This window comes from Electrophorus electricus, chromosome 11 (assembly GCF_013358815.1).
Source record: "Electrophorus electricus isolate fEleEle1 chromosome 11, fEleEle1.pri, whole genome shotgun sequence".
Lineage (NCBI taxonomy): Eukaryota > Metazoa > Chordata > Actinopteri > Gymnotiformes > Gymnotidae > Electrophorus > Electrophorus electricus.
This window is the reverse complement of record NC_049545.1, coordinates 21,666,938-21,737,103: the sequence shown is the minus strand read 5'-3', so window position 1 is coordinate 21,737,103 and position 70,166 is coordinate 21,666,938. Positions and strand designations below refer to the sequence as shown.

At 43.1% G+C, this 70,166-nt stretch overlaps 6 protein-coding genes across 9 annotated transcripts in view; 5 read left to right on the top strand and 1 right to left on the bottom strand.

The window, feature by feature from the left end:
* The window catches only part of khdrbs1a (KH domain containing, RNA binding, signal transduction associated 1a), a 7,970-nt gene extending 1,489 nt beyond the window's left edge, over window positions 1-6,481 (top strand). The window contains exons 2-10 of one of the 3 annotated variants that reach the window (XR_004776654.1): window positions 1,221-1,342; window positions 1,685-1,801; window positions 2,226-2,372; window positions 2,499-2,638; window positions 2,842-3,103; window positions 3,185-3,258; window positions 3,597-3,655; window positions 3,782-3,955; window positions 6,115-6,481. Coding sequence is in view for 2 of the 3 variants with exons in the window: in XM_035531533.1 (XP_035387426.1) it covers window positions 1,221-1,342; window positions 1,685-1,801; window positions 2,226-2,372; window positions 2,499-2,638; window positions 2,842-3,103; window positions 3,185-3,258; window positions 3,597-3,655; window positions 3,782-3,888 (1,028 nt within the window). In the remaining variant the exon portion in view is untranslated. Of the gene's footprint in view, window positions 1-1,220; window positions 1,343-1,684; window positions 1,802-2,225; window positions 2,373-2,498; window positions 2,639-2,841; window positions 3,104-3,184; window positions 3,259-3,596; window positions 3,656-3,781; window positions 5,008-6,114 lie in introns of those variants that run through there. The other 2 variants (XM_035531533.1, XM_026996760.2) reach the window with 2 other exon arrangements.
* Window positions 6,482-17,057: 10,576 nt separating this feature from the next.
* Window positions 17,058-18,687, top strand: LOC113591307 (CD276 antigen-like). Its single transcript, XM_035531632.1, has 3 exons — window positions 17,058-17,061; window positions 17,362-17,742; window positions 18,007-18,687. Exons 1-3 carry the CDS (start codon window positions 17,058-17,060, stop codon window positions 18,375-18,377), a joined length of 756 nt encoding a protein of 251 aa, XP_035387525.1. The 3' UTR covers window positions 18,378-18,687.
* A 2,046-nt stretch (window positions 18,688-20,733) lies between these two features.
* Window positions 20,734-27,187, top strand: LOC118242239 (CD276 antigen-like). Its single transcript, XM_035531834.1, has 4 exons — window positions 20,734-21,071; window positions 23,027-23,386; window positions 23,651-23,926; window positions 26,349-27,187. The coding sequence occupies exons 1-4, from the start codon at window positions 20,975-20,977 to the stop codon at window positions 26,459-26,461; spliced, it is 846 nt and encodes a 281-aa protein (XP_035387727.1). The 5' UTR covers window positions 20,734-20,974; the 3' UTR covers window positions 26,462-27,187.
* A 1,763-nt stretch (window positions 27,188-28,950) lies between these two features.
* zbtb8os (zinc finger and BTB domain containing 8 opposite strand) lies at window positions 28,951-35,593 on the bottom strand. The gene is made up of 7 exons (XM_027031770.2): window positions 35,461-35,593; window positions 34,167-34,191; window positions 32,332-32,453; window positions 31,346-31,428; window positions 30,854-30,906; window positions 30,095-30,131; window positions 28,951-29,597 (listed from the first exon to the last, which is right to left on the bottom strand). Exons 1-7 carry the CDS (start codon window positions 35,540-35,542, stop codon window positions 29,511-29,513), a joined length of 489 nt encoding a protein of 162 aa, XP_026887571.1. The 5' UTR covers window positions 35,543-35,593; the 3' UTR covers window positions 28,951-29,510.
* Window positions 35,594-37,198: 1,605 nt separating this feature from the next.
* LOC113591308 (zinc finger protein OZF-like) lies at window positions 37,199-43,057 on the top strand. 2 transcript variants are annotated; one of them, XM_027031768.2, is made up of 2 exons: window positions 37,199-37,409; window positions 41,039-43,057. In XM_027031768.2, exon 2 carries the CDS (start codon window positions 41,183-41,185, stop codon window positions 42,329-42,331), a length of 1,149 nt encoding a protein of 382 aa, XP_026887569.2. In that variant the 5' UTR covers window positions 37,199-37,409; window positions 41,039-41,182; the 3' UTR covers window positions 42,332-43,057. The 2 variants fall into 2 exon arrangements, with proteins under 2 accessions (XP_026887569.2, XP_026887570.2); XM_027031769.2 differs by lacking the exon at window positions 37,199-37,409 and adding an exon at window positions 37,418-37,488.
* Window positions 43,058-62,210: 19,153 nt separating this feature from the next.
* cdh23 (cadherin-related 23) overlaps window positions 62,211-70,166 on the top strand; it is a 211,069-nt gene continuing 203,113 nt past the window's right edge. Inside the window, exons 1-2 of the mRNA XM_035531500.1 lie at window positions 62,211-62,294; window positions 65,313-65,387. Coding sequence (XP_035387393.1) covers window positions 62,240-62,294; window positions 65,313-65,387 — 130 coding nt within the window. The 5' untranslated portion in view covers window positions 62,211-62,239. The remainder of the gene's footprint in view (window positions 62,295-65,312; window positions 65,388-70,166) is intronic.

Below are 70,166 nucleotides of genomic sequence, written 5' to 3'. Positions count from 1 at the left end.
TTAGAGATTAAATCATTCTATTCTAACCTCTTTTTAAAAGCTAATTCAAGACCATATCCTCTCAAATATTTACAAACCTAAAGTTCTCCCTTACTTCTAAAATTATACTTTTTCAAATGAGGTGCTTATATATTACATATGTGGCATTTAGGCATGTACATATGTGGCGTTTAGACACATGTTAATGCAGCTTTGTCATCAGTAAAGGGATCAGTAAAAGGATGACATTTCTACAAGGTTTTTGGGAACTAGCCAATAATCAATACAAGACTGAAAAGAATCTGATCTATTCTGCCATATGTAAGGCCTATTAGAAGGGAACTTCCTCTACATAATTCATTAAGATTTAAATTTTCCTTAAGCTCCTTCAAATAAATATTAGCATTTATAGGACTACCAGGAGGCCATGTACCGAGTCATGTAGTCATGTTATCAAAAAACCTCTGATTATAACTAAAGCAGTAGAATACTTTTTAAGCGAGAAGCATGAAAATACTTTTAGATCATCAAATAATAAAATATCCAGTTTAGAGTTTTCAATTGCTGGTCATAACAGCCATAATGATCTGTTTAGCAGATATCCTATGTACAATGGAACGCCTTGCAGAGCAGGAACGTCATCACACACCACACTAGAGTCAGGCCTGGCGACGATCTCTCTGCCTCCATGGTCCGTCTTCTTCGGGCCCAGGCTGTGAGCCGCGCTTACGGCGGCTGGCAGCCTGGCTGCCTTTTCTGGGATTTCTGCTTGGCCTTCTGTCGAACATCCTTAAGGCCATAGAGTTTAGGGTTCCAGTGCTTCCAGCTTTAAACACATACAGCCTTTTTGTGTGATGTCCATGTATGTACGCCTGGTATTGAGTGCGCTTCTGGTTCTTGTACATGCTTAAGTTCACCCACTCATTCCAGATAGTCATGACAACAATTCATCAAAACACTGTAATTCAAAGGAGTGGAGAGATCAGTTACGTAGCAGCTGCTGTTGAAACGTTTCTTTCGCTCTTTGATGACATGGGTGCTTGTCCAAAGACCAACTGTAAGCTAGCTTTTATTGCCATTGTGAGCTCTCTGGAAATGTAGTTTCCAGGGCTTTCTGGAATTAGGAGAGATGCAGGCTATAGAAGGAGCACGGGTAGATCTAGAAGTCTAAACTTTGTTTTGGTCATGTTTACTGCGTAATGTCTGTCGCAGTGATCGGTCGCGTGTGGTGTATGTTACAGAGATCGAAAGGATTCAGAAGGGAGAGTCTAAAAAAGAGGGTGAGACCTACCTGGACCTGTTCACCACCAAGAACGTGCGGGTGAAGGAGCGCGTGCTTATTCCTGTTAAACAGTACCCTCGGGTGAGTGGGGTTGAGCGGTAGCCTCGGGTGAGCAGTGATCCCGGGTGCCTGTGGGAAATAGGAAGCCTCTGTCTGCATTGCAGGGTCACAGTTCTCTAAGTGTTTTGTTTGTTTTTTTGGGGGGGCGGGTAATAAGACAACTGCAATCCTGTGTACATTTCTAGCAGTTAAAACTCAAATGTTTACACTGGGATGTGTGCCTGTGAACGTCTGATTGTTTGTTTTTCTGTGTGTTGAGTCTAAGACAGATTTCCCTGCAGGGCAATAAAATGTCCTAAAAAATAAAACATCTTATATAACCCAAGCTGCTATCTGGTTTTGTGCTGTCTCCTCTTGTTCCAGTTTAACTTTGTGGGGAAGATTCTCGGTCCCCAGGGCAGCACAATAAAGCGTCTGCAGGAGGACACAGGTGCCAAGATATCTGTGCTGGGCAAGGGGTCCATGAGGGACAAGAACAAGGTACCTACACCGCGTTGACCAGTGTGGGACACGGTAGCTGCACCGCGTTGACCAGTGTGGGACACAGTAGCTGCACCGCGTTGACCAGTGTGGGACACGGTAGCTGCACCGCGTTGACCAGTGTGGGACACGGTAGCTGCACCACACTGACCAGTGTGGGACACGGTAGCTGCACCACACTGACCAGTGTGGAACACGGTCTTAGATAAGCAGCACAACCGCTGTCTTGAGATTTTGACCAGAATGCCAGATGAGTTGAGAGTTCATGAGCATGTTCTGCATTAAAGTAGGGAATGTATTCCTGTCAAGGGGTTCTGTTTGTCTTGGTGGACACACCTAGTATTTGGAAGGAAAGTTGGTTTAATATTGTAAATGTTCTTTCCCAGTGCTCCAGCTGAAAGGTTGAGTTTTGATGGCTTTTCAGGAGGAGGAGCTAAGGAAGGGAGGGGAGCCTAAATATGCCCATCTAGCCATGGAGCTGCACGTCTATATTGAGGTGTTTGCTCCTATACCTGACTGCTATCTGCGAATGGCTCACGCCATGGAGGAGGTCAAGAAGTTCCTTGTGCCGGTACGTCAGGCATGTTGCACACGTATCCCCAACGACACGCTGGGACCACACGTCAGCAGATGACCGTGAACGCATGGACCCGTGTGTCACGTTGTCACAGGAGCTTCTTTCTCTGTGCTGTTTCAGGTGGACAATGTGGAGGAGATGCACCAGGAGCAGTTCATGGACGCCGGCTACCTGAACGGCTCCCAGGATGTGTCTGGCCGTGGCAGAGGGGTCCCTGTTAGGGGCCGTGGAGCCATGCCTCCCCCCATGGCTGGTGCCAGGTGAGATGGGGTCCGCCTGGTGTCCTAGAGTAGAGCGGCAGTGCTCGATGGTCTTCGGCCTGTCGATGTGATGTATGGGTCTGACGCGAATGTGTGGTGTTTGTTGGATTAACACTGTTGTACTAGTGTTTCTGAATGCGAGGAACCTGCTGTGCTGGCACCTCGGTCAGGCTCTTGGGACTGAGGGTGTGTGTGTTCCACAGAGGTCGTGGTATGCCCCCACGAGGCTCCGCCCCACGAGGCTCCCCCCTCCGCGGTGGTCCTGGCCGCGGTGCCGTGGCGAGAGGCGCCCCCGTGGGCCGCGGAGGTCCGATCCCCACCGCCTCCAGTCGGGGGGGTGCGGCCACGAGAGCCAGACTGCCTGCCGCCCCCCAGAGGATGCCACCGACCCCCACCCCGCCCCACCAACACCAACACCAGCAGCACCACCAGCACGCACAGGCGGCCGAGACGTACGAGGAATACGTGAGTTACTGCTTCGCTCAGCCGGTACTTTCACTGCTCTGCTTTTAAATCTTCATTTTAAATCTGCTAATTTCCTCTCAGGCTTATGAGGAGACGTACACTGAGCCTACGTATGAAGGGTACGACAGCTACTACAGCCAGTCCACTCCACAGGGGTAAGGAACTGCTGGTGTTTGTATGAGCACGTTCAGTACAGCAGTGCTTGTGCAGAGCTGTTCTCCCACACAGCCCCATCACCCTTGCTTTCAACCTCTGGGTTATTGGATTTGGGATGGAGAGAAACGAGTGGAATGCAGCTCTCCAAGATGAAGGTTGGGAATCTGTTCCCTAGAGCCCCTGGCTCTTCCCACTCTGTGCCACCTCCCAGGATTCTGTGGTCATGACTGGGGCTGTTTGAGGGTTATGGGTTAGTTGTCGGAGGTTTTGAGGGTTAGGGGTTAGTTGTCTTAACTAAGTTTCGAGCTTTTTCCTCTTTCTTTCTCCCTTTAAACAGAGATACAGAGTACTATGATTATGGGCACGGTGAGGCTCAGCAGACATATGAGTCTTATGGTGAGTCACTGAGTCATTGTATATATACATACATTTTTCTGGTGTTGTGCCTGGTTAGTTGTTGTGAAGTGTGTGCGAGTGTGTGTGCACTGTTCTCATACGGTCTTGCTCTTCCCTCCTCTACAGCTGAGGATGACTGGGATGGTGCTAACTGGGGAAGCGGTGCGGGAAAGGCCCCCTCTGTCCGCCAGACCAAAGGGAACTATCGGGAGCATCCATACGGAAGATACTGAGACGTGTCAATCACTTGGGTTGCCTGGGCAACCGCCTCCCATTGTAACTCCTTTTAACAACTCAAAAGTAATTTTTTTATTTTATTTTTTTTATTTTTCATTTAGGTTTTTTTTTTTTTTTTTTTTTTTTTTTTTTTTGAGTAATTTTGTTTTATATTTGCCATTGACTGCTTTTTAATGTTTAAAGACATTTGTTATTAGAAGGCTCACACTTTTGTAGTTCCGGGGAGGGATTCGCTCACCTTGGCATTTCACTGATTCGTTTCGGTTTGTTCCTCTTTGCCTTGTTGTCTTGCACACTGTTTCCTCTGGCTAATCATTTTCAGTTAGAATACAGATGCCTGAATCCTACATCTGCTTTGCAGTTCTTACAAATGCATAATACATAATGCATGACAGGCGTATACAATTTAAAAGGCGCTTTTCTCTGTCAAAATGCAAAAACTTAAATGGCCTTTACTCAACCGCCAAACAAATGGGGGGGAAGAGTCTTTAAACTTTTAGACAGTTGTACAAGTCAATGCTGTAAACACACCAACGTCAAACGTGCTGTAAAGAGAATGGCAGTATTTAGCGATTTAACAGGTGTGGAGTTTGATCTCAAGAAAACCTGAGCTCAGAAACAAACCTTCTACCCAGGCATAACATATGCAGGCACAGTATTTTGGTTTGTCTTGTGTTAAGGAAAAGCAGCTGAAGGCTATAACTGATAAAGGGTTTAAGTTAAATTGGCCAGCCTAAAATTGTATATACGTCACCTATACTGAAGAAATCTCCACTTTTGTTTATAACTTTGCGTTTCACAAAATAGAAGCATACCTGTGTTCGTTGGCTAAATAGGGAACTAAATATGTTTTTCTGTAGTATGTCAATAAAGCGTAGTGTTCTTTTTCAGCTAACACAACCTGGTATTTTGCTTTTCTTATAGCAGTCAATACATAACTGACAAACTGCAAAACTGTTTTAGCAAAAAAAAAAAAAATCTTGCATGCAGTTACAATAATGTACTTTAACAAAAATGAGTTCCATGCAATATTGTTTCATGCAAAATATTGTGTATAAACCGTTGCTAATTAGAATTCTGTGGCAATAGCTACAATTAAATGTCTGTAAAATTGACTTGTTCTAATTTAGTCTGTACCCAGTTTCTTAACGATTTAAAAAAAAAAAAAAAAATTTAAAGTACAAGGAAAAAAAAGCCCCCCCCTTTCTACTTCTACATTTATTAGTATCTTGTTAAATTACTTTTACATTTATTAGTATCTTGTGAAATTACTTTTTTGCTCTATAACGTATCAGTGCTTATCTGCTCAATGATTTATACACAATACAACAAATCGCTTTACTGTTTCAAAGGGGCCTGTGTGCCAGTGTCCCCAGGCCCTTCTGATGTTTTAAACACACATTGTTCACTCCATCTTTTTCTTTTATTGAAAAGGATCTTGAGGTGAGACCTGCCAAGTGGCTTCTAAAATAGATGCGTGTTTAAAGGAAGGTAATGTATAATCAAAGATCACGGCGAGTCTCGACGGAAATCTAGGGCTTGCTCCTTGAACCTGTGCATCAAAATGTTTTTTTATTTTTTTTATTTTTTTTAAAAAAGCAAAAAAAAGCAAAAGGCGTGTCTTGTTTCGTTCCCAACACCACGCTCAGATAAACACCTGTGCGGTATGAATGAGAAGATTGCAAACTTGCAGGTTTACTTGGCTTTCGTTGGCTGACATAATAAAGAACAAAATTGTGGAAGGAGGCGTAAAGTCTAGGAAGCGCTTCATTAAGGTAACACCAGCCCCAGATCTCTCTCTCAGCAAAACAGTTCTATTTGTGTGTTTGAAAAAACAAACAAACAAACAAACAAAAAAAAAAACCCAAAACATGTAAAAGGAACAGGTGTTTACAACTTCAAAATCTGTAGACATAGTCCGACAGTGAATTCATGGCTTTAAAAGTGGTTTTGGAAAGCCACATTTCGTACAATTTGTATGTAAATGTAGTGTGCAACTCTTGCTCCAAAATTTACATTTAAAAACAATAGTTCTTAGCCTAAACTGCTATATATATATATATATATATACATACACACAAAATAGTTTTATTAGTTTTTAAAACTAGATTTAATATAAATTAACTTAAAAAGCATGAGTTGCATAATGACTTGTACAGTAGACATTACCTGTCTTTGTTGTCTGGTTTAGTGACTCTCCTCTGTTTTACGTTATTGTCCAGATGCTGATATCTGAGGGCCTTCCTCAGGACTAGAAGACTACAGGGCAATTAAAGGTACGTTTGAATGTAAAATGAAAAATCTTCCGGTTTTTGTTTGTGTTTTAAGTCTTTGCAGTGGAGGACCAGTGGTCACTCATAGATGGGAAACTGAAGCCTACCAGGTCCAAGGGTCTCCCCGTAACACAGTGGTTGTCCTGTAACATGCAATTACCACCTGTGGGTGTGGCCAGAAGCCTCATTAAGGCCTTTGTTTGCCCCTGGGGCATGGTGTGTGTGGAAGCCTGTTTGTGTCTTGGCCCTTTCTTCTAAGTGTGGAATGGCGTTTTGGGGTCCATCCGTTTTGGGAATTAAAGAAAAAAGATTTTAACTTCAGGTTCGACTTTTTGTGTAAACCACCACCCTGTCCCACCTTCCTAGCCATCTTTAATTTAGAGCATTCATTCGATTACATTATTGAATTCAGTTTTAAGTGAGAATTCACTCTGTTCCCTGTATTTTGTCAGAGCCGCTTGTGACACAGGAAGTCTGAGTATAACTTTGTTTAACTACTGAAATGTTAAAACTCTTGTCAGTAGTTTTAAATTTTCAATCTGCATTGCCAGTACTGTCTTATGAGTGTTCTCAATTAGTCTTTCATGGGAATCACTGATGGCTGGAGAAAAGGTTTTAAATATAACCATCTTTATTAAATTAATCTATATTGATTCTTAATGCTTGGTGGTTAAATGTTTCCCTCTCGAATTTTCCATGTTCTCCCTTTGTCTGTCTCTGTCTAGTCTCCAGTTTCCTCCCACAGTCAAAAACATAGAGGTTTACCCTATGGGATACCCTAAAGATTGAGTCCAGATTTACCCTATTCCAGAGTAATGGGTGCATCAGGGTAAGAAGCAAGGCAGCTGAAGTGATGCGCCCATTATGCCGAGTGCCTAGCGTACAAGCCTGTGGGGGCAGTGCTATGATCTGGGGTTGCTGCAGTTGGTCAGGTCTAGGTTCAGCAAGGTTATGTGCCGAAAGAATGAGGTCAGCTGACTACCTGAATATACTGAACAACCAGATTATTCCATAAGTGGATTTTTTTCTTCCCTGATGACACGGGCATATTCCAAGATGACAATGCAGGATTCATCGGGCTCAAATTGTGAAAGAGCAGTTCAGGGAACATGAGACATTGTTTTCACAAATGGATTGGGCACCACAGAGTCCAGACCTGAACTCCACTGAGAATCCTTGGGATGTGATAGAGAAGACTTTGCCCAATGGTCCAAATCTCCCATCAATACAAGATCTAGGGGAAAAATGAATGCAACTCTGGACAGAAATCAATGTGACATTGCAGAAGTTTGTGGAAACGATGCCACAGCGAATGCATGCTGTTATCAAAGTTAAAGGCAGTCCAACGAAATATTAGTGTGACCTTTTTTTTGGCCTGTGTGTGTGTGTGTGTGTGTGTGTGTGTGTGTGTGTGTGTGTGTGTGTGTGTGTGTGTGTGTGTGTGTGTGTGTGTGTGTGTGTGTGTGTGTGTGTGTGTGTGTGTGAGAAAGTGTTTGCCCCTTCCCGATATATTATTTCTTTTGCATGTTTGTCACACCTTTAATTGTCTGTCTCTGTCTAGTCTCCAGTTTCCTCCCACAGTCAAAAACATAGAGGTTTACCCTATGGGCTACCCTAAAGATTGTCCTGGTGGGTAAGAATGACTGCATGGTGCTCTGTCCTGGGTGTTGTCCTGTCCCATCCCTCTACCTGATACTGTCCCCAGGGGGCTGTTTTTTCCGGTTGAGAGTACCCTGTATATGAAACGTGACTATATAAAATATGGAAATGGGAATTTCCATTAAATTAGTTTTTTTTTTGGTGGAGGCTTTTAACAGCTAACTAAATACATTGAACCATGAATTGGTGTCATTTATGTTCATTTACATTTACAGGATTTAGCTGACACTTATCCAAAGTGACTTACAACTGACTGAACATAATTTGAGCAATTGAGGGTTAAGGGTCTTGCTCAGAGGCCCAACAGAGGGGTGTGTGTGTGTGTGTATGATGCTGAATAATAGTGAAAGTAAGCACATTTCCACGTGCACAATGTGAAGGGAACTCAAGGGAACCATGTCATGGAAAAGATGTTAATCTGTTTCAAAAGAGTCACATTATTGGAATGCATCAAGCAGAGAAAACATCTAAGGAATTTGCTGAAACTACTAAAATCGGGTTAAGAACTGTCCAACACATTATTAAAAAGTGGAAGGACAGTGGGGAAACATCATCATCGAGGAAGGAATGTGGTCAGAAAAAAATCTTGAATGATCGTGATCACTTAAATGTGTGTTGAAATCAAATCATAGAAAAACAACAGTAGAACTCAGGGTGGTAGTGAATATAATAGCGAAAATAAGTGCATTTCCATGCACACAATATGAAGGGAACTCAAGGGAAAAATTAATGCAACTCTGGACAGAAATAAATGTGACATTGCAGAAGTTTGTGGAAACGATGCCACAGCGAATGCATGCTGTTATCAAAGTTAAAGGCAGTCCAACGAAATATTAGTGTGTTTATGTGTAATTAAAATAAATAAATAAACTGTATATATATATATATATATATATATATATATATATATATATATATATATATAAAAAATATATATATATATAAAAAGAAAGAGACGAAAACAACTGCTGAGCAAAAATAACATAAAGGCTCGTCTCAGTTTGACACAAAACATTTTGATGATCCCCACGACCTTTGGGGAAAATGCTCTTTGGACTGAATGGACAAAAGTTGAAGGTTTTGGAAGGTGTATGTCCCATTACATCTGGTGTTAAAGTAACAGCATTTCAGAAAAGGAACGTCATACCAACAGTAAAATGTGATGGTTTGGGGCTGTTTTGCTGCTTCAGGACCTGGAAGACTTGCTGTGGTAAATGGAACCATAAATTCTACTGTCTACCAAAAAATCCTGAAGGAGAATGCCCAGTCATCTGTTCGTGACCTCAAGCTGAAGTGCACTTGGGTTCTGCAGCAGGACAATGATCCAAAACACACCAGCAAGTCCACCTCTGAATGGCTTAAACAAAATGAAGACTTGAGAGGCCCAGTCAAAGTCCTGACCTGAATCCGATTGAGATGCTGTGGCATAACCTTATAAAGGCGGTTCATGCTCGAAAACCCTCCAATGTGGCCGAATTACAACAATTCTGCAAAGATGAGTGGGCCAATGTTCCACAGTGCTGTAAAAGTCTCATTGCCAGTTATCGCAAACGCTTGATTGCAGTTGCTGCTATGGGTGGCGCAGCCAGTTATTAGGTTTAGGGGTCAATCACTTTTTCACACGGAGCCATGTAGGTTTGGATTTTTTTCCCCTTAAGAATTAAACCTTCATTTAAAAACTGCATTTTGTGTTTACTTGTGTTATCTTTGTCTAATTAAATTTGTTTGATCTGCAACATTTAAGTGTAATTAAAGTGAAGCCTAGCCTGATTTATGTGGGGGATTATCTTAATGACATTCCCCCCACCCAAGTTACATCACTAAGAACATATGTGTTTTCATATTTTAATACAAGAATGCAAAAAAAAAAGACTTCTGGAAAAAGATCAGTAAATTGCTTTTATTCTGTCTACCAACAGGCTGTTGGTGCCATTTCTGGTCTACTACGGACAGTTTCAGTTATTTATTTACAAGCTTTTGTATAATTATTTCTTAAATAATGTTGTCAAAAAGGGGAAAAAAAAACATACTTTTTAACTATGTCCAGTTTTAAAAGGTAATCTTGTTATTTTGTTCAACTATTTTAAAACAAAGGCACATTGTCATCAAAGCACCACTTTGACTCTATCATGGTGTGGAACATGTCCTGCTCAATAGCAGTCAGGTGTCAGTATGGATGTCAGGTGGGGGTCATCTCAACAGCTCTGGACCAAAGGATATCATTGTTTTCAAATCTGGTTCCAGCCCAGGATTTTGAATTGTGTAGTATGTGAACAGATAATGTACTTGTTCTGCCTGACTCCCCGGTCAACCAAGAGTGCAAATTAGTGTCTGGAACCCAAGCATGAGGAAATGAATACTGGCTTAGTGGGATTTCAGTTACCTACCAATAATTTATCAAATCCAGTGCCCTATTTTAACTTCGAGGTTAGAAGTTGAAGACATTTGATTTAACTAACTTTGTGATTTAGTTTTTGAATTAGAGCACGTTAGTTTCATATCTGTTAGCAAGAGAAATGCAAGACTTGTGCCGCCGGATCCAACGATAACAGAAGTGGCTTATGTGGGTCCAGCATCTATGTGGCGAACTTTGTGTTGCTTGCTTTAATTGTATGTAATAGATAATATGAATAAATGTAATGGTATTTAAATGATTATTTGTGTGAAACCTCCTTTCCAAAAACACAAATGATTCAATTTATTTGGTAACCGCAGTCGTAGCGTAATCTGGTTGTCACATTTTGTGTGCTTGTGCAGCAGGGGAGGAGGAAATAAGTATTCACGTATCTGGTTTAAAGAGCATAATGTTAGATACCATGTGTCTGAAAAAAATGTGTACATAGTTGATATATCGTCACCCAACACTGTAAAATGTGAATGTAGTTGACGTATCGTCACCCAACACTGTAAAAGGTGCATGTAGTTTATATATCGTCACCCAACACTAAATGTTCAGTTGGCCCCTACTGGCAGTGGTATCCGAGAGGTGTTGGTCACCCCTCCTTGTACTGCAGCCATTGCACTAACACAGGTCCACTGAACACCTTCACTCTCCCTCTATGCACCAGAAGGTAAGGCCAGTTTCTCAAATAAAACCCGCAGGTGAACACAAGCATTTACATTCAAAAACTTCTAAAAGTGCGCTTAAAATAGATTCCATGTTTGTCTCAATAAAATGGGAGCTGATATTGGAAATGTAGTCTGGTTCTGAAAATAAGCTCTCACCAGGGGGCAGTATTTTCCACCACTGTGCCTGGTGTTAGAAACTGGTTGAAAGTGACCAGTCCTTCAGGTTCACTCTCCTCTGTAACCCCCTGCCCTCTGTCCTCTAGCTGGATCAATCCGGGGAAGTCAAGAGACACTGACACCAAGGTAGTGAATGTAGAGTGGCGTGAAGGTCTTTGCTCCCTTGATAAACATGCAAAAAATATATATATTTTGCATGTTTATCACACCTTAAATGTTTCAGATCATCAAACAAATTTAAATATTAGACAAAGATAACACAAGTAAACACAAAATGCATTTTTTAAAAGAAGGTTTTTATTGTTAAGGGGGGAAAAAATCCAAACCTACATGGCCCTGTGTGAGAAAGTGATTGCCCCCCACCCTGTTAAAACATAAATTAACTGTGGTTCATCACATCTTTGGAAAACTGAGTTCAATTTCTCTAGCCACACCCAGGCCTGATAACTGCCACACCTGTTCTCAATCAAGAAATCACTTAAATAGTAGTAGACTAAAAGATCCTCAAAAGCTAGATAGCATGCTGTGATCCAAAGAAATTCAGGAACAAATGAGATACAAAGTAAGTTATTTCTAAAGCTTTGGGACTCCAGCAAACCACAGAGAGCACCATTATCCACAAGTGGTAAAAGCACGGAACTTCGCAGGAGTGGCCGGCCGACCAAAATTACCCCAAGAGCGCAGCGATGACTCATCTAAGAGGTCACAAAAGACCCCACAACAACATCCAAAGAACTGCAGGCCTCACTTGCCTCAGTTAAGGTCAGTGTTCATGACCCCACCATAAGAAAGAGACTGGGCAAAATCTGGGTAAAGTTGTAGATACAGTGGACTATATATGATAGTTCTGAAACCCCACACGCATTGTAACAGAAGTACCAAAGCTGGCGGTAGGCCTCAGAAGTGTAATGAATTCAATAGCTAAAAATTCTGAGTGAATTATCGGCATGTTGGGAAGCCTGTTAAAGTTTGTGCATGTGTAACCCATGTGATGGCACAGGTTCAAACTGAACTGGAGGAAGGGGTGTCTGATGTAGAGAAATGTGAGTTGTGTTAGAAACTGGTCCAAAGTGACCAGAACTTCAGGTTTGATCTCCTCCAAGTTACCCTCTTTCCCTCCGTCCTCTGTTACCGGATCGATCCGGGGAAGTCGAGACACTGACACCAGGGTAGTGAAGCAAGAGAGTTCCACTTTATTGAGGAAAGCACAGAGTATATATGTGTCCTATATCTTCTATCTAAATCTACAGGATGACGGGGGAACAGTGAGGCGTGTTGGGGAGCGGATGACCAGCTCGCGGGCAAATTGCCATGTCATGGCTGATGAATAGACATTGCGTTGGGTGTTTGAAGCCAGAAAGGCTCCAGTGTCTACCACCTGGACCACACAGCTGAACAGGCAAACCTCGTCAGTTCTGCTGTAGAAATACATGTTCACGGCACACCAGCAAAAGAATCAAAGCAAACCAAAGAGGACGAGCCCCCAATGCTGTTACGGCCCGATTTTAGCAGCGAAGAGGGCGTAGAAGGGGGGCACTTCAAGGGCCAAAACAACAAAGACACTAAAACAAAATAAGAGCAACTAACTTACCAAAAAACAGAATAATTACATAGTCTGGATGACTTTTCTCATTTGTTTGAATTCCTCAGTCCACTTGGACAGGTCTGAATTGCAAAGCACATGATTTCTTATGTTACGAAACCTATTGATTGGACAAATCACAAAAAAACGAAGCACGTTATAATCGCTCAAACACAGTGAGTATTCTTTCCTTACACATGTGAATGACACACACACACGGTTAATTAACACTGCTAATTAACACAATTAATTATGTGGCTTTGTGGTTGTTTGGAAAGCCTGAAAGGACGAACTAATACAGCCAGATTAAGTCTGTGACCTTGTTATATCTGGTACAAATGTTTCATGATACAGGTGTCTGGCTTTTGTTATACGATTAACTGCCTGTATTGCGGCTGTGTTGAAGGCCGGTAAGCAAGAACTAATTTAAGATCCACTGTAATTAAATGTGTTGGATTAACATAATTCTATCAGCAGTTGGCAGATCTGAAGAAGACTCATGCAAAACATCTTAATCTTTTGTTGGCCAAATGTTATATTTTTAGAGCGTAGTTAATTGATCTCGTCAGTGCTCTCGTCACTCTGTTAATCTAATTAACTGGTCTTGTAACTTTTCACTATGTAAATCTGTATTTGATTTCAGTGTTTACTGTGTAAATCTGCAGTGTGCTTCATTGTGGTCTGGCTACTGAATATTTTATGCATATTTTACAACTCCAAGATATAAAAACTTGCATGCTTATGGGATTTAAGCATATCAGGTGATGTGTATTTGTGTAATGAGGGAGGGTGTGGCCTAAGGAGATCAACACCCTAGATCAAGGTGTCCAGAATTATTAGGCAGCAGCTTTTCCTCAGGCAAAATGTTGTAAAAAGAAATTTAACTGACTATGAAAAGTCAAAAATTGTAAAAAGTCTTTCAGAGGGATGCAGCACTTATAAAATTGCTAAGATATTGGGGTGTAATCACAGAATCATCTAACATTTTGTTGCAAATAGTCAGAGTCGCAAGAAGCGCTTTGAGGAAAAAAAGATGCAAATTAACTGCCAAAGTTTTGAGAAGAATCAAACATGAAGTGACCAGGAACCCATTTTGCTCCAGTACTGTCATATTCCAAAACTGCAACCAACCTGGAGTGCCCAGAAGTACAAGGTGTTCAGTACTCAGAGACATGGCCAAGGTGAGGAAGGCCAAAACCCGATCCCCACTGCACAAGACATGTATAGTTATGTGCATAATAGCAGTGTGTTTAAAACAACTGAGACAAAGCTCAATCCTATTAATAGCATATATTTCCATATTCACAAAGGCACTGGGAGCACTGCACATTCAATTCCAAATGAAAACATGAACGAAATATCAATTTTTAAACTGAAAATGAAGAAAAAAAGAACAATGGGCAGTTAAAAAAAATAGCAGTGTCTTCATTTTCATTTACAAACTCAATATTACTAATATTTACAGTACAAACTGAAAGTTGTTTACAGATGTAGCGTTTCTGTTGATCACTTAATTAATATTTAGTTGTATAACCTTTATTTCTGATAATGGCTTTACATCTGTGTGGCATGGAGTCAAGTAACATCTGACACCTGTGAACAGATATTGCAGTCCAAGCTGATTAGACTACATTCCACAGTTCTTCTGCATTCTTGGGTTTTGCATCATTAACAGCATTTTTGATGTCACTCCACAAATTCTCAATCGGATTGAGGTCTGGGGATTGGGCTGGCCACTTCATAACATCAATCTTGTTGGTGTGGAACCAGGATGTTGCCTGCTTGCTGGTGTGTTTGGGGTCGTTGTCCTGCTGAAACACCCATTTCAAGGGCATTTCTTCAGCATAAGGCAACATGACCTCTTTCAATATTTTGATATATTCAAACTGGTCCATGGTGCCTGGTATGCGATAAATGGGTCCGACACCAAAGTATTAGAAACATTCCCAAACCATTATGCTTGCACCTCCATGTTTTACAGTCTTCACAGCGTACTGTGGCTTGAATTCAGTGTTTATGGGTCCTCTCAAACTGTAGCCTTTAGACCCAATAAGAACAATCTTGCTCTCATCTGTCCATAGAAATGTTGCACCACTTCTCTTTAGGCCAGTCAATGTGTTCTTTGGAAAACTGTAACCTTTTCAACATGCATCTTTTTCAGCAATGGTACTTTATGAGGGTTTCTTGCAAATATTTTGGCTTCACGTAGGTGTTTTCTGGTTGTTGCAGTACTCACAGGTAACTGAAGATGATCTTTGATTTCCCTGGAGCTGATCACTGGATGCTTCTTTGCCATTCTTGTTATTCTATGATCTACACAGATGGTAGTATTTCTTTTCCCATCACGTGTTTCTAGTTTTGTTTTCCCATTTTATAGCATTAGATGATTTTATCTGAGCAGCCAATTATTTTCTGCACTTCTTTGTTTTACCCTCTCCAATCAACTTCATCAGAGTTCTTTCTCCTTCGGTACAATGTCTGGAACGACCCATGTTACTCACTGAGCAAGAGCTAAATCCAGCAGGTACATTTGCTGCTCTCCTTCTTTAAATAAGGGCCATAAGTGAGACCTGTTTCTTCATAGAATGAATGACCTCACTAATTGAACGCCACACTGCTGTTAATTTGAACACGCCTCTTTCATTAAATGAGTCAATTACACCCAATGAGCAGCGTGCATGTCATGACTGTTGATTCTGTTGGTTGCCCATTACTCGGCTACACCTAGCCATGAATTTCTTTCCCATGTTGTATTATTTTTTCTGCCAAAATCAGTGATTAAATACATAAGTGATGTTAGACTGCTATTATTTTGCACATAACTGTAAGGTGAAATGTCCAGACTGGGCCAAGAAATATCTGAAGACAGGTTTTTCAAAGGTTTTATGGACTGATGAGACAAGAGTGACTCTTGACAGGCCAGATGGACGGGCCGTGGCAGGATCAGTAACAGGCACAGAGCTCCACTTTGACTTGGACACCAGCCAAGTGGAGGTGGGGTGTTGCTATAGGCTGTATTATTAAATATGAGCTAGCTGGACATTTTTGGGTTGAAGATGGACCCAAAATCAACTCCCAAACCTGCCAGTTATTAGAAGACACGGTTGTACAGGAAAATGTATGCATCTTTCAAGAAGACATGATTCTTATGCAGGACAATGCTCCATCGCATGCACTGAAGTCCTCCACTGTGTGGCTAGTAAAGGCCTTAAACATGAAAGAATAATGACATGGCTCCCTTTGTCACCTGACGTAAACCCTGTGGAGAACGTGTGAGCCCTTCTTAAATGGGAGATGTATGGTGAAAGAAAAGAGTACCGGCTCTCTAAACATTGTCTGAGAGGCTGTGGTTGCTGCTGCACAAAATGACTGTTATTGAAAAGAAGAGGGGCTATACTGGTCACGGATTTATTTTTGTCATCTTTTTGTTTCTAGTGTGGTTTTTGTTTGTGTTGCCCTTGCTGACACAGTTGCACCAGTTGTGTATCTTTTAACACCAAAACTTGTAAATGCACTTGATCTTCGCTCAAAACTTTATTGTTTTTATTGCTTTATTGTTAAACTTTATTTAATTTTTTTTTTTTGGAAATGTCAAAGTTTTATTTGTAAGTTGAGCTTTTATTATTCTCACTTTAACAGATAAAAATATAAGTGAGATTGGGGAAAAATTCAGTTTTGCATTTAGTTGCATAATAATGCTGCACACTAATAGTTGCCCAATAATTCTGTACACACAGATATTCTCCTAAGAAAGCCAAAACCTCACTTTTACTTTGTTATATAATCAGGTTTGAGGTTTATTAACATTTTGGATTAACCGAGAACCCTGTGTTATGTCTGCCTGCGTGTCTGCCTTCTGCCATAGTGGCTGCTGCTGATGGGTTGAAGCTGGTCTGCCTGTTGTTGCTGCTCAGAGAAAAGCATTTCACACTGCTCAGAGGATTCAGGGAAGTGGGTCTAATACAGATGTGGTTTCTGTAAAAAACTTAATTAATATGCATAGAGATGATGCTGAGAAGCCGGTTTGATTATTCATTCCATCAGTCATTTCTACTGCTGTAACACTCAAACTCTGTTATGGCCTGCCAGCCTAGACAGGGTCGTAACATCTGTAGTTGTTCAACAATAAAATGAATCCTCAAAAGTACAACTTGCCTAATAATTGTGCACACAGTGTATATGTGCAATTCAGCAGTTCAAAGCCCTTAAAACACAAACCACTTTCACCATATGGTGCCATAGCAGTTTGTTTTCAGAGAGAGATAGATAGTGACCTTTTGTTCTGGCCACCGAAGTAGGAGGGGCGAAGCCAAAGACAAAGAAAAAATGGGGAAAAACAAGGTCATACACAAAATGTCGTACAAATGTCTAGTTGTACACGCTCAGACTTCTCTCAGCATCCATCATGGGTAGTCTATGCTGAGAGCTCCTCTTTGTGTTCCACTAAGCCTAGTGCCAAACTCTGATCTTTTGTCTTGCTTTTTTCACGAGGCATTTGTGTGAGAATAAAACAGCTTTGTCATTGTTAGTAGTGCTGCTTGGTTAGCATAACCATGTACTGTAAAATGTTCTGATAAACTTGCAGCTTCTCTTCATAGTTTTCATAATCAACAAACATGAATTTAATGTGAATTTGTTATGTTGCCTTCACAAGGGACAAAACATAAATGAGACTGAAACATAATCTGAATTTGTGGGCTGTAAATGAGTGTGTGCATGTGCTTCTCTAGTGTCATACCACGTGACCGTACCTGAGGAGCAAGTGGTGGCGGTCCGGGGCAGTTCAGTGGTTCTGGGCTGCGAGTTCACCCCTGACCCTGAGGCTGCCCCTAACTTCCCCGACCTGGTGGTCAACTGGCAACGGGTGGAAGACTCCCAAGTGGTCCACAGCTTCTATTATGGGCAGGACCAGCTGGAGCGTCAGGGTAGAGCTTACTGGAACCGCACGGCTCTGTTTATTTCAGAGCTCGGAAGGGGCAACGCGTCGCTCCAGATTGGGCCCGTGGACCCGGGGGATGTGGGACGCTATTTCTGCGTTGTCAGCACAAAGGATGGAACAGATCGGGCGGAGCTCCAGCTGAATTACGCAGGTACTCCGTAGTCCTTTCATCCTGGCAATATCCAGCCATTAGCATCCAGACGTGCCTTTAAACTCCGTCCAGTGACCGCTGCTGAGTCAAAATGGTGTTACAGTGAAGATTTGTAGTCTTTGTAATTGTACAAATGCAGAGTTATCGCTGTGCATGCGTCACAACATATACAGGATTCATGACCATTCTTGAGTCACAACTTCAGCAGGTTTCATGGTGTAGTGTTTCATTATGATACCTGACTGTTTTCTCTCTTTTGTGGAGCTTTCTACACGGAGCCCCAGTTGAGCATCGACGTCAACTCCTCCAGCATCACGGTTCGCTACAAGGCAGAAGGCTTCCCCAAGCCAGAGGTACGCTGGTTGGGTGCGCAAGGGGAGGACCTCCAGCACCATGAGGAGCTCTCCTCTAGGGAGGCGGGGCTTTACCACTTGACGAGCAGCTACATGGCTGAAACCCACTCCCTCAATGTCACCTTTATGCTAAAGAACCAACTTCTGAAACAGGTCCTGAAGAGGCCCGTGAACGTCAGTTATACTGGTGAGAATGGTTGGCTGTTTGCCTCAGATCAAAATTCACTGCTGGATGTCTCAGAGAAGGAAGTAAGGTTTCTCATTGTTCACAAGGTTTCTTAGTCCAACTGCTACTCCTAGCATTGCCTTTCTCGTTAAGAGCTCATTAAGATCATTAAAGTCTTAGATCTTAGATTAGTTTGTTTTTGATGTAGCAGGCTGTGATAGGAATTAAAATAGAACTATACATAGACTATAAAATACGTATCAATTACAACAACGATTGTTCAGGACCCCAGACATTGCAGTGTAGAATCTCAGAGGAAAGAATCAGTGCTTTGATTCATCTCAGTCACTCTGGTGGAATTATATAACTCAAAGCACACTACAACATTACCACCCTACATTCTTTTGGCGTGTTTGTGTTGGCAGGCACCCTCGAGTATGTCAGTGTGCACAGGGCCTTGGTGAACCAGGTGCACCCAGTGAATAGCCGCACTGATCTGAGCATGTGAGCCTGTTGCTAGGATTCTGCCCCGGGTTTTTACACAGTGGAGTGTGGCCTTGACTACATAAACACCTGCATCAAAGAGTTATCACAATAGCGCATAAAAGCCTCGACCAAAGCCTCGGAGGCCAACCGCGTCTGGGGCGCTCCTAGAGCAACTGGGAGAAGGAGGACCTCTCTCCCTGTCTGGTGAGGGTCTCCTAGGTGGGAGGTTCCTGGGTGGGCAGCGGGCATAGCCTGGAGTTGGTTATCCTGGAAGGAGCTTCGGTTTGGAGAGGGGGAGGGGGAGAGGGGGAGGGGGAGAGGGGGAGGGGGAGAGTGGGAGAGTGGGAGAGTGGGAGAGGGGGAGAGTGAGAGTGGGAGAGGGGGAGAGTGAGAGTTGGAGAGAGGGAGAGGGAGAGGGGGAGAGGAAGAGAGGGAGAGGGAGAGGGAGAGAGGAAGAGGGAGGGAGAGGGGGAGAGAGAGGGAGAGAGGAAGAGAGAGGGAGGGAGAGGGAGAGAGAGGAAGAGGGAGGGAGGGAGAGAGGAAGAGGGAGAGGGAGACAAACACGAAGTCCAAAACTAGGGGGAAAACAAGGTCATACACAAAACATCGTGCAAATTTAGACTCGTTCACCCTTATCATGGGTAGTCTATGCTGAGAGCTCCTCTTTGTGTTCCACTAAGCCTAGTGCCAAACTGTCCTTTTGTCTTGCTTTTTCACGAGGCATTTGTGTGAGAATGAAACAGCTTTGTCATTGTTAGTAGTGCTGCTTGGTTAGCATAACCATGTACTGTAAAATGTTCTGATAAACTTGCAGCTTCTCTTCATAGTTTTCATAATGAACAAACATGAATTGAATGTGAATTTATGTTGCCTTGACAAGGGACAAAACATAAATGAGACTGAAATATAATCTGAATATGTGGACTGTAAGCGAGAGAGAGCGATCCCCAACGTTAATGTTGACCTGCAACAAAGAACAGGACCACCTATTCTCTGCAAGTAATTCTGAAGTCTGCACTTTAATTTTATATGTGAGTGTTTAACTCAACAACTAGCTTATTGGGGATTTAGGAATGACAGTGACTAGCCATTAAAAAAACATCAAAAAGGGCATTATGACCACCATCGGAATGAAGCCTGAGAGCATCTAAGATGGTAACATGATGTGTTTAGCATGATAAACCAGGCGGAACGTATGAGTGGAATCTTCCGGTGGTTTTGTAATGCCTCTCTGTATAAAAAAGATTAATCGTTTACTAAATGTTTTGTTGTAACGCGCAGCCTGAGTCCCGAATGTCCTGGGGGGGGGGGGGGACGCACAGACTCTCTCAACTTGGACAAACATTTACATAAAACAAAGACGAGAATGGCACTTGCATATAATACCAGCAATAAACATAGACACACTAAACACTAACAACGTTTAACACTTAACACGATCAAGGCAAACACACTGTCGACTGTTTACGTTTACATACAAACACGCTGTGAGTGGTGTTTTGGGTTCTTCAGGTAAGAAAGCATGAAGGTTTCTGGCGTGGATATTGCCTGAACTTCTTCACACATCTTTACACATGCAGGAAATCTGCAATGAAACATTCTTGTTTATTCATTTATGCTGAAAATTGTAGTTTTTTTCAGCGCGAACCGTGACGGTTGACTGTATTATCCATTATTCTATACGTTATATTTTCATGACTATTTTATACTGTTATATTAATTATATAAAAATTTATTATTTGTAATAATTGTTCAATACATTTTGTTTTTATCTTTGAAAATTTCGTTCTTTTCATTAAACGCTTAATTTGGAGGCTCGCGTTTGCTTCCTCTCTATTTTTCCTTCCCGTTCAAATATAAGTAATTAATATCGCGAATAGTTGATCCATGCTTGCGTTTTAGAGAAACGCCATTATCCGGGTCTGCAGCGCAAATTCTCCGGTTCCTTCCCACAGGGCATCTGTCTCCGTTGATGACGCGTCGCTGACTCCAGGGCAAGAGTTTACATACGGCAAGTGTTATTGGGCAGGGGTTTGGTTACACCTGGACGACCAGGGTCGGTGCTTATTGGTGCACACAGAAAAGCGCAATCCTCTCTTCATGAAAAGAACCAATCGGGACAAGTAAACAACTAGCAAAAAGGAAGGAAAAAACAACAACATCTGCGTCACATTTTTGGGCGCTACTTAAAAACTGAAGGGTCAGAGTTATACTGAGTTACTGCGACATGGTGGTCGTAACAGATAAGGTCGGACATAGCGCACGCGTCTGCACAGGCGTGTGGCTGCGCGGTGCGCTGCTCTGGATCCTCTCCTCTCGTGTCGGTAAGCTTCACTTTTACTGACGTTTGGGTTGTTTCAGTGTAGTAAAAACTTCAGGTGCATTGCAATGTAAAATAGACAAAATTATCAGATCACTCCACTATATTCTGGAAATACACTTTCTTATGTACCCGTGATATGGCTTTCAGTCATTTTTAGTTTAGCAATTTGGAGTAATGGGATGGGAAAATATCTATTCAGTTGTATATACGTCACTTTTTGAAACGTTATAAAACAGTCAAATCAACGAGTTATCACAATAGCCCATAAAAGTCTTGACGGTGGTCCTCAGGGTAATGGCACTTACATACATTGGACCACCTTTAGCTTTGATTACAGAACGCATTCGCTGTGGCATCGTTTCCACAAGCTTCTGCAATGTCACATTTATTTCTGTCCAGAGTTGCATTAATTTTTCCCCAAGATCTTGTATTGATGATGGGAGATTTGGACCATTGGGCAAAGTCTTCTCCAACACATCCCAAAGTTTCTCAATGGAGTTCAGGTCTGGACTCTGTGGTGCCCAATCCATGTGTGAAAATGATGTCTCATGCTCGCTGAACTGCTCTTTCACAATTTGAGCCCGATGAATCCTGGCATTGTTATCTTGGAATATGCCCGTGCCATCAGGGAAGAAAAAATCCATTGATGGAATAACCTGGTTGTTCAGTATATTCAGGTAGTCAGCTGACCTCATTCTTTGAGCACATAACATTGCTGAACCAAGACCTGACCAACTGCAGCAACCCCAGATCATAGCACTGCCCCCACAGGCTTGTACGGTAGGCACTAGGCATGATGGGTACATCACTTCAGCCGCCTCTCTTCTTACCCTGATGCTCCCATCTCTCTGGAACAGGGTCAATCTGGACTCATCAAACCACATGACCTTCTTCCATTACTCCAGAGTCCAATATTTATGCTCTGTAGCAAATTGTAGCCGTTTTTGCCAGTTAGGCTCACTGACAGGTGGTTTTCTTAAAGCTACACAGCTGTTATTCCCAATCCCTTGAGTTCCCTTCACATTGTGTGTGTGGAAATGCTATTACTTTCACTAATATTCAGTATCATATCCCTGAGTTCTACTTTTGTTTTTCTATGATTTGATTTCAACATGTTTAAGTGATCGCCAATCACGATCATTCAAAGATTTTTTTCTGACCACATTCCTTCCTCGATGATGATGTTTCTCCACTGTCCTTCCACTTTTTAATAATGTGTTGGACAGTTCTTAACCCGATTTTAGTAGTTTCAGCAAACTCCTTAGATGTTTTCTCTGCTTGATGCATTCCAATAATGTGACCCTTCTGAAACAGATTAACATCTTTTCCATGACATGGTTGTTTAACAAATGAGAAGCTACTCACAGCATCGGTTAGTGTTAAATAATTTGTCGCCAGCTGAAACATAATCACCCATGCAGTAATTATCCAATGGGAGGCTCTTACCTATTTGCTTAGTTAAATCCAGGTGGTGACGTTTTTTTTGGCCAGGAAGTGTATGTATATATACACAGCTACCGAAGTAGGAGGGGCGAAGCCAAAGACAAAGAAAAAATGGGGAAAAACAAGGTCATACACAAAATGTCGTACAAATTTCTAGTTGTACACGCTCAGACTTCTCTCAGCATCCATCATGGGTAGTCTATGCTGAGAGCTCCTCTTTGTGTTCCACTAAGCCTAGTGCCAAACTGTCCTTTTGTCTTGCTTTTTTCACGAGGCATTTGTGTGAGAATAAAACAGCTTTGTCATTGTTAGTAGTGCTGCTTGGTTAGCATAACCATGTACTGTAAAATGTTCTGATAAACTTGCAGCTTCTCTTCATAGTTTTCATAATCAACAAACATGAATTTAATGTGAATTTGTTATGTTGCCTTCACAAGGGACAAAACATAAATGAGACTGAAACATAATCTGAATTTGTGGGCTGTAAATGAGTGTGTGCATGTGCTTCTCTAGTGTCATACCACGTGACCGTACCTGAGGAGCAAGTGGTGGCGGTCCGGGGCAGTTCAGTGGTTCTGGGCTGCGAGTTCACCCCTGACCCTGAGGCTGCCCCTAACTTCCCTGACCTGGTGGTCAACTGGCAACGGGTGGAAGACTCCCAAGTGGTCCACAGCTTCTATTATGGGCAGGACCAGCTGGAGCGTCAGGGTAGAGCTTACTGGAACCGCACGGCTCTGTTTATTTCAGAGCTCGGAAGGGGCAACGCGTCGCTCCAGATTGGGCCCGTGGACCCGGGGGATGTGGGACGCTATTTCTGCGTTGTCAGCACAAAGGATGGAACAGATCGGGCGGAGCTCCAGCTGAATTACGCAGGTACTCCGTAGTCCTTTCATCCTGGCAATATCCAGCCATTAGCATCCAGACGTGCCTTTAAACTCCGTCCAGTGACCGCTGCTGAGTCAAAATGGTGTTACAGTGAAGATTTGTAGTCTTTGTAATTGTACAAATGCAGAGTTATCGCTGTGCATGTGTCACAACATACACAGGATTCATGACCATTCTTGAGTCACAACTTCAGCAGGTTTCATGGTGTAGTGTTTCATTATGATACCTGACTGTTTTCTCTCTTTTGTGGAGCTTTCTACACGGAGCCCCAGTTGAGCATCGACGTCAACTCCTCCAGCATGACGGTTCGCTACAAAGCAGAAGGCTTCCCCAAGCCAGAGGTACGCTGGGTGGGTGCGCAAGGGGAGGACCTCCAGCACCATGAGGAGCTCTCCTGTAGGGAAGCAGGGCTTTGCCACTTGACGAGCAGCTACATGGCTGAGACCCACTCCCTCAATGTCACCTTTATGCTAAAGAACCAACTTCTGAAACAGGACCTGAAGAGGCCCGTGAACGTCAGTTATACTGGTGAGAATGGTTGGCTGTTTGCCTCAGATCAAAATTCACTGCTGGATGTTTCAGAGAAGGAAGTAAGGTTTCTCATTGTTCACAAGGTTTCTTAGTCCAACTGCTACTCCTAGCATTGCCTTTCTCATTAAGAGCTCATTAAGCTCATTAAGGTCTTAGAACTTTGATTAGTTTGTTTGTTTTTGACCCTCTGATGTAACAGGCTGTGACAGGAATTAAAATAACACTATACACAAAGAACTATACATAAACTCTGTATCAATTACAACGATTGTTCAGGACCCCAGACATTGCAGTATAGAATCTCAGAGGAAAGAATCAGTGCTTTCATTTATCCCATGGTCACTCTGGTGGGATGATATTAGTCAAAGCACACCACAACATTGTTACCACCCTAGATTACTTTGGCTTGTTTGTGCTGGCACTCACCCTAGAGTATGTCAGTGTGTATAACACATTACAAACTTTAAATCCTCATGAATTATGTCTCACACCACAGTAAGTATGAGTACTTGTTGTATTGTATCTTCACATATTACGTATTCCATATCCTTCAAACGTGCTAACCACTGAGAACTGATTTTGGGTTTTTTTGCAAACGTTGCAAACATTGATAAAGATCAATGGAAAGCTACTACAGGTTCACCCCAGAAGGACGTCTGTCCAGCTGTTCTGCTGGATGGGTACAGGGAGCAGAAAATCCAGACTGTCCAGCCTAAAACCAGACATCTTGTCACCATACAGCTGCTTTACCTTCCTCTCCCTCTTCCCACAATGAAAAGGGTTTCATTTCATTCCTCCTTATCCCAGACACTCCCAAGGCCTACTAATTACAGGAAAACTTCTCCTTAACTATACACTGAACCAGATGAGAATTTTGCCTGTGCCAGAGGACTAAAAGGACCTAACAGATATATTCAGTAAGGGCAAAGCCACTAACCCACCACAGCATCATCCTTATGATTGTGCCATTTCTGTGGCGGAAGGAGGCATACCTCCCCGAATTCATCCATACCCTTTGTCCATAACAGAGAACCAAGCCATGGAGGACTACATAGCCAAGGCATTAGCATAAGGACACATACAACCATCTAAATCCCCAGGAGGATTTTTTTTTTCCATTTTAATGACATATCGAGGACATAATCACATGGTTCCTTGATGACAATTTGGTTTACTCCACCCTACTCCTTCTACTGATTGTTATCCAAAATAGTATGCCATATGCAGTACGTGACCGAAATGTATTTTTGAAACAAGCATCTGCATATAGAATGATTTTAAAGACCCAAAGGAAATAAACAGTCCCTTTTTAGGCCATTTTCACTGAAACACTGCATTTTAAAATGCTACAGATGTCACAGTTTGTCCCTTCCAGCTTCCATGGTCCATGTTTTCCATGTCTTGTGTATTTTAGTTCTATTTCGTTTTCTCCACCCCTCGTTTGTTATTCCACAACTGTCCCGCATTCTAGGAAGGGAAGCTGGGAGGAATTAACTGTGACAACAGACCCAAACACTGAACTCTCAAACTCATCCTCTAAGTCAACTGGATCTGCAGTTTACTAACCATGTAACAAGCACTACCACACAGCATTCTCCAACCAGCACTGCGTTACCACCAAATTATAAAATAAATATGATTATTAAACAATGCAAAAACAACAGTAGGACATTAGGACAATGAAACTAAAACTCAACATAAATTATAATGTGTTATCAGGCCCTAAACAGAGGGTATCTCCTTACTGTCAGAGATACAAAGCAGAGACAGGTCCTACCCAAGTACAGGCTTAGTGAGCTCAGTCTAGCTGTAGAAAAGGACAGACACAGAAAGACCTGGCTGCCCAAAGAATGTGTGACACGACAAGTGAGTCTGAGACAGGTCTTTCTTTTTTACTGTGAAAACTTTAAGGATATACAAAAAGCTCTCAACAAAATTAGAGAATCTACCAACTTGAAAATTGCCCGACATAATAAATGACAAATGCTTCTAGGAGTAGAACGCACAGCAAGCCTGTTGCTGAGCAGCCACATGCCAGCAGCACTCGCGAGCTGTCAATTGGGGGACCCAACCCCCCCCCCTTCCCCCACCCACATTCCTACTTGCGTTATTCTTGTACTCATGTAATTACACATCCCTGCTTACATACATCTGATTTTTCAAATAATGTGATCTTGTTTTAACATCCTGTTAAAGCCTTAATAACCTGTTAGCTCCCATATGGTTATTACTATTGTTGTTGTTGTTGTTGTTACCCAGGTAATTACTTAATTACTTCAGTGCTTATTTCTCAGAAACAAAGAGATGAGAAATGTAACTTGGCAAATTATGCAGCTGTTAGGTATTGGGGATGAGCTTTCTTAGGTCTTATACGTGAGTGCTTTCTCTAACCTGGCCCCCTTCTCTCTTTGTGTTCTAGATGGGAATGGCTCCTTTCATTTCCTCGTTAAAGTAACTGCAACACTTGCTGTGTTTTGCACTGTGCTGTGCATTGCTGTACTTGTAGCTTGCTGGCAGCACTGCAGGAAGTAGTAGACTGACAGAATTCTAATGAGCTGCAGGCCTACACGGGCCAGAAAAACCTAAAACTCCACAGACACCAAAAATGAGTGGCATGTACATAATAGCAGCGTTGATGTAGTGAAACAGGAAACACGAAACCATCTGAAAAGATGACCCTGCCCCACCCTATCGGAAGCCACAGAAATCAAGCTGACAGCAAGAGTACTGGAGCTACTTGCTACAGGGTTGTTGACGCAGATATTTTATGGCGCTGATATTTTATGTTGCATTAATTTTAGTTTTAGGGTTATGGTTATGGTTAGGATAGCATTTTAGGGTTAGAGTTAGAGTTAGGGTTAGGATTAGGGTAAACGCCATTTAGATGCTACGTTCTAGCTTCAGGTCAGTTTCTGTATGCATATCTATTGCAGCAGTGGGCTGGAGCAGGTAAATGAGGTGTGGAGTGAGTGCAAGATCTGTGTACTGATTGGCTGAATTACTACCATGAGCTGTTTAATATGCTGGATATGCTGAGGGCATGCGGACAGCCATGCGGATGATGACCAGTTTCAAATCACAACAGCTGGCTTTAACATGGAACCATGGAACCAGCCATAGAAATGAAATAACTTCAGCCTATTCTATATACCTCAGTTCAGTTATTTCCAATTACAGCATATTCCATTAACTTCAGTTAAATTATAGACTTTACTTCAATGCAAAAATGGGTAGGCATGGTAATTCAAGGAGTGATTTGACAGTTAGGTCCCTTTATTAAAACAAGGTACTAATTAACCATTTTTTAAAACAATAGATGTCACAATTAATCTTTGCCAGTTGACTACTGATATTCCTACAAGCAAATAATGTCATTAAAATGTTTATTTAATTGTGAAAACATTACACATAAAGGCTTTTAAAAATTAGGTTGTTAAAATATTTTTATAAAAAAACACTAGTGGCCCATTAGAAATGGGGTTTGAGAACATTTTGTAGAACAATATATTTTTCTAAATCATGTAATATCTGTTTTTAGAAATTTTGAAATTGATTCTGAATGTTAAGTGATGAATAAGTTTGCCTAAGAGTATGTTGAGTATGTTGTGAAATTTAGTCACAATTTCACAAAATGTGGTTAGACACCACTAAAATGAAACATTCCTGTTGAGTTGCCATTTTAATGAATGTGTATAAAAAAAATAGAGTAAATGTATCAAAAAATCATATTTTTGCCTTCGGTGTACCTGACTATATAGTTGGTTTGGTAGTTGGCCCGTGGGCCCGCCCTGTTCAAGTCCAAGTGTGGTTTATTCGTCACATACATAGTCATACACAGTATAACTCGCAGTGAAAGGGTGGGGAGTGCTCTGTCCAAACTGAGGAAAAGAAACAGGGGTGCGTAGAGAAATATAGATGTTCTCTACATGTGAAATATATATATGCAAAGAGAAATATATATATTCTATGTATGTACAATATATGTATATTATGATTATATGCACAAAGTACAATGTATATGGTTGTGTATATATGTACACAATCTACAGAATGTACAGATCCATTTTGTATAATAACATATCTACAGTTGTTGTGTAACAAGGTAATTGAATATATATATATATATATATATATATATATATATATATATATATATATACAGTTATCTTACATGGTGGTGGTGGTCCCCACCATGTACATTGTACATTGTGTATATCATAATATACATATATTGTACATACATTGTTAATATATTTTGTACATAGAATATATATATTTCTCTTTGCATATATATATATATTTCACATATAGAGAACATCTATATTTCTCTACGCACCCATTTTCTTTTCCTCAGTTTGGACAGAGCACTCCCCACCCTTTCACTGCGAGTTATACTGTGTATGACTATGAATGGAATTTTTTAAGGCTCCTTTCCTGTATTCTTAGAGCTCACTCTCCCCACTGGCTAGCCAGGGAGAGTACTGCCTGTAACATTTATTCTCCTGCTATGCCTCGAATGCAGTGGTATGCAAGTCTTTTTATATTATCTTTTTTTTTTTGGTCCGACAGTAGCAAGTCCCAACGTCCGTTTACTGGTTCTTTTAACAACATGTATTTGCTTCTGTGTTGTTGTATTAGGATATCAGGCAGGTTACGATGCAACGCCTCACTGAGTGTTTTTCTCTTTTGGCTCTTTATATTTTGTGGTGAACAGATGCATTTTCTACTCTGTAGAGGCAGTTAAAACCCATCATCCAGAAGGCACCACCACGAAACAGGAGAGTCTTCTGAACCTTTAGCCTCAGGTTAAGAACTCTAAGTTGATGTCAGTCTTTTGTTGATTCCCAGCAATGGGCTGCTCAGACATGACAATAACGTCCAACAGCTAGTTAGATGCATTCTTTTTAGAAAGTAGGTATCTAGGTAGGGTTTTCTGTCCTCATTTTCGCTGAAAACATCATATAAGAACATGATAGATAAATGAGAGCAATTATAAAGATCAAATGAAAGCAATCGTGTGGTTAGGGTGCTCAGGATATTTAGTGCAATTTGTGACCCATGAAAAGGGCACTGCTTTGAACAAATACAACCAATCCAGCCTGTTCGTTTTTAACTGAGCCAATGGCATGACGACACATCAGCAAACCATCAAGCCTTAAGAGAGGGACAGCATAGATAATGTCAAACATCTGACCGTGTGTGAGGTGGTGCACAAGCGCTGAAGGTGCGCGTTAAAGCACCGGGTCCTTTGTGAATTTCGCAAAATATGAAGAAAAATAAATGCACTCAAAGCCATGATGATAATGTGGTATTAAGTTTAGGTACCTGCAACTGTATAAATGTAAACTTTCAGTTCAGCAAAATTCAAACCCATGGGAATGATCATTTCTGCTCTGCAGGCCCTGAACAAGGCACCTTTCTTATTCCAGCCAAAAGAACATGTCTTATTATTTTGTGCCATATACGCAATTCAAAACTGTCTTGTGTCTATTTGGGAGTTTCATAAACGCAAAACCGCCAGATTCCCGTTGTCCCGCCGGAGGAGGGCCGGGCGCCTCCTTGACCAGGCCGCTCCTCTGGGTCAGATGTCGATGATGACAAAGACCTCTGCCTTTTCACCGGCGTGGATCTGCATGGCTGAATACGTGATGGCCTTCACTTCAGTGCCCTGGCCAAGAGACGATACGCGGGGTTTGTTCATGCTCACTTGCAGCATACTGACTCAGTGGAGCTCAGGTCTAAATTCTTTAGGTAAAACAAAAGTGATTTTTACGTATTAAAATGATGTAAATGCGTAATCTGAATGGGCAGAGGCTTAAGTGGATGTTAGGGTTAACTATTTCAATAAGTCACAGTAGATGTGTGGGGATTTTTTATAATATACTCCATTTTATCAGACAGTATATAAACACTGACATGACTACCTTTCCATTTATGGAATTTAGCTGATGCATTTATTCAAAGCCACTTACAATTATGGCCGAGTACAACTTGAGTAATTGAGGATTAAGGGCCTTCCTTGCTCAGGGACCCAACAAAACAAAACTTCACTGAGGGGTTAATGACTGGCTTGACCAGAGACAGTATAATCAGAGGGACGGTAACATTTATGCAAAGGTCTCACAGCCTCCAATGTATTGGGCTCTGGAACAAACAGTAACTTACCTGTGGATGCTTGGACAGACTGAACTCTTCTCCCCAGCTGAAGAGGGGACCAGGAGAGGGGAGAAGAGGAGAGGGGGAGTTTGAGAGTCAGCGTGATAGTATGTCTGAACCAGCAGAACAGAAATTACACTGCTGACAAAGAACTATTCTTGACCAAACAGACCACACCAGATTGACCAGACTTGCCTAGTAAAACCTATGCTGACAAGGAGGCCTTAGTTACACCCACTGATGTTTCCACATCTGCTACAAGAACAGTAACAGTTATACAAAAACCTAGTTTGAATTTGTTTTTCAGGAGTACGTTGAGCTGCTTCTTTTCAGATGGACATGACTGTGACTCTGATAATAATAATAATGTGACTTCTAATAAATCCTTTTATGCTTTATTGTTTATCCAATCTCAACATCCAGTTTTATAATATCATTTGTAATATAATGATATATATCATATTTATCTCATCCTGTTTATGCTCTATGCACACCAATTCTCTTTTATGTAAAAACAAACATACCTTGCCTGCAATGCTTTAGCAAGCTTAAGAGGTCATCTGGTAATGTAACAATATGACACAGGTGTGTGTGAAAGGTTATTTATCCAGAGTGGCGTATCTGTGTATCGGGATGACAGTATGTGTGCTCTCTGGGAACTGAACCTATGAATTTGGTGTTGCTGACAACTTGCTCTGCTTTAGGTGATGTACTGATGCACAGCATGGCACAGACACATCAGGCAAATGACATGAGCAATAATCTTACCCCACCGAGCGAATCCTGAAGTGTGTCCGATCCAAGTGCAAAACCTTCACCTCCTAGAGGGAAGATGTTATATACACATCTAAATAAAACAATATTCTTTTAAAACTTAAATAAGAAGATATTATATATACATATAGATAAAAATACAATATTATTACACTTAAGATGTTATGTGTAATCCTCTGTTAAAGGCATCCGGTGTTCTGAACCAAGCACAGGCAGACCAAGGGGGATAGGCTTACTCAGTCATGGGTCATTCAGTCATATGAATTCAACATGCTGCATTACATTAAATGCCCAGAGCCAAAACATATTCCACTGTTTTCTTTGTTTAATTCCCTGTATGTGTTTTCTGAGGCATAACACATATTGAAAGTTTTCTGACTACAAGTAGTTTGTCACATTATTCTCTTTTGCCCTTTTACGGTGTCTAATGAATTGATTAGTGATAACTGAAAAACTAAAATGTAAAACAAAGTGTGAGTAAAATACCCTGGGAATGAAGAACACGTCGGCACTGAACTTAAAGAGCCAGTCATCCAGAAAATGAAATAGCAGTGATTCCAGATCGTCCCCTTTTAGAACCAGTGGAGAGACACAGAAGAATTACTGTAATATGCCAATATTTACTTTATTAAACTCTGCTGTGCTATAAATGTTCTCTGATTCTCTGATGACTGCTGTTGCTGGTGTGTGTGTGTGTGTGTGAATGTGTGTGTGTATATATATATATATATATATATATATATATATATATATATATATATATATATATATATATATATATATATAGCTCAGAGTTCATAGAAGGAGCCCATGGAACCTTCAGGATTTGAAGTGTGTTTGTGTGGAAGAACGGGCCAAAATCACACCTGAGCAATGCATGCGACTAGTTACTCCATACAGGAGGCGTCTTGAAGCTGCCGTCACCAACAAAGGCTTTTGTACAAAGTAGTCAACAAATTTCAGTAAGCGTGTTCAATACTTTTTCCCTGCGTCATTTGTCATTATTACACATAATTTATGGACATCTATGGTTTGATTTCTTTGCATGTGTGGATTGGATGGGTTGTTACGGACATCTGGTGAGAATTTCATGTCAATAGCACCTTTAAAAATATATTTACTTAGAAGATTGGTGACAGGTTCAATACTTATTTCACCCGCTGTGTGTATGTATGTATATGTGTGTGTGTGTGTGTGTGTGTGTGTGTGTGTGTGTGTGTGTGTGTGTGTGTGTGTGTGTGTGTGTGTGTGTGTGTGTGTGTGTGTGTGTGTGTAATGACTCTGGAATTCTGTACTCTCTGCATAATCCCATCCATGGTATTATCTAACCTTCCACACTAAGACACACTCATGGAGTTTTCATACATCCTGCTCTTCCCTCCCAGTTCTGTGAAGCAGAATCATAGTAACTCACTCTCCTGTCATTAAAGAGAAAGAAACAGACACTAGAGAACCTATGCCATGTTTCCCACCTTCAGATTCTACTTCTATGGTATCGATGGGTTCTACAGTCTCTGTGTCTGTCATATAGCCAAACATGGCCATAGCGCACTGTTCAAAGGCCTCTTCCAGAGAGTCTCCCCAACTGTGCAGCCTGAAAACAAATACACACATGCACCCACACAAACGCACATGCACGCACACACACACACACACACACACACACACACACACACACACACACACACACACACACACACACACACACACACACACACGCGCATATGCACGCACAAGCATATAAACCTCAAATGTTATTCTACAACAACCTGAACTGAGTAAACAGAGGTATGAAATTCCTGTTTCCTATATTACACAAATGCTATCACAGTTTCTGCTCAGTATAAACTAAAATCATGGGAGGAAAAGTCTTAAGAGCTCTTTACAGCCCATCAAACATTCACCTTCATCAACAAATCTGGGCAGAGACATCCAACAGATTCAAATGTGCCAAAAGTAAAATCACGTGCAGCCTATCAGGCTCTAACGATTAGAACGCTGCAGAGAGGGTATATCTGCTCTATGTTATTGGAGTGTGTGGTATCACCACATCAAGAACCGAAGCTCTGAGGTCTTCGCACAGAAGGATGCAGATGCCTGAGTCTGGGAAGGGGTTTGTGAAATACTGGAATTTAAATTATTCTACTGGAAGATCATCTCAGAGTGGAGAAGATACATTTGGTGAAAACAGCAGCATTGGATCAGAAGCAACTTCTACTGTTATCTGGCACAAAGTCCCACTTTGGGATTGTTTTGCTGCTTCAGGGCCTAATCATCTACCAGTTCTAAAACCGAACTTGAAATCTCTTCCACACCTGAGACTGCTTGATGAGAATGTGTCTGTAGGAAAGATTAACCCGGTCAACAGGACAATTATCCCAAACGAATCACCAAGGCATCACCAAGGAACTAGCCCAAGTCTAGATCCGAATCCCTTCACAAGGCAGTGGGAGAGATATGGAATACTGCACTGGCATGCGTTTGCAGAGACACATGTAAATATTCGTCGTTTTTATAGAGACGTTTTTCTGCAGAGGAATCATTTTTTTTAACAGAAAAGTTAATTTTCCTCTTTAATAAATTACTGATAAATTACTGATAAGTCAAATTTGCCTTTTTGTCATATTAAATAACATTTATTTATTAGTGTATTTTATTTATCATTTATTTATTTGTTTGTTTACCTGAAGATCAAATATTGATGTGTCAACATATGTAGGGAAAGTAAAACAAGTTATGGGCTGTATTTCCTTTTGTCCATCTGTAGATTAATCCAGGTCAGTTCAATTAAAGTTCAGTTACCAACCGCGAGTCTCAGATTTGTCAGTCTTATGTTGTTTGGGCTGTTTGTACGTTGTTACGTTGTTTGGGCTTGGATTAAACCCTTGTTATTACACACTCACCTCATGGTTCATTTAGGACAATTACAGATTTTGTTTGTCTAATTTGCTATACCCAAACCTGTAGGTGTGTTGTTTATTAGTCTGTGCCATTAAATAAATAATTACTGGCAACCAGTGAAACCAAAACACCAATTTATCTTATAGTTAAACTGCAGAATTACATTAACTTTGGGCCAGTACCAAAGATGTTCATTCATTCATTAAACTTACACTAAACCTACACTTCCATTGTACTTCACACCTCAGAGTGTGCATCACTACTGCAACTCTGATTTAGAACTAAACAACCTGTGTGTTTTCATAGACCAGATCCCACATCTCGTACCAGACATTGAGCATGAACCATTACACAGGCTGACTCCTAATTTTCCTACTAGCTGTTATAGTTTACTGGTGGTACTCACTGGACATCTGCTGTGTGGTCCAGATCTGGAACAGAAAATTACACATTAAAAAAAAATGTTTAAAAAAATGTTCTTTCATACTGATCCCCATTATAAACATCACACATGGATGGTCCAGCTTTGCAGTATTTCATGAGTCAGTGGAATTTCTGTAATTCTCGCTGGTTTTAAAGTGAGATTGGTTTGTAGGTAAAGTTAATAGGCTTTTAGACAGAGTTACTGCTTTACAGTGATTTGTAATGTACCCTGGTTTTATTCCATAGCCTTCCTGACATATGCAATATGGCCAAACACCTGTCCATCACATCTATATGAGCTTGGTGGATGTCCCATTCCAACACCATGAGCATTAATTAGTAGACCAAACTGTATTGTCGGCACTGTGCGTGTTCCCCTGGCATCCTCCAAGCCAAGAGATAATTTGCCTATCCAATTCCCATTTTATTGTGTCACACATCACTTCAGAGGCTGGGTATACACTGTTGTTGAGTGTGACTGTAGTTTGACAGCTATTCTTGACACACAGCAATCTCAGGCATGTGTGCAGTTGCTCATCCTTGGAAACCCATTTCATGAAGCACCCAACAGTCTCATGCTCTCACTTTACTACCTTATATATGTTAGATTTCACTCTTAGGCAAAGGCACAAACTTTGTAGTACCCTACACCTTGTGTACTGTGATCTGAATACTGTTCTATGACAATAATTAACAAGGGCCAGATTTTTGGATTCAAGGTCCAGAGATCAGCACAATAATAGTTATGAAATACATCACTTCCTGTAACTCTGTTGGCAACGGTGCTCCCATGGAGTGGGTGGAGGAGGCGCAGCCACCCTGAAACCAGTCACCACCCACTGTAATTATACACTGTAATTTAGTTAGTGTCTCCTGTATCTGGGGTTATAGTTAGTTCTGTGTATTTGTTTTGTGTCGCCTGTATCTGAGGTTACGTTTACAGTTCTGTGTATTTGGTTAGTGTCGCCTGGATGATATTTGTAAACATTATAAATGATGATATCTGATGTGAACATTATTTGACATTCTCATGAAATCAGCCAAGGGTTTAAACAGAATGCTCTTTATTATCCACTATAATTGAGTGTCTTAACTGGCGGAACTCGCGGTAGCATTGCGCATGGCCCCATCTGTGCGTCATATGTGCGCCAGCTAGCCACGGGGATACGTGCACGCATTCGGTCGGTAAATTACTCATTTAATGACACTGACTAAATAGAGGTTATGAGGCTCCGTCAGTTGGTTTTTTTGTAAACAACAAAAGGTTTTCCACTTACACTCATATTTCTTGGTGATGGCCGGATATTTGGATTTAGTTGCTTTTTGAGCTTCTGTGAGGTCAAGCTCGCGATCATTCATGGTTCTAAGTGGACCTGTTATTCAGAGCTCACGAGCCTGTTCAACTCTTCCGCAAAGGACGGAACGTAAAGTGAAGACGTTCATACTCAACTTAATAGCTATTTTTCAAAATAAATGTTCTTGGATGTACAAAATAAAATAATAACACTAAAATAGTCACCATACATTTGATTTGATTTTACATTTTTATTTTTATTTTACACTAACATTCTTAGAAAGTCTCTCACTGTTAAAAGTTAAATATGTAAGAGCGCTGTGAAAATCTGTTACAGTACCAAATTACCATTCGTCGCCCCACAGAGTAGCATCGACAGACGCTATCGAACGTGTGGCTTCGTTAACAAGTGCACAAACTGAACTATCTTCAGAAATTGACCAAGTAAAATATCATTTGTGTAAGTTCCAAACTGCAGTGTAAATGGTGCATACAGACTATGTACCATACTAAGTTTATGAGTTAAAATACAGTTGCAGGTTGTATGTGTTGTGGATCCAATTTAACTGAATTACAGAAGAACTGAAAAAGTGATTATTTTCTCCAATTTGGTGTCTTTATAGACCCTGCTTTGTGCCCTGGTGTGCAGTTATGTTGGAACAGGCAGGGGGCATCCCCAAACTGTTCCCATAAGGGTTGGTACACTACTAGTCTGGCACACTATTAATCTGGCTTGACACCCAGCAGCTGGGATAGAGCTGTATAAGCCCAGTGACCCAGTCACTCAGCATAGGGTCTTTGCTAAAGTTTTGAGCCAAGCTCCTAGCCGGTAACTTTCGGTATCCAGGTCTGTGAGCCCTCGTGCCACGTCTCTCTTCTGCTTGTCCAGGGTGTCTGTGTTTTTACACGTCCCCTTCCCTCTTCAGCTTTCCCCTCTTGAGTCTGCATCTTTCCCGAGACTCCCCTTAGCCACTAAACTCCCTCCCTGTTTCCTGTTTTTGTTTGGGAAGTTTCCGTTTGGTTTTCTCCATTGTATCGGAGCTGCCATGCTTCCTGTGGCATCCTACATTTCCCTTTTTTGTGTAAACAGTTGATTAAACAAAAGGTTGTACCCCTGGAGGTACATTTTGTAGTTTCCAGATTTATTTTTCTTTCAGTTCCTGGTACTTTTCCAGCTTCTCTTATTTCTCTTATTTGTTCTTTGATGTTTCATACCTGGAGCTGCTTCCATATCTACTACCACTGCTGTTTTCTGCATCTTGTCCACTGTCAAAGTGTCTGCCAGAACCAGAACCATCTGGAGGTCCCACAGGAGCTCATCCTTGCTGTGCTTTACCACTCTCCATGGTTCCTCCCATTGGACTTCAGGGTCCTGCTCATGTGTCTAGCATATGTTCCTGTATATGATCAATAACACTTGCTTGTGTCTTTCACTATATTTTCCTGCCAGCATCATGCATCAAGAGTTTTTACTTATTTTATTTGAACAATGAGGCTAAAATGTCAGGCTGTCTACTTTCTAACATTCTAAAAAAACATTCTCCTTGCAGATCCTGTAAATGCCTTTGTTAGGGAAAATATCGAGTTTAATTTCCTATTCATACTACACAAGGTCCCAGGAACATATATTTTTATATTCTTTTATTTTACGAAGTAATTTTTTGTATTCGAACTTTTATTTTGAAATATCCTACTTACAACCGGAAAGTAAGGTCGCCGTTGCTATTGTGATTAGGTTTTTTTGTGATTAGCTAATATGATTAAGTCAATTCAAATATACAAAAATTGAATAGGATTTAACTTTATTTAACTACATAATCCGGGGGCCAATTAGTTCATGACCAAGCCGTAGGTCTTCCGAAAACCATAAGATACAGTAACGTGACGCTGGAAGCGGATGTGCGAAGCACGCACGGGCATGTGTGTGTTAAGGTTAGTTGTTATTTTCAATATTCGTCTTTTTTAAACGTTTGATCTGAATGTGGCAGATGATCTAGACCACAGATTCGCAGTAAGTGATTAGTGAAAATTATACATGCAAACTGTTTTGCATATCAGTGACATTTCTAACGGTTCCCGGAATACGGGGAAAGTCTGAACACTTGAAGAGATTTAAGTGCAAGTTAATTAAAATATTAAAAATGCAATAGAGGTTTATTGCATTCAATTATGTAGCCTAATTTTAAAGATAACTATGTCATTAAAAAACAGAAAGTCTTCAATAATCTACAGAATTGTGACTGTAGATGTGCGAAGCATGCATGGGATCATGCCCGTTAAGGTTAGTTATTATTTTCGATATTCGTCTTCATTAACTTTTTTTTAACGTTTTAAGTGACTGTGGCAGATGATCTAGACCCACAGATCTATTCTGTAGGTTGACTAGAGGAAATTATGCACGCCAACTGTTGAGCGTAACAGCTTCCTGAATGCCGGAAAAGTCGAGCCGCTTGTATCCGCGAAACAAAGCGCATTAAGAATAACGTGATCTGCGCTGCATGAATCCCATTACAGCCCTCTCGCTCTCAGCCACACAACTGCGATAGAGACGCGTGCAGAGATTTACGCCGGGCTCGAGCTCTGGCTCGGGCACAAGTCAGAACTTTCCCCACGCGCAGTAGCTCAAAAGTGAGTTACCTGCCTGCTGTCGGTCCATGAGCTTGGCAACCTCTTATGCACGTGGTAACTCAAAGTATATGCAGTAATGAATGAATAGCCTAATGAAACATGCACATCTATGTATTGCAATTAACATTGAGATTAAAAGTTAATTGTTCCCAATGCAAATGATTACGGAGAAACTAAATGTTAGGGGTCTCGCTAACCTAAACTAAATGTTAGGGGTCGCCTGATTCCTCTATGTATTCAGTTTCGGTCTGTTTTATCCTGTGAGAGTGAGATGGAAAGGAGATGGTAAATTTGCTGTTTTCTCCTCACTAGTCAGCAGAAAATAATATTTTATTAAATATTTGAGTGTGTGTAATGGTTCATTGTAATGAGTGATTAGTCTTACTGCATGCATCTGAATATATGTATTTATCAGAATACAATATTTTTACACCTCGAATAATAAAATGTGAGCATTCTGGAATTTCTTCCTTACTAGGTTAAAATTCAGCTTGTTGAGCAGTAAATCTCTGAGAAAGCAGACTGGTTACATAAAAACCTATGCTGTACACTACTATAAATCATTATTCTGAGTTTAATTTTTAATTAAAACTTAGTCAGATGCACATATTACATTCTTCATGCATTAAACATTCACCCAATCTTGTTTATGGTGCTGGTTGGAGGATAAGCGAGGTAAAGGTTAGGGTTAGGGTTAGTAAGGGTTAGGGTGAGTAAAGGTTAGGATTAGTGAAGGTTACGGTTAGTAAAGGGTAGGGTTAGGGTGAGTAAAGGTTAGTAAAGGTTAGGGTTAGTAAAGGTTAGTAAAGGTTAGGGTTAGTAAAGGTTAGGGATAGGGTTAGTAAAGGATAGGGTTAGGGTGAATAAAGGTAGGGTGAGTAAAGGTTAGGGTTAGTAAAGGTTAGGTTTAGGGTTAGTAAAGGTTAGGGTTAGGGTGAGTAAAGGTTATGGTTAGTGAAGGTTACGGTTAGTAAAGGGTAGGGTTAGGGTGAGTAAAGTTTAAGGTTAGGGTTAGTAAAGGTTAGGGTTAGGGTTAGTAAAGGTTAGGTTTAGGGTTTGTAAAGGTTAGGGTTGATAAGGGTTAGGGTGAGTAAAGGTAGGGTGAGTAAAGGTTAGGGTTAGTGAAGGTTACGGTTAGGGTTAGTAAAGGTTAGTAAAGGTTAGGGTTAGTAAAGGTTAGGGTTAGTAAAGGTAGGGTGAGTAAAGGTTAGGGTTGGTGAAGGTTACAGTTAGTAAAGGGTAGGGTTAGAATGAGTAAAGGTTAGGGTTAGTTAGGGTTAAGGTGAGTCATGCTTAGGGTTAGGGTGAGTAAAGGTTATGGTTAGTAAGGGTAGTGTTAGGGTGAGTAAAGGTTAGGGTGAGTAAAGGTAGGCTTAGGGTGAGTAAAGGTTATGGTTAGGGTTAGTAAAGTTTAGTGTGAGTAAAGGTAGGGTTAGGGTGAGTAAAGATGGTTAGGGTGAGTAAAGGTTAGGGTTAGTGCTAGTGAAGGTTAGTGTTAAGGTTAGTAAAGGTAGGGTTAGTAAAGATAGGGTTAGGGTTAGTAAAGACAGGGTTAGCAAAGGTAGGGTTAGGCTGAGAAAAGATTAGGCATATGGTTAGTAAAGGTAGTGTTCGGATTAATAAAGGCTAGGGTTAGTAAAGGTTAAGGTGAGTAAAGGTTATGGTTAGGGTGAGTAAAGGTAGGGTTAAGGTGAGTAAAGGTAGGGTTAGGGTTAGTAAAGTTAGGGTTAGTAAAGGTTAGGGTGAGTAAAGGTTATGGTTAGGGTTAGTAAAGGTAGGGTTAGGGTTAGTAAAGGTTAGGGTGAGTAAAGTTGAGGACTAGGATGAGTAAAGGGTATGGTTAGGGTTAGTAAAGGAATGGTTAGTAAAGGTTATGGTAAGTAAAGGTAGGGCTAGAGTTAGTAAACACACTAATAAATAGCCTGTAGCCAGTGTGTGTAGAGGCAAATGAGTTGTTTCAGGTAAAGTGGGTATTGAATGTGTTAAGCAGAGTGAAATTGTTTATTATCCTTGCTCAGTTTTGCGTTTTCTTTTATTCTCTATGCTCATCTTGGGAATTTTAAGTATTTCGTATATTATTTAATTTATAGGAATAACAAATGTATAGAGATTCAACTTATGGTTTGCTTTGCTGCATAACAAGAAAAACATGCATCAGAATTATGCTGCCAATCAAAAGTGTGGGCACACCTACATTTTGCTTATTTTCACTGTTTTCTACTTTACAGAAAAATGGTGAAGGCATCAAAAAACACACATGAGATTATGCTGTGTTAATGACATATAAAAATCTAAAATGTGTCACCAACTACAGACCATTTGTCATATCTCAAAAATAAACAGCATAAGACGGCATAACATGAGAGCTAATAAAGTTGCAGCACTGCTGATTAAAGGACAGATGGTAGATCATTCTACCAGCCAGTACTGACTGTAGCAGCTACTGCTGTTTCTGTCTTGGCTTGCGTTGGTTTAGTTGCAGTGCCACCCAGTGGTCATGTTCTTGCCTCCTTCTGTCCCATCATTACTGATACAGACGCAGACTTCACACAGTCCCCTGTCATCTCAATACACAGCAACACGCACATCTTGTCACACACACTTGCTCATAACTGTCTCCACCCCTCCCTGTCGAGGAGGATGGGGTGAGAAGTGCTGTCGTTGAAACGTGTCCCAAACGCGGGCCGGACCTCTCTGACGTCTAACAAACGTCTCCCAAACACAGGCCAGACCTCTCTGACATCTGTATTGGGAATTGTGACCTGTTATTGTTTGTGGATGGTTCCTCACACATGGCTCTTTAAGAGTGGGATCTGCTGTGCGTGAACTTTATGGCCCTGGAGGAGTGTATGTATCCTGAAGCATTTGACATGAGAATAAATGCAGTTTGTCTTTTGCATTATACTTATGCTTCTTTCCTTCTGTGCTTCCAGGTTGGGAAATTTGTTCAGTGTTGAGAGGATTTTATAAATGGATTGACGGGGAGTGTGTCACGATGCAGTTGCACGGTCTTGTCTGGTAGTCATATACGTGAATCAAACCAGCTTTATTTTAAAGCAAACCCACTGTAACACAATATGCAGTCAGTAAGCATGGAGCCTGACCTCAGAACTATGATTAAAAAAGAGGATTTGGATTTGGAGGGGCACCAGTCCTCGTGTGAAACCTTCGATGACTTTTTGAGAACAGCTCTGTGGCCAAAAGCAATCAAGAGAGAAGAGTCTTGTGTGTTCCACGGGACAGATGTGCTCGTGCTGAGGGAGATGGAAGAGTTGAACGGAGCACAACGAGTTTGCCATACTCTCACCTACACGGTGAAGTTTATTCAGTCGTCTGGTGGCCTGGATATAAAAACTGAAGATCCACTGGATCTTGCCGTAAGCAGCACTAACCCAGCCGGTCGCGAGCATATTTGCATGGTGTGCAGAACTGAACATGCCTGCCAAGCAAAGCTCCGGCTACATATGAAGGTCCACGCACGAGAGATCCGGAAGCAGCCTAACAGGTGTGGTAAAGAGCTCAGACAGTCTACGCTCACAGCTGCTCACCGGAAGAACTCCGGCTGTCGGAAGCCGACACAGACACAGGAGAACGATAAGAAGCATACTCAGGAGTCAGAAAAGAGAGATTTCCTCCCTGAGACTGAGCGGCGGACAGAGGCGTCTCTCCATCCCAAGCCAAACGGCGGCCCGGCACGGGGCAAACACGCGTGCGAGCTGTGCGGGGCGGAATACGTCCGCAGACAAAATCTGACATCCCACATGAGGATCCACACGGGCGAGACCCCGTACTGGTGCGGCACGTGCGGAAAGGGCTTCCGACGCAGCGACTGGCTGGCACTTCACGTGGGCACCCACCGAGGAGACAAGAGACGAAAGGAGAAGCTTTGCTTTCCGTGTAATCTCTGCGAAAAGACCTACCAGAGCGCGGAGGGTCTGAGGAACCACACACGCACCCACACGGGGGAGCGGCCATTCCTGTGCCTGATCTGCGGCAGGGCCTTCTACAACACCGGCTGCCTCAAGATCCACCACCTGAACTGCCATTCCGATCACCGGCCGCACGCGTGCCCTGTGTGCGGCCGCAGCTTCAAGCGCCTGGGGACTCTCAACAAGCACACGCGCATCCATACGGGCGAACGGCCCTTCGCCTGCGAACACTGCGGGAAAACGTTTCGCTATAAGTACAGCCAGACTCTGCACAGGAAGCACTGCAGTGAGGGCTAAGTGCATCAGCCACATCGGGTGCAGGCTGGGCTGGACGCCGCTCTAACGCATTCACACGCTGCAGGTTCGAACTTTCCACGTCCTGCTCCATCACTCCTGAGCCTGCAGGTGTGCGGGTGTCGGCTCAGCTACCCCCAGCCCAGCACGCCAGCTACAGGTGTCCCCGTGGCAACCCTGGGGAAGCCCCACACACCTGCAGTGAAGGTCTCTGAAGCACCTCAGGCTTGCCCTTCCGTACACTGTGAATGTTGAATCCTCTTCTTACGTTCTAGCAGATTCAGACAGAACATACAGTGTTTATGTGTATGACATCCAGTAGATAAATGAAACTGCCACATCTCTGAATGGTCTTGACAGCTCTGGGGTGAAGTGTAGGCAGAGACTTACTAACACTTGTTTTTTCTGTTTATTTCTGATTATTCTTCATGTATGGGAACTCTCCTTATTTGTTTACCCTTTTCTGTGTTTGTGTAAAATGTTTCGCTGAAACTTTTCTGTGTCAATATTGTGCTGCAAACGCTTTCTTACACTTAAAGTGCCATTTATATCTTCAGGAACTATTAAAATAAGAGTGATTTTCAGAACAAAAGGTCTAAGAACTACTTCTTAAAGATGTGATTTATATAGTGAAAATTATATTTGGCAATACTTAAGCAAAACGCAGTTTTCAGCATGTGATGTTCAGATAAACTATGAAATTAAATGTTAAAAATATTTTAATTTTCATGTTTGAATTTGTGAAAGTTTATTTGTCAATATGCACACACCATCCACTTAAAAACAAAACACAACCCACAGACATATTTACTGAAACATATATTTACTTACTAGAAAACCCCTGTACAGGTAGACGCCACAGCCCAGACGTTGTGGGGTGTTCATGCCTGTCTTCTCTGTACTATTCATCAGTAGTGTGCTTGTGTGGTGGACCACTCTCAGAGGAAGTGATGCGTGCAAACAAATGCAGAAACACCTCTGTGGTTGAGGGACACATATCAACACCACACCCCCCACCATTCTGGGGTCACAGCTAGGCTGGCAATGGACCACCACTACAGTAATAAGATATCTTGTCACAGGTGGTCAGACTCTGATGATAATAAGAATAATGATGTCATATGAATATAATATCTATTCCATATCAGTGCCACTTCTGCATTGAACAGAGCCTCGCAAATTGATTACGGCAACAGATGCAGTACAGCCCTTACATTTTACCCCCTCAAAGTAAAATATCGGGCGATTTGGTCGCTTACATTTGCGGGTTTCACTCTTTAACTTCCGATAGATGGCGGCAGCGGACCAGAATGTGCGATATAAACGCGTTTCTTTGAGCTGGAGGATTCTGGTGATGTGCAAATACCCTCCGTTCACGAAACTCTGTAACACGTTTGGCAGGTGTCGCACTTCGGTTCTGCATGCCCGGGCGCGAGTCTGAGCAGATAACGAAACATTTGGGCTTCAACTGCCTCGGAAGCTCCAGATTATCTTTAGAATAATAAATTACAGTTAATATTCGGTCGGCGCCTTTGAAAGTGTCCTGATCTTACTGCGAACTTGGACCCCCGGAGACGCAAATGACAATTTATTTGCGGTTTTGTCATCACGCGAAGACTCGCGGCATGATAGGGCTTGTTTCACGTGGAGTGGTGTTAAGATAGTCCGGTGCGCAGCGGTGGGGAGGAGAGAGAGAGAGAGAGAGAGAGAGAGAGAGAGAGAGAGAGAGAGAGAGAGAGAGAGAGAGAGAGAGAGAGAGAGAGAGAGAGAGAGAGAGAGAGAGAAGGGCAGCGCGCCGGACACACATCCACCGGCAACCTGGAACGGAGCGCCACGAAAAGTGCTGGTGTCTCCAAAGCCCGTCAGCCCGCCAACTCAGGACGAACCAGCAGGTAACACGGCAGTCCCCCCTCTCTCTTTCTCTCTCTGTCTCTCTCCCACGCCCTCTCTCTCTCCTTCTCTCTCTGTCTCTCTCCCACTCTCTCTCTCGCCCTCTCTCTCTCCTTCTCTCTCTGTCTCTCTACCACTCTCTCTCTCTCCCCCCTCTCTCTGTCTCTCTCTCTCTCTGTCTCTCTCTCTCTCTCTCCCCCTCTCGCCTTCTCCCCCCCCCCTCTCTCTCTCTCCCCCCCTCTCGCCTTCTCTCTCTCCCTCCCTCTCTCTCGGGGTGTGTATTCAGAAGTGTGTTTGAACTGACTGGCTGTGAGGGGAAACACCGTTGCCGAAGTCCTTTAGTTCATGTCAGAGGTCCCGTGAATATCGGTATTAATATCGCTCACAGCTCACGAATAATCATGGTCGGCCCGGACAACAGCGAAGTTTAACGGCCACTGTTACGGTTGGTATCTTTACAATGGCACAGGCTACATGTTTTTTTTTTCGGCTTGACTATGAGAGGGAAGATTATTGTGGGTTATTGTGACCGGCCCGTTTCACAGAAAGGCGCGTTTTACCGTCACATCATGCTGTAGTGTTTATTTCTGATGTGTTTGCTGTGTTTATTGGGTAAATGACTCTGGCTCTTTTATTTGGGGGAAGTTGCGACCTGCGCTCGTCAGACGGCTGAGTTGCGTTGACTCTGTACCGGACCCGTTTCTCCGGTTCTCGGGTTCTCCGTCTCTTCAGGTAGGCTCCGGTTCTCCGTCTCCGGTAGCGCCGTGCGCTCTTACTTATTCATGTGCCATCTAAACCGGTTACACTTAAGAGCGCGAGAAACGCAACGGGTTCGTTTTTCGCCCCGTGCCAGGCAATCTAACAACACAAAGTTAAATTATAATATTATCATTTAAATGTTATTGCGACTCCCATATTTTAGTATAATAGAAATATGATAATTTAAAAGTACGAATGTGCTGCAGTCTATTGATAAACGGGTCTAGTTTGTGATCAAACAAGTTATGAGTGTGTAGGCCGTATCGTTTAGGTAACCGGACTAAACCATCCGTTTGCCTAAATAGTCGTGAGTAATCTACGACACAAGTCCTAACATTTTGGTAAAACAGTTTTTGAAAGGTCTGGCGTTTGTCGTCCACAAGAATGAGCGTTGAGCAGTTTACACCACATGCTGGCAAAATACGCGATGAACACTACTGCGATCAAACGCTGAGCAGCTAAATCAATAAGAAAAATACTACTACCGACTCTCAAACAAGCAGTCAGTCTTCTTGATTAAATAAAAAACGAGTATTCCTTAATATTTGAGTTTTATTCAACTCAAAAATGTTATTTTTAAAAGTTATAAACGGCAAATATTTTTTTCCCCAGTGTCAGGTACAGCCGGATAGTGAGCACTGGCATTCAGTGATTTTCATGTGGTGTTCCATTATATGCAATACTTGCAAAAGTTATGATGAGTTTGTTCCACAAATGAAATGTCCAAATACTTCTGGAGACATGTACTCACTGTAGACTTTGGCTCCGACACACCTGACTAATATTCAGATGCTAACGGCGGCCTCGATTACACGATGAGGTGTGTTAGGTTAGGGTTAGAGTTGAACATCCATATTCTAAACGGGGATGCGATAACATTCAGTCATATTCAACTTCATAAATAAGACCAAGAAAACTGGTGTGTGTGTGTGTGTGTGTGTGTGTGTGTGTGTGTGTGTGTGAGAGAGAGAAAGAGAGACATCGAGAGAGAGAGAGAGAGAGAGAGAGATATGTAGACGATCCTTAGAAACCATTCATGTGAGTAAATACATTTTGTAGTGTGTGTATCATTTTCTGTGATGTTGAAAGTGAAGCCAGCTCTGCCCAAGTATCTGCGTGAGTCTATCACTCTGTCCAAATCCACTCTGAAAAAGAATATGGCGAGAGAGAGAGAGAGAGAGAGAGAGAGAGAGAGAGAGAGAGAGAGAGGAGAAAGTAGGTATCATTTGAAATGAAGGCTGGATATCTGGCAGGTATTTTTGAGTGGCAGCCACGAATGGAATGCTCTGTGGGGGGGGCTTGAAGATACCTATCTCTCGGAGCAAGGTGCAGGAGGATGGGAGAGGAACGAGAGAGGAGAAGAGGTGGAGAGAGGGATGGAAAGAGAAAGAGAATTGGAATCAGTGAGGAGCTGTGTGCAGTAATGAGTCATGCCAGGGAACCCTGTTCCTGACACGTCGCTCTCGTTGGGTACTTCATTACCTTCATCTTCCTCGATCCCTCTCTCGATCCCTCTCTGCGTGAGGTCATTAAATCAGCAAAGTTGCTCAGGCAGATCACAGAGAATGGGACCACAGAGGGTGTCGTTTGTGTGTGTGTGTGTGTGTGTGTGTGTGGTTTAGGAGATGGCCCTCTTGACCAGTTCTTGCGAACCATTTTAGAGAGAGAAAGAGAGAGAGAGAGAGAGAGAGAGACGATCAGACATCAAACACCCGTCTAAATCATGGTGTCAGAAGTGTTTCGTATGTCTTTGACCTTATGGAGGTCCCCAGCATCTCCCAGAAGCCCCACAATCACTTCATTACGTGTGATTGGCTTCTTAATTGAGCACAGCTGTGAACTGGGCGTCACGTTCTCCTCCGTTAGCTGTGGTGTCAGCGTAGACACGCCAGAGTGATGCGTGCAATAGCCGATTATGTCTCTCCAGTATGGAAACATTACCAGCGGGTTCGCATATCGAGCTTTATGAATGACACCGGGGACAACGGGCTGATTATGGCTCAGATTTGCTAAAACGTTGCCATACTGTTGACATGCAAAAATGCTCTTTTGTTTTTTTTTCATCTGTTATATTTGTGTTGTCTTAGGAGTTCTAGTTGCTTAATGAAAGTCTTCAGTAAGCCCCAATATGTTAGATACTATGGGATAATTTATCACATTACTGCATGTCTGATATCTTTGCAAATCATTTGGGGTTATGAATATTTTAGGGAGAGTGTTGAACATTTGCAGGGATAATTATATAAGATGGATGGACAGCTAGCTAGCTAGATATATAGATGGATATATAGTGAGTGACAGAGTGATAGGATAAAGGAAGTTCCCCATGAGAGGCACTTTGCAAATGCCCTCTCCTGTTTAGAACTCAGAGCTGCTGGATTTATGGTGTTTAGTTATTGCCCTGCTCATAAACACTCAGTGAGCAGGTAACCATAATACCCATTCACTGTTAGCTTTATAACATGACAAATGCTTGTTGTTGGTATTTATGTACACGTTGCAACCTTGGGGAGGGGTGTGTGTGTGTGTGTGTGTGTGTGTGTGTGTGTGTGTGTGAGTTAGTGAGAAAGAGACATTTTCTAAGGAAGCCTTTGTAGAATATTCTTTAGAACATTTAGAATGCTTAACAACCCTGAGTCCTTGGTGTTTTTAAGGTCAGTAATGACAGAATTACATTTCATTGCATGTTACAATATTACTAAAACAAACTACAAACTGCAGTTATTTCTGTGTACTCCCCCTAGAGTCCAGTTTTTAATGAAGGGAAAAAAAGCTCAGGAGGCAGTGTTAATAGCAATGGTTCTGGGAGCATGTTCCCATGTTCCCATATTCTCATGTTCCCATATTCTCATGTTCCCATGTTCCCATGTTTTCATATTCTCATGTTCTCATGATCCCATGTTCTCATGATCCCACATTCCCACGTTCTCATGTTCCCATGTTCCCATGTTCTCATGATCCCATGTTCTCATGATCCCATGTTCCCCATGTTCCCATGATCTCATGTTCCCATGTTCTCATGATCCCATGTTCTCATGATCCCATGTTCTCATGATCCCATGTTCCCATGATCTCATGTTCCCATGTTCTCATGATCCCATGTTCCCCACTTTCCCATGATCTCATGTTCTTATATTCTCATGCATCTCTAGAACAACATTATGTCAGAGAAGTCCTCTCCTAGAGCATCTCTTTGTCAGAAATGTCTTTCTTCTCCAGCAGCTTTATGTCTGAGTGCCTTTTTCTGGAGCCGGCCAGATGTGCTGTGTGGGTCTAAGGCAGGTTTATTGGCCTCCGTAATCATAGTCATTAGAACCAGCAGGTGTCTGAAAACAAGCCGACGTCATGAGTGCTGGCCAGTTCATCTAAAAAAAGAAAAACAAACAAAAAAAATACTAGTTAAGATTTGATAACCAGACTAAGAGGCCAAACTAGGGAACTGGGATTATCGGGGTGAGAGGAGATAACTGGGAGCAGGTGCCGCGCTTGTGGGAATGCCGTGGTGTGAGGAAAGGAGACTGAAAGGATGTGGTATAAGTAGACACTGTGAGGTTAATGGACTTGTGATGTGTAGCAGGTGTAGGCGGTGGGGAGAGATGGGTGGAGCAAAGGGAGGAAAGGCAGAGAAACCACCCCCCGCACCATGTCCAGCCCCTACATCTGTACCTTTACATACATACTGTTACTCAAGAAAGTTCCCAACATCAGCATTTACTACTGAAGCCCACTGCGGTTGCTCCAGTCGGGGTGGCGCAGCTCTAGCCTAGTGCATATGGTTATATGGTTTCCAGAGAAACGGCTCTTTCTGGCCAGAGTGTTGCTGAAACCTCACACACATGAAGTGGCTAGCTGCTCGACCGTAAGATGTGCTGCAGACATCAGCTACTGGCCTCTTCCGTACCCAGCAACCAAGTTCCTGAGGTCCTGTGTGATGTAAGACACTTTATTCGGTATTAAAACTGTGATCAATGTACTGCTAGTCATTAGTGACTAATGAATAATGACGACTGAGCTACACTGTATGGCCAAAAGTATGTGGTCATCACTCCTAATTGTTGAGTTCAGCTGTATAACTTATAGTACACAGTCTTGCATCTCCATAGCTGAGTGGTGGCATTAGAAGGGGTAGAAGGGGTTGTACTGAAGAGCTCAGTGACTTTAATTGTGGTACTGTCATGGGATTCCACATGGTCCTCAAGTTAGTTCATGATATTTCTGTGCTGCTTTGCTTTACGTGCTTTAGTTGTAAGACGGAAGCATCTAGAAAGAACAGTAGCTCAGCCATGATGTGGTAGGCCATAAACTCCCAGAGTGCTGAAGTGCACGGTGTGTAAGAACGTCCTCCTGTCCTCTGGTACATCACTCACCAGAGTTCCAGACCAGCTAGAAGCAACAACAGCACAACTATGCACAACATCAAGTTTAGGCTGGAGTGGTGTAAAGCCGTCGCTGGGCTCTGGAACGGTGGAAATGTGTTCTCTTGAGTGATGAGTCACACTTTGCCATATGCACGAAGCCCTGACCTCAACCCCATGGAAGACCTCTGGGAGTGCCGATTTTAAGCAACATGTCTGACCTCACCAGTGCTTCTTTGACCAAAGGACAGACACCCCAAAATTGTTTGGAGATCCTTCCTAGAATGGCGGAAATGGTTATAGCCACTGATTAAAGGCCAAATCGATGTCAAAGCCCACGGCTATGGAGAAGGATGTCCAGCATACAGGTGTGTTGGTCAGTTGTGATGGTCTCTTGTCTACACACTATTTTTTTCTTGCCTTGATCAGCTTAATCAATAACTCTGTGTTGATCAGGTCGTACCAAGGCATTGTTATTGATCAGGGGTCTCCTGATCATAAGCTTCCACACTAAGAACAACCACTGTTTAATCCGCCTATGTTGGGCAGTCCAACCCAGGTGTGTGTGCGCGTGTGTGTGCGTGTGTGTGTGTGTGTGTGTGTGTGTGTGAAAGAGAGAGATGCATGATCCCACATAGAGTGCACAAAACAGCTACCCATCTGTATTGTCTTTACTTATAACTACATAAATGTTCCCTCTTTAAAGGATCATATTGAACTTTGTGATAGTACGACCAAAGAGAGGCTCGTGACAAATGTTTATCTTTGCAGGTGTCACCCTGTCTTTTAAATGGCAGAAAGTGTCTCTCTGGCAACTGAATTAGAGAGCACTGAGGAGAATAGTCCCCACACCCATCCCATACGCTCTGTGCTTGTGTTTGGGTGACCCACGCCCAGTTTGCTCTGTGCTTACGTGCGGGTAACCCCAAGGCTGCATGATGTGGAGCCACAATGACACTGAATATGGCAACTGTAACTGTAACTGCAATTGTAAGCTACATCACAAAACTACAGTACAAAACTACAGCCAAACTACAACAAAACAGTGCTAATGTGCTTTTGTGATGAATATTGTTGTCTGAAGGAAATGAATGCCATAATTCAGCATTTGTTGGAGGGTTTACTGCATATTGCACGCGCACGCACACACACACACTCTCACACACACACACACACACACACACACACACACACACACACACACATACACACAGAAGCAGAAGCTGCAGAAGCTGCCCTGAAACCCTCTTCTAGTTCCCAGAGTTCTCTCTGCGAAGTTTGCTCTTCACCTCTCCAAACTGCGGTCCGAAGCAGTCTACCTGGGCACCTGCGCGCCAGTCCAGTTCGGTGAGGACTGAGGGATCTGCAGACTGGGGTTAACGGTGCTGCTTCTCACCTGCTCTCTGCTGCCATGGCAACGTGTGCTTCCATTGCATGGGCCCGGCAGCATCACTGACGCTTTGGGTCAAACCAGCTGGAATATAATGTGCACTTGATGGGTTTATTGCTTCCATGGAGATTTCCACACAGTGATGAAATGCTATTCTTTTGCTCCAGTCTCCTCTCCCCCTCCCCTCCCCCTCCTCTCCTCCCCTTTCCTCTCCTCTTCTCTCCCCCTGTCCTCCCCTCTCCTCCTCTCCTCTTCTCTCTTCTCCTCCCCTCTTCTCTCCCCCTGTCCTCCTCTCTCCTCCTCTCCTCTTCTCTCTTCTCCTCCCCTCTTCTCTCCCCCTGTCCTCCTCTCTCCTCCTCTCCTCTTCTCTCTTCTCCTCCCCTCTTCTCTCCCCCTGTCCTCCCCTCTCCTCCTCTCCTGTCCTCCCCTCTCCTCCTCTCCTCTCTTCTCCTCTCCTCCTCTCCTCTCCTCTTCTCTCCCCCTGTCCTCCCCTCTCCTCCTCTCCTCTCCTCTCTTCTCCTCCCCTCTCCTCTCCCCCTGTCCTCTCCTCCCCTCCTCTCCTCTCCTCCCCTCTCCTCCTCTCCTCTCCTCTCAGCACTCTGACAGTTTGTTTCGTGCAGAAATGATGGAGCAGGTGCACAGTTGCCTCCATGGAGCAAATGATGAGAGAGAGAGATGGCAAGAGGCAGAATACCTTCTCAAACTCTCTCTCTTTTTGACGGCTTATCGAGCGACAGCTTTTAGTCAACATGGTCTGAATCACTTGTACACCTCTGGGTTTTATTTTGCTTCCAGTCCAAGCGGACAGCGTGGCGTGTCCGGAGCAGGGATGGCCCTGGCTTCCGCAATCTTTCCCAAAGCTCTCCCAGCACCACAGGCTTTGCTGTTTCCTGCCGATCTGAGCAGCTGTTTCATCTGCTCTGGCTTTCAAAACAAAGCAGAAATTTCACCACGTAATCACGTAACTTTGTCGTGCTGCTCATATAGGCAGTGCGATTCTCTCCCCTGGGGGAGTGCTGCTGGACACGCCCCCAATAGCCATGGACACGCCCCCAGCAGCCCCAGACTTGCCTCCTAACACCCTGGACACACCCCTTAATGGCTTCCTGCAGTTCTGGACACGCCCCCTAATAGCCCGTCGAGGATCCCTGACCACACATTCCCCCACAAGCCCTCCCACTACACGGTGGCAAGATGCTGTCTGTGTTTATTATTTTCCCTGTCATGGCCATTAGATAATAGACATTTTTCCAAAGATACAATTCCTTTTTTGGACAGGATATGCTCAGACATTTAAATCCGAGACTCGGTCCTGACTTATTTCTTCAAAAAAGATAGACAGGTCATCTTCATGACTTCCTTCTTGACTAAATGTAGTTCTCTGTAGGCCTTCACCTTCCTGGTGTCACTGGTGTCTCTCTGCTCTGCCCCCAGCAGTTCATGAGGTCTTCAGCGTGTCTTCAGCGTGTCTTCAGCGGAAGACTCGCAGCAGGCGTGGAACGTTGTCTCTGTGAGGTGAATAGTCAGTCACAATTCCGCTTATCGTGTCCTCGGCGGGGTCCGGTAGGTGGTCCAGCGTAGTGTCCTGTAGTTGCTGTTATGAGATGCGTCAGTCATGATTAGGCTGCCGGTCAGTTCCAGTTCACTTCCACGCAGTCCAATCAGATCCTCGCCGACCCGGTGTAAACACAGTCCTGCTGCGCTCTCTCTCTCTCTCTCTCTCTCTCTCTGTGGGAGGTGTAGCAATGGAATTCGTTTGTTCTCGGAGTTTGTGTCAAGTCGACAGGTGAAGGAAGAATGAAACAGAGAGAGACAAAGCGAGTGTGTCGTCTCCCTCCGTGATGGCTGTTGCCTGAGTGATGACGACAGGGCAAACAGCACAGTGGTGCTTCACTGAGGCTCCATCCTGTCCCGATAATTGCCACTGCTACGATTCTTCAAAACACGCGCGTGTGCACACACACACACACACACACACACACTTGAGTCGTCACTGTTCCTATAGTTGATTTATAGGTACTCACCCAGGTTTGTGTGTTAGTGGGGGGTTTTCCCATGCTGTTTTCCCATCAGCCTGTCAGATGACTGTTCACCGAGAAGAACTGATACACCTCAAAAACACCAGCAGCACACGAGGACATGCAGGACACAATGGCAGGCGCCTGTGTGGAGGTGTGTGTGGAGGTGTGTGTGGAGGTGAGTATGTAAGTGTGTCTGGAGGTGTGTGCGGAAGTGTGTGTGGAGGTGTAATGTAATAGAAATAATACGAACTCTCAGACTGCCATTTAATCCCAGCGTTTTTCCCTCACCATGTGAGGATTTCTCTCTCTCTGTTTCTCCTTCTCTCTTCCTCTCTCTCTCTCTCCCTCTCCCTCTCTCGCTCCCTCTCTCCCTCTTCCCTTCTCTCTCCCTCTCTCCCTCTTCCCTTCTCTCTCCCTCTCTCCCTCTTCCCTTCTCTCTCCTTCTCTCTCTCTCGCTCTCTCTCTCTCTCTCTCCCTCTCTCACTCTCTCTCCTTCTCTCTCCCTCCCTTCCTCTTCCCTTCTCTCTCCTTCTCTCTCCCTCCCTTCCTCTTCCCTTCTCTCTCCTTCTCTCTCCCTCTCTTCCCCTCTCTCTCCCTCTCTCCCTCTTCCCCTCTCTCTCTCTCTCTCCCTCTCTCTCTCCCTCTTCCCCTCTCTCTCTCTCCCTCTCTCTCCCCCTCTCTCCCTCTCTCTCTCTCTCTCTCTCTCTCTCTCTCTCTCTCTCTCTCCCTCTCTCTCCCCCTCTCTCCCTCTCTCTCTCCCTCTCTCTCTCTCTCCCTCTCTCTCTCTCTCTCTCCCTCTCTCTCTCCCTCTCTCTCCCCCTCTCTCCCTCTCTCTCTCTCTCTCTCTCTCTCTCTCTCCCTCTCTCCCTCTCTCTCTCCCTCTCTCTCTCTCTCTCTCCCTCTCTCTCTCCCTCTCTCCCTCTCTCTCTCTCTCTCTCCCTCTCTCTCTCACTCTCTCCCACTCCCTCTCTCCCTCTTCCCCTCTCTCTCCCTCTCTCTCCCTCTCTCCTTCTCTCACTCTCTCTCCCTCTCTCCCTCTTCCCCTCTCTCTCTCTCCCTCTCACTCTCTCTCTCTCCCTCTCACTCTCTCTCTCCCTCTCTCCCTCTCTCTCTCACTCTCTCCCACTCCCTCTCCCTCTTCCCCTCTCTCTCCCTCTCTCCTTCTCTCCCTCTCTCTCCCTCTCTCCCTCTTCCCCTCTCTCTCTCTCTCCCTCTCTCTCCCTCTCTCTCCCTCTCTCCTTCTCTCACTCTCTCTCCCTCTCTCCCTCTTCCCCTCTCTCTCTCTCTCCCTCTCACTCTCTCTCTCTCCCTCTCCCCCCCTCTCTCTCCCTTTGTTTCTTGACTCTCTCCTTCTGAGGTTAAAGTCCTGCCAAAGGCAATCCTGCCACAATCAATACTGTCACATGGGAGATTTTAGGCACTTCCACTTTGAAGGGGTTGGGTGAGAGAGAGAGAGAGAGAATCAGAGAAAAAGGGGGACAGAGGGAGTGAGAGATTACGTTTAATTTCATTCAAAGTGTATCTTATTTGACACCTCCAAGCAGAGTGAACTCTAAAAGTTTAAACTCCAAAAGTTTTTGAAAGTTTTGTTTGGAACTGTAAGCCATATTTATCTCTGGATGATGATGTTTATAAAATTAATTGATTGAGTGCTAATATCACCACAGCCAGATGGCTTTGAGAGGATATTAAGCTTTTATGGAAGCCTAAATTGAAAATTATTACAATTTCGCTATGCTAATAGGCCAAGTAAAGTTCTGAACCATTCAGTCGCCTGTGTGAAGGATTACTGATGATCCTGTGCTGGCATCTGATGGCCATGTCAGGAGGGTGTGTGTTTTTAGGTTGACTTTATTCTGAGGCCTTCGTAAAATTAGGGGTAAGATGAGCTTTCATCATTAACCTTTTAGCACATCAACGTCCTGATATGAAAGTGTTAAAACGGTTTAACTGTTAATTGGCCATTTTAGATATTTATTTATTGGCATGTTTTATTTCCATCTGTACTTACTTTGTGCTTGAGCATATAGTGCGATGATGAGGAGAGACTTTAACAGTTGGCTCTGTCTGTGGACCTGGGCGTGAGCGTCCCGGCGCTCTGTCCAGTGACGTGGGCGGAGGCATCTTGCAGCTCTACTCGGGGACCTGGGTGTGAGCGTCCCGCTGTCCTCGGGATGTCAGGGCAGGACAGGCGCTAGGCTTCCTCACTTCACACGGGGGATCGTGTGTGTCAGGTGTAAAATTGTAATTCACGGCACATTTGCTTTCTCACAGAATACAGAAGAGAATGTGGATCAGTCACAACCCCGACAATTAGCAATTAAAATCAAATTAGCGCCACACCAAGTGGCATGCAAATCAAAAGCCGGAGTTCCGAGTAAATCGTGTAATTATGAACGTTGACGTCTTGATAAGACAGAGCACAAAAGCCCAGCAGCCGAGCTGTGTCCTGCGAAGTCCAGCATCCTGCTCTCGCTGCTCCTGCGTCCAGCGCACATGGGTTAAAAAACACACAACATCAACAACAAGAACAAAACCCCCAAAACAAAACAGCTAATGTAAATAACCGAAAATGGTGTGTCATGCTGTTGTCCTCTGACAGACATTTCAAGTCAGGGAGCACAGATTCTTCCATTTGAGCTTCTCAAAGATGTGAATTGCATCTCAAAATGAGAAAATGTCTTTGTGAGTACATTATTACATTATCATAATTTCTCGTCGGAAAAAGACATTCAGAACATTGTCATTTCAGATTTGATTAACGACTCTTTGAGAACAGGCCAAGCAAAGCTCGGTACAGGGCACAAACGTGATTTGAAATCTTATTTGAAAACACTGTTTACCCATCCTGCCATAGCAGGAGCAAAAAGCACCAAGACACGTCCCCATGAGCCGGGTCCTGCTCCCACTGTGGGCCGGGTCCGGGCGGGGTCCTGCTCCCACTGTGGGCTGGGTCCTGCTTTGTTCCTATGACACAGCTTAGTTTAAAATACTGCAGGGGTTTAGTTCAGGCTGCTAGCAAACCTCCACTCTCCCAAAATACAATTACAATATGGTGTTTGCTGGCAATTGCCTACAGATGAGTTTCGCGATTCATTCATCTTCTGAACCCAGTAGCATACGATAAGCATAAGGCGCAAACACACACACACACACACACCAACCCTAGACAGGGAACAAGTCTATAGCTCTAGTGTGTAGATCACTCTAGTGACACTCCAGCCATTTACACATATTTTAGGGCCATGTTTTTGCCAGCAGTGTTCAGGAGGCTCTAATAATCACTATGCAAGTTTTCCACATTCTGTTCCAGATCCCATATTCCGTTCCTTTCCGTGCTTTACACTCTTACTGCAGTACATTTGCAAAGTTAAAAATGTGCTTTTATTCCTTTATATTCATCAATGTTCCTTCCGTTACATTTTAAAATATTTTTTTATATTTTGTACATTTCTCTACAACCTATCAAGTGTGGGAGGGTTGGTAAAATTCCTACAGATGATCACTGAGTGACTAACTGGACACTAGAACGACATAATGAACATCATACAGGCACATTTTCTGACTCAAATGACATTTATGAAAAGTTCCTTTCTTTAACGCTCACATACCTCTCTCCTAATGTGCATTATTAATATGAAATTAAAGTGTGGTCCATATCAATGATATTCTGAGAAAAAAGGCTAGCTAGCTACATAACTATAAACTAGAAGCAGCAGAAATACAGCAGCTGAGCTTAACTCATGGCATACAGGAATGCGCGTACCATATTGAGGCATATTTTGAAGATTATAAAAATTCTAAAGGTCTCAAGGTTAAAAAAAAAAGGTTTGTTATTGATTTTATAGATTCCTATTTCTTTCAACCATATACAGGCGGTGCTGTTAGCTGGGCAACGTAAGATATCTGGCCAGCCAGCCAGTCTGAATGATCGGTGCAGTGTAGTGCAATATAAATATAACCAAAAGTGAAGTGCATAGTACGTGATGCTTGCGCGATGTACAGAATATTTCGCCGATATGAAAAACCTCGTTTTTCGTCGACCCAGAGCAAAGAAAAACAGCTGTTTAAGTATTTTTTGTACGCTGAATCCCCGAATCCAAATATATCTTCAGAATTTCTCTGTCAACCATAGGTTTCTTTGGTCCATTCTATTTACATCTACATGAATACATGGATTAGCGTTTAGCAGACATGGTGTACCAAAGTGCCTCTAGCTGTCTAAATGGAGAGGATGAAGCGTTTACCACCGATTACACTCACATATTGTTACGTAGGTCTGTGGAAAATCAGAGCCACTCTGTGTGACTATTACTGGACACTGAAGAAGGCGGTTCAAGACTGTACATGTTTTATGTGTAATGACAGCCTTATTTATAAACAAGTAATATATACTTATTGTAAATGTGACTTGAAATGATGCCTGAGAAAAACATCTTTAAAAGAAATTTGCCTTCAACTTAAAGAGATCTAAAAGGATAACATGTTTTAGTTTGGGAGTCATGTATGTACGTATATGATAGAATGAATCATTCATGGAGTGAATCTTATGATTTAAACATCTACTTTTTCATATTATGAACTGGCTCCTCCTACTACTAATTCAGAAGCACTTTGCTTGCACAGTTGATGAAGGTCCTCTGTTTGAAACATTCTGTTTCTCTGGAAACTGTACTTTACAGATATTTTGTGTGTATATATATATATATATAATATAAGAAGAAGAAGTAATAATTTAAATGACAACTTTCACTTCCATTTGAGTAATTATTATTTGAAAGTCACAGTACTTTGACTTGAGTACAGGTTTTGGCTACTCTACCCACCTCTGGTCATAGCTGGTATTTGTCTAGGCAGTTTCTGTTTGGTGAGAGTTAGAACACACACAAACATACAATAGACATGCACACACACACACATACACACACACACACACTTACACATGCTGTCTGCTCCAGCTACCATTAAATCCATCACGTCCACTCATGCGAAAGGTCTGGTCATTGATGTTTTATAGGGTTTGGGGAGGGGAGATTTTTGACAGTGCTTACACACAGCTAGTGTGCATGTGTGTGCGTGCGTGTGTGTGTGTGTGTGTGTGTGTGTGTGTGTGCATGTGTGCGTATGTATTTGTGCATTTGTGTGTGTGTGTATTTGTGGGTTAAGTGTGTTTATGTGTCCCGTTCACAATTTATAGTGGTAACCAGATACATTGTGTGCATGCATGTGTGTGTTTATCTATGTGTGTGTGTCTATGCGTGTGTGTGTTTGTGTGTGTGCGTGCGCGCGTGTGTGTGTCCTAAACCAGATCTTATTCATCATGAAACAAAAGGCTGACCAGAATGGAGTTACTGTAAAGAAAACAGGTCTTTGAAATTAAGATACGCAAATCAGTATTTGCCCTTTTGGATGTAAACATGTTATTTATTCATTGTTTATGCTGATGTGCTGCAGTGGTAACCACGGCAGCAAGATAGGAGAGAGTGCAGAATGAGATGCAACAGCAGGCTGAGGGCAGGAGGATATGGTGCATGTCTGCTCTAGGACAGAGGCCTCCATTTATTACCACAGCCGGGAAACCACAACTGGACAAATGAAAACAAATGTGGCTATTTCTCTCTCTGTCACTGCCTTGGCCCTGGCTGATCAGTCCTTCGCTCGCTCGTGCTGTCTGTCTGTCTGTCTGTCTGTCTGTCTGTCCCTCCTTAGCCTTTGCACTCCTCAGACTTGCCGTGACTTCTGTTCGGTGTCCAGCCGCGCAGCCCAGCCCACTTCTACCACATTTTGTGAAAGGTTCCGCAGTTATTTGTCCCATCTGTAAGGACGACAAGTTCCATGCGTTTCCCTGCTTTCTGATTCTGACTTATTTAATCTCACGTCGGACTTGTGTCGCCGAAGGCGCACAGAACGAGCGGCCGTGACAACGGCAGTAACATCGGCAGGCTGGTGCAGGGGAATGCAGACCTTTTCTTTTCCTTCTCGAGCCAACATGTTGGCTGCTCGGTGCCGGAGAACAGGACTGGAACTTTACCCAGGACACACTCCTAGTCTTCATTTCCTCTAGTGTGTAAGCATGACTGTAGTCATGTACTCGGGGCCGAAGCCCGCCGAGAGACCCTCGGCCGTGAAATTCCCTCGGTGGGCGTGGCCCTGTGTTCTCATCTTAACTCTCTAAATAATGGATGGCCCCTGGAGGCTGACATGGTGGATCCTGTTTCTGTGTCTTTTAGTGAGTCATCTGCACCCCATCTGCCTCGCTGCACACGCCAAAACTGGGCAGGAGCCGTTTCCTGGCACCTGTTGCTTAGAAACTGAAGCCTCCTCACCTGCTGTGTGTCGGGGAAACTATTTAGTCAGTGGTGACGTCTTAGGTGAAGTGTCAGAGATTGGCATATTCCAGTAACACACCGCCCTCATACTGTCATTATCCTCTTAAATATCCTCTTAAATCTTTTTTTTTTTTTGACAAAAAGTCTTTAAGGCTGCGCCAAAGTGGGATTGATTTTACTGTGAATTCTTTGTTGCCAGGAGCCCCTGATATTCCAGGGAAATTGATACATTACTGGGGAGAATGGAGTCAGATGGTTTAGGAAAATGGAGATAATAATAATAATAATAATAATAATAATAATATAATGAAAACAAAGTCCTTGATAGTGTAGAGATAAAATTAAATGGAATAAATTTTAAAACAATAAAAAAACAAAAACAAATTAAAGCTAACATATAAATCAAAGAGCAAAGTGAAAGGGCTATAAATAAAAAAAAAGACATACATTAGATAAAAATAAAATATAAAATGTAGAACAAAAACCTAAAATAGAGCAACAGAAATTAAAGTCACAGGTTCATTAAAAGCTAATCTAAACAGATGGATGTTAACTCTTTTAAAACATTAACATAGTAACATTACTGTGGATAATGTTACATCTGATAATGTAACATTATTGTGGGATGTGGTCATTGTGAAATATGATAAAGCAATGTTGTGTCGTATGGATAGTGTGACATGATGGTGTAACGTTGGCGAGAGCCATATGACCCAGAAGGCACTTGCATGTAGGAGCTTCTAGGCTGGCGTGACGAAGAGTGTACAGTACAAAACATCCAGTCACAAGAAACCACACAGGTCTCCTTTATATTCTTTTATTTCTGTCTCCGTTTCTTTGCTTAAATCCATATCAGAGTGTGCAGTACTTCGATTGACACCAGCTGTCATTGAAATTTGCTGTATAAATAAAGTTGCTGTTTTTCAACAGCAGCTGTTCTGCAACGTCTGCACGCACGCACTCAGCTCATTAAGAGACAGGAGAATTTCGTTCCCACCTCCCAACCGAACAGGTGAGCTAATAGTTCAGATCGGTCGTCAGGTGCAGGTTTGATTGAAACACTACAGCTGTAAAACGCCACAAACAGAAACCATCGCATGCATGCGATACTTTCAGAGACAAATGATCATCTTCTCATCTTAGACCCAGCATGTAAATGAGAATCTGTATGAGATCATTTAGCATTTGTTTGTTTGTTTTTATTAAATAACATGAAAACAACAGTGAGGTGTATCTGAAGTTGACGAACATTTGATTGCTAAACAGTCATGAGCTTCACCCTGCTGTGAGGAAGGACACCTTTATTATATTTATCTCTAGCGTCTGAGCGTTGAGGCTGACATGTTTTAACCTTCCTGGCTGAACGTGAGTAGGTGGAAGCACCAGATTAAGGAGGGATTCCTACAAAAAATATGTTTACACAATGGGCTTTGAAGCGAAAGTGACCCGGTTTTACGTAACGGCTAATGACTGTACCGTAGTGCTCTGACCCATGCTACCACATGGCGACAACATGACTAAAGCTGTCTGCCATGTACAATTACACCAGAAACCGATCTGCCTTAGAATATTTTAATTGCTATTATTATTAGGGCTGCAGTAGTTTGGAAATTATAGCATTAATATGTAGCAGTTAGCTGGTTCTGATATGTCGGCTCCGTTTCGGACTGTGCTGCCGGGCCTTGTGTCCTCGTGTGTTGGCCTTCTGTGACTTATTTTTGCATATTTTGCATGAACCATATTTGTCCTGACTTTGCTTGGTTAAATCGTTCAGGTTAAATCATAAATCCACACTTGGCTTGATGCTATTTAAAAGAAAACCAAAAATGTAGAATGATCGCTTCAGTGAGCCTCAAGTGTGACTTCAGGCAGTGCTGTAAGACTCAGGTGTGACTCCACGAAGTTCTGTAAGACTCAGGTATGACTCCAGGCAGTGCTGTAAGACTCAGGTATGACTCCAGGCAGTGCTGTAAGACTCAGGTATGACTCCAGGAAGTTCTGTAAGACTCAGGTGTGACTCCAGGCAGTGCTGTAAGACTCAGGTATGACTCCAGGAAGTTCTGTAAGACTCAGGTGTGACTCCAGGCAGTGCTGTAAGACTCAGGTATGACTCCAGGCAGTGCTGTACGACTCAGGTATGACTCCAGGAAGTTCTGTAAGACTCAGGGGTGACTCCAGGAAGTTCTGTAAGACTCAGGGGTGACTCCAGGAAGTTCTGTAAGACTCAGGTGTGACTCCAGACAGTGCTGTAAGACTCAGGTGTGACTCCAGCTTTTCTGAATTATGCTCCCACCTTTTTCCCAGCAAAACATTTACACTAAACGCTCAGGTTCCTGCTGCTGATCATTAAATACACGCATGGATTTGGATCCGAGGTCCACACGTCTGTCTTAGAAGGAGAAAATGAAGTTGCTGACCACCAAAAAAACCCCAAACAAACAAAAACCAACAAATAAAGCAACAAACCGTCCCCCATTCGTAATTAGCCAGAGCACACTCAGCGGCATCGCACCTCGTTAGCTTCCACCTTACGAGTGCCTTAATTAAATTACTCCGTGTCTCCAGTAAATATAATTCATTCACCTCAGACCCCTTGATTTAGTAATTTCCTTGCTTACTTGGCCACTGATTTGAGAATCGCGGCTCACGAGACGATTAGCGAGGCCGACGCCGTGATGACGAGTGGGCGTAGGGAGATTAGGCCCAGCGCAGATGTCTGTGACGAGCGTCCTCTTCCGCTCTCACTTGAGCGAGTGGCTAAATCTCGTTACTCAGTCTGGGCCTAAAGCGTGTTCCTTATTTGTTATTATCGCTGTGGGTACAGAACACCTCGGGTGGTGCTGTCTCTTGGTGCTCCGGGGTGGTGCTGTGGGTGGTGTAGGTCTTGCTCCATGTTTCCACAATGATGTGCTCTTGTGTCTGTTCAAGCACACATCTGCACATTAAGCACCTCGGACTGAAGGACTGAAAATGGACGTTCCTTGAACATGACACTGGGCAATTTTTTACAATATTTTAACTTTTATTTGTCCCACAAACTAAAATAGGCGGACCATATTGTATTTTTTACACTGAATTTGAATGTGTGTGTGTGTGTGTGTGTGTGTGTGTGTGTGTGCAGTACAGAACAGGTACAGGTGATCTGGATAGAAGTTTCCAGTGGCAAGATGATGCTAGTCAAGCTGTTACTCTCCTCCTTCCTTCTGCACATGCTCAGTGAAGGTAAAACACACACGAACGCACACACATGCACCAAACGTACCCACATACTCACAGTAATACACACATGAACATCCACAGACATAGACATGCACACCCCCTGGTGTCCTCTGCAGACTCCGCCCCCTGCTCTTCTCCCATTACGGAGTCTGTCTTCCAGACAGACCTCCTCTCATCCAGTCTCACCCACTCAATCAGCTTTCCCAGTGAGCCTGTCACTCATCCGTTTCTCTCTGGCTCGGTTCACACAGTCCTCTCTCTCTCTCTCTCTCTCTTTTCATGTGTGCATGTGTGTATGCATGTGTGTGTGTGTGTGTGTGAGTGTTGTTGTGCTATCAAGGCAGTGCTGCCTCCACTCTGCACTCAATGATGTTCCAAAGCAAGGACTCAGTCTCTCTCTCTCTCTCTGTCTCTTTCTCTCTGTCTCTCTCTCCCTGTGTCTCTGTCGCTCTCTCTCTCTCTCATATTTTCTCACTTCCTTGCTTTCTCTCCTCTCATTCTTGCTCTCATTCTCTCCACCCGTCTCTTCCTCTTTACGCTCGTCTCCAAACTCACTTACCCTCCCCATCTTTCTTATTACCATTCTTTTTATCTTTCCCCCTCTCTCATCTTGCTATGGGAATAGTGTTTTCATGGTTATTATCTCTTGGTGATTGTTAAGAGCTTTGTGGCCTCAAGAAAATCAAAAGAAATTAGTCACAAACTGATGGCAGTGCATGGCTCAACTCACTGCCCAGGGCTGCCTTAGTCCCGCCCCCAGGACTAGATAAACTCTGCCCCCATGGTGCCCTTAACCCCACCCCCAATCCCTGCTCTTAACAGGAGAGAGAGAGAGAGAGAGAGAGAGAGAGAGAGACAATAAGAGAGTGAACTGGAAGAATTAAAAATAATGAAGCAGAGGGAAAGACAGAATAAAAGAGAAGTGAGAGTTAGCGAGAGAGGGAGAGAGCTGCCATTATGTGAGCAGTGCTGTGATTGAGACAGGCTGCCTGTAGCAGCGGCGTAATGAGAAGTGAAGAGTTCATGAAGATATGAAGAGATGTGATCAAACAGGAGAGCCACTTGACTGACTCTCACATCATCACACACACACACACACACACACACACACCACCCCCCCACATCTGTACCCACCCCTACTGTCACACACACACCCCCACACACCCCCACATCTGTACCCACCCCTGCTGTAACACACACACACACACACACACCACCCCACATTTGTACCCACCCCTGCTGTAACACACACACACACACACACACACACACACACACACACACACACTACTCACCCCACTTCCACTGCTGCAGAACATCACGGCGTAGGCCACTGCAGAGCTGCTGTATAATTTCTCAGTCACCATTATCATAAATTTGTATCCTTGATTTTTTGGAATAGTGAATTATAAAGGAGTTTAGGATAGTGCATTAGAAAGGAATGCTGTGTAATAATAGTGAGATAATAGTGCATTAGACACGAATGCTCTGTAATAATAATGTTAATAGTGCATTAGAAAGGAATGCTGTGTAATAATAGTGTAATAATAGTGCATTAGACATGAATGCTCTGTAATAATAATGTTATAATAGTGCATTAGACAGGAATGCACTGTAATAATAATGTTATAATAGTGCATTAGACAGGAATGCTCTGTAATAATAATGTTATAATAGTGCATTAGACAGGAATGCACTGTAATAATAATGTTATAATAGTGCATTAGACAGAAATGCACTGTAATAATAGTGTCATTTCTGTGTTTGTGTTCTTGTTTCTGTATTTATGTTTGTGTTTCTGTTTCTGTAACATATAACCACACGCATACACACACATGCACAAACACACACATGCACATCAAAGCTCTGCTGTTTTATCATCTCCCACTAACCTCAAACACTGATGACACCTAAAAGAGTGAGAGAGAATGAGTGAGAGAATGAGTGACAGTGAGAGAGAGAGTTAGTGAGAGTGAGTTAATGAGAGTGAGAGAGAGAGTGAGAGCAAGTGAGAATGAGAGAAAGTAGGTGAGAGTTGAGAGAGAATTTGGGGGGAGTGAGTGAGTGAGAGTGAGACAGTGTACACGCTTAGTGTCCATAACCTTGAGACAGAGAGGGGTGTCATAAGAAGACACTGGAAGCCCAGAGAAGAACAGACATGCAGTCAGTGACACTCAGGAGGAACAGAGACTATCTCTGCTAACGCACCAAATATCCACACCTTGCACAAGACTTCGTACACTCAATAAATACACACACGCCATCTTCTGAAGAGAATATGAAGAAATGAAGATATGATGGGAATGTGTAGGAGAAATTGTTGAACGTGTTAAAATATCAGTACAGTGTATTATTAACTTCTACACTCTTCGAGAAAACAATCAAACCATATCTTAAACCAATAGGTGTATATTTATACCATGTATATATATTTATCAACTAAATTTTGTCACTTTCATTGTTAATAATTCTGTTAATTGCAACAGATTTTAATTACAGTTCATGCCAATAAAGCACTTTGAATTCAAATTTGAGTGTGACTGAGCGTGAGTGAGTGTGAGTGAGTGGAAACAGGAGAGGAAGAGAGGAGCATCAGAGAGAGAGAGAGAGAGAGAGAGAGAGAGAGAGCATGCACTCCAAACCACTCCACAGGAATCAACATGCACATAAAGCAAACATGCACGCACACACATGCACACACACACACACACACACACACACACACACACACACACTGTGGCTGTATTGATTAGTAAGATCGCGGTAATGGCTCACACAGCAAGGGTGTTAGTTTGAGGTATGGCCAATCGATTTAGACTCCTCTTTGGTGTTTACTATCAGATGTCTCTCACACACCAATGCTCTAGTAGCCAGCAGCCTCTTTTGTGTGTGTGTGTGTGTGTGGGTGGGTGGGTGTGTGAGTGGCTGTGGATATGGGTGGGTATGTGTGTGCGCGTGTTTGGGTAGCAGAATGTTTGAAAGTTTTTCTCTGACACACCCCTGTCTCTCTCCTGTTTCCAGCTGCAAACCAGCCTCCACGGTTCCAGAACTATTTCTTCGACCAATACCTGCTCATCTATGAGAATACTCCAGTGGGTGAGTCTCATGGAGCATACTCCCTCATACTACCTCTCATGCACACACACACACACACACACACACACACACACACACACACTCTGCCCTGTTTGTGTAGGTGTGGGTATGGGTGTTATGTGATGTTTGCACAGGTGTGGATGTTTGTTTGAGGGTGGGTGTGTGTCTGTGTGTTTATGTGGTGTTTGCGTGGGTGTGGGTGTTTGGGTGGGAGTTTAAGTGGTCTTTGTGCAAGTATGTGGGTGTGAGTGTTTTGTGGGTGTTTGTGTAGTGTTTGTGTTAGGTGTCAGTGTGTTTGTGTTTATGAGGTGTTTGCATCAGTGTTGTGTGGGGGTGTGGGTTTTTGTGTATGTGTGGCTGTGGGTGTTTGTGTGGATGTTTATGTGGTATTTGTGTAGACATGGGTGTTTGTGTAGGTGTTTATGTGGTCTTTGTGTAAGTGTGAGTGTTGGTGTGGGTGTTTGTGTAGGTGTTTATGTGGTGTTTGTGTAGGCATGGGTGTTGGTGAGGGTGTTTGTGTAGGTGTTTATGTGGTGTTTGTGTAGGCATGGGTGTTGGTGAGGGTGTTTGTGTAGGTGTTTATGTGGTATTTGTGTAGGCATGGGTGTTGGTGAGGGTGTTTGTGTAGGTGTTTATGTGGTCTTTGTGTAAGTGTGAGTGTTGGTGTGGGTGTTTGTGTAGGTGTTTATGTGGTGTTTGTGAAGATGTGGGTGTTGGTGTGGGTGTTTGTGTAGGTGTTTATGTGGTATTTGTGTAGGCATGGGTGTTTGTGTAGGTGTTTATGTGGTATTTGTGTAGGCATGGGTGTTGGTGAGGGTGTTTGTGTTTATGTGGTATTTGTGTAGATGTGGGTGTTTGTGTAGGTTTTTTATGTGGTATTTGTGTAGACATGGGTTTTTGTGTGGTTGGGGGGGGTGTCACCCCCTACCTGCTGCTTACCTCCCTCTTCTCTTCCGGAACATTCTGCTCCCTCAACGTCTAACAGAGGGATCCTGTAGGGTGACTTTTTCCCATCAGGTGCTGTGGACAGATGTGTGTAAATCCTACTGGTGATGATGGTTCTAGTCTGGGCAGGGATGGGTTCCTTGGAAATGTGATGGAGAGTGTAAAGGTGTAAATGACCTTTGTAGTGAACTGAAGTATACAGTTGTTCACACACACACACACACACACACACACACACACACACACTGTGTACAGTTGTTCACACAGAGCAGCTTTCTCTCTCTCTCTCTCTTTCTCTCTGTTTATTTCAGTAGGTTAAGGATGACTTTGATGATTGACAAGGCAATTTGAGAGTGTCAGGTTGATCTTCACCTTGCCCAGTCTTGTCATGAGTCCTGAATTAAAAGAATAGATTAGCTGATAGCAGTCACTCCTCCCACTCTGTGAGTGTGTGTTTGTGTTTGTGTGTGTGTGTGTGTGAGTGTGTGTTTGTGTGTGTGTGTGTGTTCTGCAGTAGTGTGCAACCCTGGTGCATGTTTGGAGTCTGTACCCTTTCCTGTGAACATTGGGGTGAAGCAGGGGTGTGTACATGACCCTGTAATTTTCAAGATTTTTGTGCTAGCAGTAACACCCCTGTGTCACACCCCTGTGTCACACCCTGTGATGGAGAGGACAGAGTGCAGATTCTCAATGGGAACCTGTTCACCATCTGTGACCTTCAGGCAGGGACACAAACTCATGTGGACTACATCCATGAGCTGCAGTGCACTGATGATTGTGCTCTGATGATTGTGCACTGGTGACTGTGCTCTGGTGACTGTGCACTGGTGACTGTGCTCTGATGACTGTGCTCTGATGACTGTGCTCTGATGACTGTGCTCTGGTGACTGTGCTCTGATGACTGTGCTCTGATGACTGTGCTCTTATGATTGTGCTCTGGTGACTGTGCTCTGATGACTGTGCTCTGACGATTGTGCTCTTATGATTGTGCTCTGGTGACTGTGCTCTGATGATTGTGCTTTGATCATTCTGCTCTGATGACTTTGCTCTGGTTACTGTGCTCTTTTGACTGTGCTCCGATGACTGTTCTCTGATGACTGCTGTACTGAAAGCTGTGCTCTGATGACTGTGCTCTGATGACTGTTCTCTGATGACTCCGTTTTTCTGCTATGCCTCCTCTTAAGGTAATCCAGCAGTCCTGCCTCCTCTTAAGGTAGTCTAGGAGTCCTGCCTCCTCTTGAGGTAGTCCAGCAGTCCTGCCTCCTCTTGAGGTAGTCCAGCAGTCATGCCTCCTGCCTGCTCAGATGCTCAGTGTTAGCTGGGCAGACCACATCCTTCATGCTGTGATTGGAAGGCCTGGCTCATGCTCCCTTCACCAGGTGCTCAGTGGACAGTTCCAAGTAGGAAGCCAGGTGGTCAACAGTCACATGTTCAGGACCAGCTAAAATGGCCATTAAAGATGGTTGATCAAGCCAGGAGACCTTGAGACCCCAGGCTGGTGAGTGAAAGCTCTGGAGAGATTTGTTCCACATTGGAAACGTCTAGAAGAGCAGCCTGCCCAGTACTGGAGAGACGAAAGCACAGCACATTAGAACTACAGCACATTAGAACTAACGGAACATTAGAACCACAGCACATTGGAGCTACAGCACATTAAAACTACAGCATCACAGCAGCACAGCATCACAGCACATTACAACCACAGCATCACAGCACATTAGAACTACAGCACATTAGAACCCCAGCAGCACAGCATCACAGCATCATAGCAGCACAGCACATTAGAACCACAGCATCACAGCAGCATATATTAGAACTACAGCACATTAGAACCACAATATCAAAGCAACACAGCGGCACAACACATTAGAACCACAGCAGCACAACATTATAGCAGCACAGCACATTACAACAATACCATCACAGCAGCACAGCATCACAGCACATTAGAACCAAAACAGCACAGCACATTAGAACCACAACATCATAGCAGCACAGCAGCCCAGCACATTAGAAGTACAGCACATTAGAACCACAGCACATAAGAACCACAGTAGCACAGCACATTAGAACGACAGCATCATAGAAACACAACACATTAGAACCACAGCAGCACAGCACATTAGAACCACAGCATCACAGCACCATAGCAGCACAACACATTAGAACCACAGCATCATAGCATCACAGCACATTAGAACCACAGCATCACAGCACATTAGAACCACAGCATCATAGAATGACAGCAGCACATCACATTATAATCACAGCATCACAGCAACACAGCACATTAGAACCACAGCAGCACAGAATCACAACACCACAAAGGGTCACTTAGTTACATTGTCATCAGCAATCTCATGCTGTCTTTGTTTTAACTGGAAGCACAGCCATCTTAGCTTCTGATGGACTGCCTAATATGTTTGTCTGTGTGTGTGTGTGTGTGTGTGTGTGTGTGTGTGTGTGTGTGTGTGTGTGTTTGTCTGTGTGAGTGTGTGTGTGTGTGTGTGTTTGTCTGTGTGAGTGTGTGTGTGTGTGTGTGTTTGTCTGTGTGTTTGTCTGTGTGTGTTTGTCTGTGTGTTTGTCTGTGTGTGAGTGTGTGTGTGTGTGTGTGTGTGTGTCTGTGTGTGTGTGTGTGTGTTTGTCTGTGTGTGAGTGTGTGTGTGTGTGTGTGTGTGGTAGGCACACATGTATTTTTTTCATCGTCTTCCCTCTTTAATCTTCCTTCTGTAATCATGTCTGTTTTCTATACTAGTGTAGTGTTATGTCTGTCAGTTTTAAAGGGTTAGCCTTTATTGTGCTAAGTTACAGTGGGATTACAATATCTATGTCAACCTGAAGAGTTCAAAAGTAATGGATTACTACGTATTATAGCTTCATCTCCATTCTATTCTGTACATGACGAGAAGAGTTCTGATGTTGTGTGTTCAGCTGGTATTTTGTTATGGAAATTAATTCCGGATGTGTGTTTAGGGCAAACTTCCACCTACAGTCAGTTTGCCCTCTGTGCAACTCCCACTGTCTCCTCCACTCTGCCTGACTCTGATTGGTGGTCAAAGCTGTGAGCCATGTCTGATTGGATGATGTTGATGGCTTGTTCAGGGAGGGGATGTGTGATTGGACAGGCACAATTTATCAGCATTTTAGTTTATTAGTGTCACAGATGTCTTCAAAAAGAAGGGCCTACAGACTCGTGTGTGTGTCTGTGTGCAGCAGATGTGTGTGCATGTGTGTGTGTACACGTGCGTGTGTGTGTGCTTGTGTTTGTGTACGTGATTGTGCGCGCTTGAGTTGCTGGACGTGTATGTGTGTGCATGCGTGCATGCATTTATGTGTGCATGTGAATGTGTGAGCATGGGTGTGCATGCATGTGCATGTGTATGCACACGTGTGTGTGCGAGTGTGTGAATGGATGGATGCATGTATACGCGTGTGTGTGTATGTCTTCTGTAAAGCTTATGTGTTTTAGGTAGCTGTATATACAGAAGCTGAACTATGCTGCTGTTTGTAGCAGAGTCGGTTTGCTAGTTTGTAGTACATACAGATGAGAATGGTAATGTGCATTATACAAATGTCCTTGCGACTGTGTGCGCGCGCGTGCGTGTGTGTGTGTGTTTGTGTGTGTGTGTGTGTGTGTGTGTGAGCATGTGTGCGTGTGTTTTTGTATAAAATTTTGCCTGCGCCTTCGAGTCCCACTGCAGGAGCTTATCATCATACAGTTTATCGGCCTCCCTTCCGTTCCCCACCCAACCCCCGTGAGACCGCTGTGTTTGCTCACTAACGAATTGGCAAGTGACTTAATTAGACTAATTAGTCAATTAGCTAACTGTAGCA

What these genes read in the sequence shown, in the direction of transcription:
- LOC113591307 (XM_035531632.1), top strand. An exon ending in GCTCCAGCTGAATTACGCAG is followed by an intron (nt 17,743 to 18,006) that starts GTACTCCGTAGT and finishes TCTTTTGTGGAG; the next exon opens with CTTTCTACACGGAGCCCCAG.
- LOC118242239 (XM_035531834.1), top strand. Translation starts at nt 20,975, where the DNA reads ATGGTGGTCGTAACAGATAAGGTCGGACATAGCGCACGCGTCTGCACA. An exon ending in GCTCCAGCTGAATTACGCAG is followed by an intron (nt 23,387 to 23,650) that starts GTACTCCGTAGT and finishes TCTTTTGTGGAG; the next exon opens with CTTTCTACACGGAGCCCCAG. An exon ending in CGTGAACGTCAGTTATACTG is followed by an intron (nt 23,927 to 26,348) that starts GTGAGAATGGTT and finishes TTTGTGTTCTAG; the next exon opens with ATGGGAATGGCTCCTTTCAT.
- zbtb8os (XM_027031770.2), bottom strand. Translation starts at nt 35,542, where the DNA reads ATGAATGATCGCGAGCTTGACCTCACAGAAGCTCAAAAAGCAACTAAA. An exon ending in ACGTGTTCTTCATTCCCAGG is followed by an intron (nt 30,907 to 31,345) that starts GTATTTTACTCA and finishes TCTTCCCTCTAG; the next exon opens with GAGGTGAAGGTTTTGCACTT. An exon ending in GTCTGTCCAAGCATCCACAG is followed by an intron (nt 29,598 to 30,094) that starts GTAAGTTACTGT and finishes TCTCTTGGCCAG; the next exon opens with GGCACTGAAGTGAAGGCCAT.
- LOC113591308 (XM_027031768.2), top strand. Translation starts at nt 41,183, where the DNA reads ATGCAGTCAGTAAGCATGGAGCCTGACCTCAGAACTATGATTAAAAAA.